Source organism: Talpa europaea (assembly GCF_964194135.1).
Source record: "Talpa europaea genome assembly, chromosome: 8".
NCBI classification, from domain to species: Eukaryota; Metazoa; Chordata; class Mammalia; order Eulipotyphla; family Talpidae; genus Talpa; species Talpa europaea.
The window spans coordinates 59,549,072-59,619,423 of record NC_140075.1 but is presented as its reverse complement, the minus strand read 5'-3'; the positions used below and the strand labels follow the sequence as shown (position 1 = coordinate 59,619,423).

The 70,352-nt window shown below is 46.2% G+C and overlaps 5 protein-coding genes and 2 pseudogenes across 10 annotated transcripts; 4 read left to right on the top strand and 3 right to left on the bottom strand.

The window, feature by feature from the left end:
• Window positions 1–22,978: 22,978 nt before the first annotated feature.
• Window positions 22,979–31,533, bottom strand: PNP (purine nucleoside phosphorylase; the record flags this gene model as incomplete). Its single annotated transcript, XM_084240213.1, has 6 exons — window positions 22,979–23,196; window positions 24,221–24,411; window positions 24,528–24,703; window positions 24,906–25,009; window positions 27,142–27,311; window positions 31,322–31,533. The coding sequence occupies 6 exons, from the start codon at window positions 31,531–31,533 to the stop codon at window positions 22,979–22,981; spliced, it is 1,071 nt and encodes a 356-aa protein (XP_084096339.1).
• Window positions 31,534–35,393: 3,860 nt separating this feature from the next.
• Window positions 35,394–36,303, bottom strand: LOC311175318 (single-stranded DNA-binding protein 2-like; annotated as a pseudogene). Its single transcript has 2 exons — window positions 36,206–36,303; window positions 35,394–36,045 (listed from the first exon to the last, which is right to left on the bottom strand). The product of its transcript is annotated as a single-stranded DNA-binding protein 2-like (transcript).
• A 37-nt stretch (window positions 36,304–36,340) lies between these two features.
• LOC311175317 (cytochrome c oxidase subunit 8A, mitochondrial-like) lies at window positions 36,341–36,553 on the top strand (annotated as a pseudogene). Its single transcript has one exon. The product of its transcript is annotated as a cytochrome c oxidase subunit 8A, mitochondrial-like (transcript).
• Window positions 36,554–43,092: 6,539 nt separating this feature from the next.
• PIP4P1 (phosphatidylinositol-4,5-bisphosphate 4-phosphatase 1) lies at window positions 43,093–46,404 on the top strand (the record flags this gene model as incomplete). 4 transcript variants are annotated; one of them, XM_084239670.1, is made up of 7 exons in its annotated part: window positions 43,093–43,288; window positions 43,617–43,807; window positions 44,159–44,265; window positions 44,989–45,094; window positions 45,273–45,325; window positions 45,428–45,518; window positions 46,261–46,404. In XM_084239670.1, exons 1-7 carry the CDS (start codon window positions 43,147–43,149, stop codon window positions 46,402–46,404), a joined length of 834 nt encoding a protein of 277 aa, XP_084095796.1. In that variant the 5' UTR covers window positions 43,093–43,146. The 4 variants fall into 4 exon arrangements, with proteins under 4 accessions (XP_084095796.1, XP_084095795.1, XP_084095798.1 ...); XM_084239669.1 differs by having other exon boundaries at window positions 43,093–43,309; XM_084239672.1 differs by lacking the exon at window positions 44,989–45,094 and having other exon boundaries at window positions 46,261–46,372.
• Window positions 46,405–47,451: 1,047 nt separating this feature from the next.
• On the bottom strand, window positions 47,452–49,746 carry APEX1 (apurinic/apyrimidinic endodeoxyribonuclease 1; the record flags this gene model as incomplete). Its single annotated transcript, XM_084241288.1, has 4 exons — window positions 47,452–47,969; window positions 48,095–48,287; window positions 49,288–49,475; window positions 49,689–49,746. The coding sequence occupies 4 exons, from the start codon at window positions 49,744–49,746 to the stop codon at window positions 47,452–47,454; spliced, it is 957 nt and encodes a 318-aa protein (XP_084097414.1).
• Window positions 49,747–50,737: 991 nt separating this feature from the next.
• On the top strand, window positions 50,738–57,059 carry OSGEP (O-sialoglycoprotein endopeptidase; the record flags this gene model as incomplete). Its single annotated transcript, XM_084239499.1, has 11 exons — window positions 50,738–50,852; window positions 51,868–51,987; window positions 52,168–52,343; window positions 54,955–55,050; window positions 55,182–55,231; window positions 55,392–55,470; window positions 56,122–56,187; window positions 56,290–56,380; window positions 56,614–56,689; window positions 56,787–56,885; window positions 57,020–57,059. 11 exons carry the CDS (start codon window positions 50,738–50,740, stop codon window positions 57,057–57,059), a joined length of 1,008 nt encoding a protein of 335 aa, XP_084095625.1.
• Window positions 57,060–65,655: 8,596 nt separating this feature from the next.
• On the top strand, window positions 65,656–69,731 carry KLHL33 (kelch like family member 33; the record flags this gene model as incomplete). Its single annotated transcript, XM_084240212.1, has 4 exons — window positions 65,656–66,397; window positions 67,892–68,816; window positions 68,916–69,083; window positions 69,179–69,731. The coding sequence occupies 4 exons, from the start codon at window positions 65,656–65,658 to the stop codon at window positions 69,729–69,731; spliced, it is 2,388 nt and encodes a 795-aa protein (XP_084096338.1).
• Window positions 69,732–70,352: the final 621 nt, after the last annotated feature.

Below are 70,352 nucleotides of genomic sequence, written 5' to 3'. Positions count from 1 at the left end.
CCTTTCTCACTGAGCTGCGAGTGTCTTATCCTATCTTGCTTCTAATTCTCAGTAATTGGCAGAGTCTGGTATAAAGAAAGCAGTCAACATTTTTTATTAAAAAATTAAATATCAAGTTATGAAACTGCATGTGTTCCTGATTCCAACTGTGAGGATTGATGGAGAGTTAGGAAGGAGAATGAGTTGAACCTCACCAAGCTTGGTTTAATTTTTCTTCCCAGCTCTGGGGAGAGGGAGAATTCATTAATAATAAACACATAATTCACTTTAAAATGCTCTAGAAATAAATGGACACAGAAATAAAAATGAGGAGAGATGAAACAAGATGATTATTGTGTGTGATTGGCACTTGGTGATTATATTCTTCTATTTCAATGCATGTTTGAAATTTTCCATAATAAAAAGATTTAAAAGACAATCACTTGAAGGGGAGGGAAATTCCAGAAAAGAAGTCTGAGGGCTTTGCAAGGAAGGAAGTGATGGATGAGTGAGTTCTGGCAGGTTTCTGTTGTCTTCTGGGTTTAGCACCCAGCAGTTCAAACCACTCCTAACCTTGCTCTGCCTTCCTCTTCTGGCCACCAAGAGCCAGGAAAGGAGCTGCAAAACACCGGCAGTTGCAAGAGTGAGTGAGTCTTGGGCGGGGGAGGGGCAGAGGCGGGGCGGGGGTGGGGTGGGGTGGGGTGGGGCGGAGTGCTCTGTGCCATTGTTTCCACCTGCAAGCTGGCAAAGCACACACACAACACACACACACACACGCACGCACGCACGCACGCACGCACACAGCAGCTGGGTGGAGCTGCATCAATCCAGTCTGAGGCTGGGCTATGGTCAGGTACTGCTGTGAGTAGAACGGTAGAACGGGAATGGAAAATTCTAAGGACTGAGGAGGAGGCAGGAGAAGGGCATATGTCTGTGAAAAGAATCAGGGCTGGAGACAAGGGAAAGAGACGAGGAGGTGGGAAGCACTGTCCCCTCTATTTGTCATCCCCTGCCCCCAACAGTGGCTCTGGAGGGAGGAGTCAGGAACAAGCTGAGTCAACCTGGCCCTGGGACAGACGGTGCAAGAGAGAGAATGGACGTTGTTTATTGGCACTGGACTACAAATATTCCTTCAGATCATCTTCAGGTTTTCATGGCTGCACGTGGGACCAGGCTTATTGGTAGATACAGAGTAAAAATCACCTGATAGTACGTGAGTTTTGAGATTTCCTTCTGCTGTACTCCAAAAAAATTTCTCACCTACTAGCTGGTCACACTAAGATTCCACCATTTGAGATACATTGCTTTAACATTATCTTCTTTCTCTAGTTTCTTTTAAGAAATGAGATTGCCCCCTAAAGGACCAACACATTTAATTGGACTTGTAGTCAATATCAGTTTAGTTTGATTCTCTATAACAGAATGCATTGCCCTTTAGAGATGGAAAGAAATAACACCATTTATAAAGTGCTGATCAAGTACCAGGGAACTCTATCCTTAACACTGTAAGGTAAGGGATACTAAATCATCTTATAAATGTGGAAATAAAGAATTAGGAATCTTTAATAAATTTCCCAAGTAGTAAATAACAGTGTGGATAGAAAAAAGTATGAAGATAAATGGTCAGAGAAACTCCACAGTAGGAGACTCTAGAAAAATTCCTGAGGTGCATAGCACTATCCCTAAGGAAACAACACTGGTAAAGTGTGTGTGTTTGTGTGTGTGCATGTGTGTGTCTGCCCATGCACTGGGGTGGAAGATTTATAAAATCAGTCATTGTAAAATGGTAGGTAATAAGATCACAACTCTTTCAGAATGACCACAAAATAGTTCAACAGTGAGTGTCACAGAGAAAGGACCCAACTCTCTACAATTGTCGCTAACTTGAGGTAGTCATCAACAAATTAAGTGGAACCACATTAAATTCAATGGGCAAATAAGCCTCTGAAGTCAAAAGGAGATATACCGGCTTACATTGGTGGCTTCTAATCTTTTAATCACTAAGAACGCTTTGTTATTCTCAGTCCTCCTGGATTCCTATAAGCTACATTTGCTAAATTACAAGTATTTCTTGGGTTTGACTGAGATGAGAGACAGTAGCATCCAGAAGGCCAAATGACCACCCAGGAAGGGGTTCAGAAGGCAGTGTTATCACCACTGCTGGAGCCATGTGGATCCCGCCCACAGCTCAGGAGTCAAGTCCATGCTTGTTTTGGTTTATACATCCAGAGTTGTTCAGTCTCACAGGAGTGACTCTAAACCATCAATGCCAAATAAAACTATGAATAAGAGCTGTGGAATCAAGCTTAGCCGAGGTTTTGCCATTTTGTATATCCTCCATCTTGATATGTTAGTCCTTGTACAACTCACTCCGGAGATAGTTTCAACAGTCACAACCTTCACTCCACTTGGTGACGAAAAAGCAGACCACCCCAGCCGTCAATGAGGGCAGTCTTATCCATAAATGGGACAGCATCTCTAACTGTCCAATCAATTTGAAACTATAACCGTGTGTGCCAAAATGCCTTTGTAGTAGCCAATGAGTAATTGCCAGCTTGTTTCACAATTCATGCCTGCTTGTGACCCTATATAAGACCCCTGCTTCCTCTGTTCGGAGCTCTCGATATCTGCCGCTGAGTTGGTAGGTGCCATGAGCCAGGACTCGAGTCTGTAATAAACTCCCTTTTGTGTTTGCATCGGCTGTCTTTGGGTTCTTGGAGGCTATGCTCCCTGAGACTGCTGATCTTGGGCACAACAAGAGCCACATTGAAAATTATGCACAGTGGGAAGTAAATCTGCCCCACATATCCTCTCCCTGACTCAAGCAGGAGGCCAACCAGAAAGAGATGTTTGCCTGGTGATCTGGGGCAGTGAGTAGTTTTGAGGTTCAGTCGGGCCAGGATGAGGTAGAGACACATTAAGGACTGAGTCACATCTTGCTCCTGAACAGTGACAGCTTACAAGGAAACAATTGTTAGAAAAGCCTGTACATGTATTGCAGAATTTGGGTGGAGGAGCACTACCCTCCCAACCTCACCTACCACCCCCAGGTTACCAAATGGACAAAACAGACCCTATGGACATGATGTTTTGCAACAACACACTTTCCAATGATTCCAATGATTCAGGAAAAAAATGTACTTGGCAGGTGTCAACAATTGACGAATTAGGAGGAAGGTATCCTACTGTTATTTGCACTTTTCCATATACTTGAAGATTTTAAAAATTTAAAAAATGGGGAAGAGGATATTGAAAATTTCTTTAAAATATTATCAGGGTCCTCCCTTGGTGGTGCAGGTGGTTGAGTGCCATGCTGTGAAGCTGTCTGCAGCCTCTGCAGTGCCAGTTCAATCCCGGCCAGCCAGCGAGGGTCCCACATGGCACGGCAGACCTCTCTTGTCTCGGCTGCTGCTCCCCTCAACAGTGTATTTTGTCAGTCTGCCTGTTCTGTCCCTGCTCTGTCTGGTGAATCTTCTTACCCTCCCATGCATCTGGCCTGTACCCTGGTTCTTGTATAAATAAATAAATAAATCTTTTAAAAAAATAAAATATTATTAAATCCAGAATAAGGACACCAAATTAGTAATAGTGTTATGTTGATTGAGGGGACAAAGGAATTCATTTTGTTCTTTGTTGTTCTCTGTATTGTCCAATGATCTACATTAATATGTATTAATGTTCTACATTAATGCTCTTTAAGCGCATAAGATTTTTATTTTTTAAAGTATGTGTACAGACACCTATTTTAAGACCACAGCAAGGACTCTGCTTTCTGCTCCTGTGGCCTTATTCACTGCACCAAATACCCCTCCTGCCCAAGTCCTAGCAAAGTTAAGTTCCCTATAAAGCACATTTCTCAATCATATCACTAGTCCCATAACCCTCTTCTCCAAACACTTTGTGCATATGTTATAGGACAGGGAGAGGGGCACCCCAAACCCCGCAAACCTGCCTATTCTAAATTGGTTCTGCCATCCGCCGCATCAACACAATATACATGCACACATATACATACATGTGTGCCCACATATACATACTGCCCACATATACATACATCCTCTAAACTACTCTCCTGGAACAAATGACTTCCTTCCCACTGACAGCATTTTTGTGCTAGTGTAGCCAGACACCCTCCATTTTGCAACCTTCTCTAGACTACAAATTTAGTAACAAGCAGAATTAAACTTTTAACTCACTTAAGTGTATTTGCTCCTTGGGATTAACTGTTACATCACTGAATTACACTCCCCTACTCCCTCTGTTAGTGGAGCTACCATCTTCACACCCTCCCCCACTTTCCCCACCATTTACCTGCAGCCTCCTTGCACTAGCTGCTGGGAATGAGGGGAGTAACTGGGCAGTCAGGTGAAGCTGTATAATTTGGAAGGCAGGTGGGCTAAGAAAAAAGAGAGGACTCTTGCTTCTACAGCACCCTGATTGCTGGGAAGCAGACTTGGAGACACTCGTAGAGACACTTAGAAGAGACATGTGAGTAAGAGATCTGTAGGGAAGCTGACAATGGCAGCCAATATCTTGTTGTAGTATCTCCTTTTGTTCTAGTTTTCTAGTATCTGCTTCAGAACCCCTTTCCTCTGGTTCCCTGCCAGAAGGTGCCTTAGGCTTGGGCCTCCCCGGTGGCGCAGCGGTTGAGCGCTGGGTTGCGAAGCTGCCCGCGGCCTCTGCATCGCCGGTTCCATCCCCGGCTGCTCCCAGGCCACTGGAGGAGGGTCCCACATGGCGCGCAGACCTCTCCTGCCGCCCGCTGCTCCCCTCAGCAGTGTACTTCGGTCCTTCTGCCTGCTCTGCTCCCCGTTCTGGCTCTGGTGAATTCTCTCACCCTCCCACGCTTCTGACTGTACCCAGTGCATGTATAAACAAAAAAACCAAACAAACAAACAAATAAATAAATAAAGCATGCCTCTATTAAAAAAAAAAAAGAAGGTGCCTTAGGCTTGTGATAACCTTTAGGCTTCAGCAGCCTTGCTTCAGGCCAATGTTGTTTGGCTAGGCATTTAGAACAGGGCATGGGTAATTAGGAGTTTAATTGTGGAAAATATCCTTTTTCCTTTTTCTATGCACACTAATTTTCCTAAAGATCTTTCACACTATGAGTCTACTTTGCCTTTGTGTACATGGATGCTGGAATATTTTTAGAGCTTGCAAGGTTAGGGATCCCAGGTATTCCTCGCGGCATACTAACACTTCCTTATGATTAACTGTTAACTTGCTCCACATTATTTCTGTAAGATTTAAGAAAACTGACTGTTATAATGCTAATAAAAATTCTCTGTACCTCTCTGAGTTGATAATGACATCAGAAAAAAACCTATGTTGATTGCTGAGAAAAGGCCCTGCCATCCATTGCATGAAGACAAACATACTCTAGTGCATAAGACCTTTAATGAAAAGGAACTTTAATGCAATTAGTGTGCAATAATGATAAGAGAAAGAGTATAGTTTCCAGATGAAGCACCCAAAGCTACCCATCCTCCTGTGGGTAAATGCCCAGTAAAAGTAGAGCCACTGACGCCCAACATCCTGCCACAAGTCTAAGGCACTTTATGGTGCAGACCCATTGGAAAGGGGCAGAAAGAGCCAGGCAAATCTGGAAGGAAAAGGGGAAAATCAAAGTCCAAGTCAAGATAAAGGTTGCCATTGTCAGCCTCCCCATGGGCCTCTCACCCATGTCTCTGTCTCTTTCAATTGTCTACTTTCATGTCCCCCAAGTCCCTGGTATAAGCCCAAGGCCAAGAAACAAGCACAACTTTTGCTCATGTCTCTCTATTCCATGTGCCTCCTCCAGGTCTTCTCATCTCCCTTCTTCAGGCTTTCCTTGATGTTTCTCCACTTCTCCCTTCTTTTCCCAGTCTTTTCTAGCTTCACCTCCCTGTCCAACTCTACCCTTCTTTAGGGTGGGGCAGGGAATCTGGAATCTCCTTTTCCCGTGGAGATTAGCCTATCACAATGCCACCTAGACTCTTGGCACCTCCTCAGATCAGGAAATGCAAAGCCCCCAAATTTCCCTCACATTCATTCTTTCCCTGTAAAATCACAGGACTCCTGCCATTTGGGGAGCTCTAAGGTGCTAAGTGGGCTGATGACTCCCTTGAAGGCCATCTCCAAAAACTCCTTTATGAAAAGAGAGTTCTTGAGGCTCAGTTTGGTTTTCTGGGCCCAAAGGAAAGACATAGTTTAGTCTCTGTCAAGGATTCCACCCCATGAGCAACTGTTTCCCCAAAGTTCCAGTAAACATACACACACCTATCCTCTCTGAGTCGCTGTCTGAATCCCCTAGTCTTGTGCACTGGAGTATGTTTTGTCTTGATGCAGCGGATGTCAGAACCTATTTAGAGCAGGAAGGTTTAGGGGTACTCTGCCCTGTAACAACTCTACAGCAGGTCTGTTGTGCCCAAGATCAGCAGACTTGGCGAGCATAGCCTCCAAGAACCCAAAGACAACCGATGCAAATACAAAAGGGAGTTTATTACTGACTCGAGTCCAGGCTCACAGCACCTTCCAATGTAGCAGCAGGTATCCAGAGGAAGCAGGGGTCTTTTATAAGGTCAAATCATGCTGGCAGTTACTCATTGGCTACAAGGATGCGTTCTCCAACTTTGCCCAGCTATAATTCTAAGCTGACTGGCCTGGTCGAGATGCAGCTCCAGCCTGCAGCTCCAATTACAACAAGTTTGCCCTCATTGGTGACTGGAGGGCGAGGGTGGAGTGAGGGTCTAAACTATCTCTGGAATGCAGTCGTCTTTCCTGGGACTGCAAAACCTAAAATTCTAAAATGGCAGTTACACACAAAATGACCAGCAATGGCAAAGAATACTTATGCTTGGTTCCACAAGGTCAAGCAGAAGCACACAGACATTGAAATATAATTATTGCAACAAAAAAAAAACTGTGTGACTTCCCACCTTCCTTCCCTGTAACTAGAGTGCTGAGGAAGTACACTATTGCTATTGATGCTTTTGCAATGTTTCAACAGACTTGATTTGAATAGAATTTTAGGGACTGTAAGGTCAAAGAGTTTTTTCTATAACTTTATCAAATATTCATATTCAATTCTTCAAGAATGTAACGCAACAATTTCTTTTTTGTGGAGCTCTTCTTAATACTGAGTGGAATCTGTCTCCCTGTTCTAGTCTTAACACTCTAGAGTGCACAGAGTAAATCTGATTCTTCTTCTACACCAACAGTCCTTTTAAAATGATAGAAGATAGGCCTCCCTGATGGTACAGGGATTAAAGTCTCAGTGCTATCACTAGCCACTGTGGCCTGTGTTCATCAGTGGCCAGTTACCCCAGCCAGTTAACCCACATGGTACAGAAGATCTTCCCCATCTTGCTCACTGCTCCCCTCAGTGTATTTCAGTATATCTGGCTGTTCTGCACCCCACCCTGTCTCTGGTGAATTCTCTCACCTCCTGCACCTCTGGCCTATGCCCCAGTTCTTGCATGCATAAATAAATAAAGTAAATCTTTAAAAAGATCCCCTTTCAGTGGCACCAGCAAGTTTCTGCATGAGACAGACATTGGTTATCCAAAAAGACAGGATTATTATGAAAAAAGGGAGAGAAGAACAAAGGACACTGTATAGACACAAGCAGACAAAAAAGGCTGCCCCTAAAAGGGACAGGTTTGCTAAGAGAGGCCTGCATAGTCACAGGCGGGCAGGCTTGGGAAGAAGCTGCCTCTGCTGCTTTGCAAAAAGAGGTAAGTGAAGAGAAGCACTGGCAGGGTCACAGGTCACAGGCAAGCAGGAGACTGCTGCCCTGCAAAGGGAGAGTTGGTGGCAAGGAGCTCCTGCATAAGTACAGCCGGGCAGGAGGGCTGCTGCTCCTGCTCCACAAAAGGTTTGCTGAAATGAAACACTTGCATAGTCACAGGTAGGTAGAAGGACTACTGCCCCGTGCCAGTCCAAAAATTACCTTGATATAGTCTTCTCTTCAGGAGGGGCTCATTCCTTTGTGGAGTGGTTCATTTTTTTTTTTTTTTTATAGAGGCATGTTTTTATTTATTTATTATATTTGTTTGTTTGTTTTGTTTATACATGCACTGGGTACAGTCAGAAGCGCGGGAGGGTGAGAGAATTCACCAGAGCCAGAGTGGGGAGCAGAGCAGGCAGAGGGACTGAAGTACACTGCTGAGGGGAGCAGCCGGTGGCAGGAGAGGTCTGCGCACCATGTGGGATCCTCCTCCGGTGGCCGGGGAGCAGCCGGGGATCGAACCGGCGCCGCAGAGGCCGCAGGCAGCTTCGCAACCCAGCGCTCAAACCGCTGCGCCACCGGGGAGGCCCGAGTGGTTCATTTTTTATTGACTTGAATAACTATGTAGAATTTGAAAAGGACCAGAGATTCTACAATGGTCTCCATCTCCATATCCTCACCTGTGGTCTGGTCTGCACCCAGTGACACTCTACACAGCAGTCAGACACCAGCTTGGGTCTGTAGCTCCTTATCTAGAGGTGAGCATCTAAGGATTTTTCATTTCTACAGTTGTTTAAGGACTATGGTAATCACTTCTACCCCTCCTCCAACTCCCGGAATTGCATGAGCCAGGTTTCTGGTCTTCTGGTGCCTCCTTTCCAACTTTTCTACTCTTAACCTCTATCACTGGCTACACTGGCTCATCTCCAATGGACCTCAAGCTTATTTCTCCTCTGACCTTTCATATTCAGCCTAAACATGTGAAATGTTTCCACATTTTACCTACCTGCATCATCGCCACTCTCTGTAGATTCAAAAAAAAATATGGAGACAGAGTCCTGAATCTGAGTCCTGGCTTAGCTATTCCTTTGTTAAGTGATGGTGGAAAAGTTGAATAACCTTTCTCTTATCCTTTCTTTTTTCATCTGAAAAATGAAAATGAAAATAATATTAATGACTCTTACTGTTAAAACAAACTGTTTTTGGTCCAAAGTGGAGAAATCCATGCCAGGTCAGATACCAAGTGCTGGTCTTGGTTTCCCTCAGCCAATAAAAGAAAACAGTTTGAGAAGAAAAGTAGTTTAATTTGTCAACAAATTGATGAGGGCAGCAGACTCATCAAGAAGGACTCACCATCATTCTCTTTGGCAGAGGGCAGGTGTATTTATCCAGAGTTACAAAAGAGTCAAATGAGCATGAGTTAGCATGTCCATCCCTGTGAGGCAGGTATCTGGAGATTTGGGGAGGTTCAAATTGGTGCCAGCTTGCTAGCAATTTCAGAACCATAGTCTTCAGGATGTTCTTTTTCCTTGGAATATAAGAAAACAGGTTGTTAAACTTAAAGGGTAAATTAATAAACCTTATCTGGAGGGACAAGAGAGAGAGAAGTGCTTCTTTCCCGTTACAGGCCGACCATGACTTACTACCTAACATAATTAGAGTTTCAGCCTCTCCCAAAAGGAAATCTTCAAAAGGAAAATTTCCAGAAGGAAATTTAAACTAACCAATCAAGAATGTCCTACTGGGGCCTCCCCGGTGGCACAGCGGTTGAGCGCTGGCTTGCGAAGCTGCCTGCGGCCTCTGCATCACCGGTTCGATCCCCTGCTGCTCCCAGGCCACCAGAGGAGGGTCCCACATGGCGCGCAGACCTCTCCTGCCGCCCGCTGCTCCCCTCAGCAGTGTACTTCGGTCCTTCTGCCTGCTCTGCTCCCCGCTCTGGCTCTGGTGAATTCTCTCACCCTCCCGCACTTCTGACTGTACCCAGTGCATGTATAAACAAAACAAACAAACAAATAAATAAAACATGCCTCTATTAAAAAAAAAAAAAAAAGAATGTCCTACTGGTCAGCATTTGTGAGGTAAACTGCCTGAGAAGAACTTGCCCTCCCCCACCTTCCTCCACAGGAAGGTAGCTTTGTCTGAAGTAATCCTATTCTTTTGCTAATGACCTTGTCCCACCCTATTTCTGACTATAAAAACCTTTCATTTTGATTAACTACTTGCTTGATGATATAGGCTGCCTGACTTCATAAATCATTTAATAGAGCCAATTAAGCATTTCAAATTAAAAATCGATTATTATTTAGCACCACTTAATGGTTTCTAGAATTAGCAAAACTAAAAAGAGCAAAGACTATACAATCTTTTGTAAACTGAAAGTACGATGTGCCTGTTACATGCTGTGGTTATTCAGATTAAATATCCAATCACAACAGGAATGTCTTCTTCCCATAAAAAACCAGGTCCTTTTCTACTTGCCTTTTTAGCTAGCTTTGAAATTCAACATCAAAGTTTCTTTTACAGTGATTACCCCAGAAGAATTAGTCTATTTATAATAACAATGGTCTAGTTGTGTTCTTTTTAAAAATGCTTCAATGTTACAGCTACAGATTCCTTTGTACTAGCTTTTCCTCCACACACAATCATATTTATAATTGTTTCTTTCCCTCCATATTTAACTAACAGACCGTATTGTCCAAGTATGCCCCAAAGTCTGGAGCTTCTAAGTATTTAGCTTCAAGATAATGGGGAAAAAGGGCTGTGTTCCCTCTAAGAGTCCATAATAGTTACCCTGCAGGTGTTCCAAGACTGGAAGAGGGGCACCCCAAAACCCTCAAACCTGTCCACTCTAAATTGGTTCTGTCATCCACTGCATCAAGACAAAACATATTCTAGTGCATAAGACCTTCAATGGTAAGGAACTTTAATACAATTAGTATGCAATACAGAAATGGGGAAGGATGGGGAAGACCAGAGTTTCCAAACCAAGCACCCAAGTTAGCCATTCCCTCATGGCTAAATGCCCAGACAAACGGGGCCTCCAAGACCCAAAAGCCTGTCACAAGTCTCAAGCACCTTCTGGTGGGGACTCACAGAAAAGGGTCAGAAACAGCCAGACAAGTCTGCAAGTGTTACAGGGCAGGGAAAGAGACACCCCAGAACCTCCAAACCTGCCTTATCTAAACAGATTCTGCCATGTGCCATATCAAGACAAAACATAAGAACTTTAATGGAAAGAAATTTTAATACAATTAGTGTGTAAACAGAAAAGACAAAGAATATAGTTTTCAAATCAAGCACCTAAAGTTACCCATCCCCTCGTGGGTAAATGTAAAGCCAAACATGGTTGGTCCAAAGCAAGGCCCAAAAGCCTGCCACAAGTCTGAAGTACCCCTATGGCAGTGACCCATAAAAAAGGGTCAGAAACAGTCAGACATGTCTGGCAGGAAAAGAGCAAAATCAAAACCAAGATAAAAGCTGCCATTATTAACCTCCCCAGAGGGCTCTCACCCACATCTGTTTCAACCAGTCCAAGACCAAGAAGCAAGCGCAGTTTCTTCACGTGTCTCTCTGCTCCTTGTTCCTCCTCCAGGTCTCCTCACTCCATCCTGCTTCCTTTTTACTCCACTCCTCTCCAGCTTCTTCTCGTCCCCACTCAGCTCCACCCTCCCTTGGGTGGGGCAGGGAACCTGGGACCTCCTCTTTTCCTGGGGAACCACCCTTTTACACAGAGACCACCTTGTAGAATTGTTTCTCTACTCCTTTGCTCTGCTCCCTCCTTATGGACAGCAATCAAGTCAAAGTCATCCTCCTGATGTGGACTCCTTTCATCAAGAGTTACTATGACCTAACCCAGTTGTAACTGTATAATAAGCAATTTACGGGGTACTGTACAAATAATCAATTCAAGGTTCCATTATAACTCCCAGATAATAGGGTGTTTTTTTTTAACATTTATTTATTTATACAAGAGCAGGGTACAGGTCACATGTGCGGGAGGGTGAGAGGATTCACCAGAGACAGAGCGGGGAACGGAACAGGCAGATTGACCGAAGTACACTGCAGAGGGCAGCAGCAGGCGAGACAGCAGAGATCTGCTGCGCCAAGTGGATTGCTCCAAGGCCGGCGGGGATCTAATCAGCACTGCAGAGGCTGTGGACAACTTCACAGCACTGTGCTCAACTGCATGCACCACTAGGGATAGTATTAACCATTCTGTCTGTATTAACCATTATCTGGCCCCAGATAATAGTATTAACCATTCTGTCTCTGATGCCCTTTTGGAGAGGTGTGGGGATCAGTGAATAGGGTCCTTGGGTAACCTCTGAGAAAATTTTCGCAGCGTTCCCCTCTCAGTGGCACTTGGCAAGTTTACCCAGGATACGTTTGCATAAACACAGGCAGGTGAAGGTTACATTTTTAAAGGACATATTTTTAGGAAAAGGAGAAAGAAAAAAGAAGAAGTACCTGTACAGTCACAGGTGGGAAAAAGTGCTGCTTTTTGCGAGTGCAGAAATTGCACTGAGAGCTTGTTCTTCCTTTGGGGAGGGCTTCATTCTTTTGTGGAATTGTTATTTGTTATTAAAGTATTTCTAGGGTGTGACTAGGTTGATTTGTAAGGACCGGTGATTCTCTCCAATGGCCTCCATCTCCATATCCCCCACTCTGGTCTGCACCCTGATACTCTCTATAGCAAGTATGCCCGGATAATCTCTATAGCAGCCTGATACTTGCTATAGCAGTTGGCGCCAAGGATTTTTCACCTAAGGATTTTGCGGTTCTATAGTTAGTTGGTTTAATGACTATGTTAATCACCTCTATCCCCACCTCTGATTTTAGTCTTGTGACACCTCAATCCAGAATTTTCTACTCTTAGCCTCCATCATCTATTCTTCCTATCACGCTCAAGTCCAAAATCCCAGACAGATTCTTTCCATTTCAAGATGTCTCACATCCAAGAAAAAAACCACCCCATTCACTCCACATCCTCCCTCCAGCTACCACTCCTTATATAGCAAAATTTCCTGGATTGTTGTTAGGACATGCTTCTCTGCTCCCTCATTTCTAATTCTTTCTGGTGTTATCTGTGTTGCTCCACTGAAATTGTTGTCGTTTTTTGGAGTTGTTGGTGAGACAGGGCAAGCTAGGGTTATTAGGCAGTTTTAGGGACAGTGCAGGAGGGGACCTCTGAAGAATTTAGGGAGGCTTCAGAGATAAGGACAACCCAGGGAAAGTAGCCCATTCCACTAGGAAAAACAAACATCCCAGAACCAAGGACAACATTGTTAATGCTGGTCCTGGTTTCCTTCAGGTGGTAAAGGGAGGCGGAGATTGGAGAAATGGAGAGTGGTTTAATTTGTGGACACATTAGAAGGGCAGCTGTTTAACTTCAATGCAGGGATGTCCATCCAGAGGACTGGGCCATAAATTTAAAGATGCAACAAATGGGGAAAGAAAAAGCTGTTAGATAAGGAACGTGAAGATCCCCTACTCAGTAGCAAATTAAGTGAAACAGCCGAGAACTAACCAATCACAAAGAGACTGGTGAAGCTTTAGAATAATCAGGGAAAAAAAGGTATATATTCCCTGAGACACAACTCCACTTTGTCTTCCTTGCCCCTCCCAGGCCTGGTTCCCTGGCCTGGGAGTCCCAATTTATTTCTGCTCTTTTTCTCCTCAATAAACTTTTTCTAAACAAACTGCCTCTTCTCGCTTGCTTGCTTGCCTGAGCGTCTGCGAAGTTCCTGCTGCGGCTGAGACACCAACCTGTGGGGGGTCTAGCGGCTGGGGCTCAGCGCTGCCCTGCAGCCTGGAATCCGTTCCTGGCTGGGAGACTAGGCCTGACAATTCCGGTATCATTGGGTTCAGAGAGCGGGGTCCTTGGGTTCACTCTGGGAAGGTTTTGTTACAGGGCAGGGAGAGGGGCACTCCAGAACCCACAAACCTGTCTGCTCTAAATAGGTTCTGCCATCTGCCGCATGGGGCAGGAAACCTGGAACATCTCCCTTTCCTGGGGACCAACCTATTACAGTTTCACCAGAGCTCCCCTTTAACTAGCACAGGCGAGTTCCCAGGCGAGTTTCTTCACGACACAAAGACATTAGTTATATCTAAAAGAGCAGGTTTGTAATAAGAGGGAGAGAAGAATACAGGATACTTACATAGACGCAAACAGGCATAAAGGGCTGCCCCGAAAGGGACAGGTTTGCTGAGAGAGGCCTGCATGGTCGCAGGCAGGTGGCCCTGAGGAGAGCGGCCTCTGCTGAGGGAGGATTGTGGAAAGAAGCCAAGGCATGGTACAGGTCATGGGCAGGCAGGAAGGCTGCTGCCCTGTAGAGGGACAGAGAGTTGTCGAAAAGGAACACCTGCAGAGTCACAGGTGGGCAGAAGGACTACTGCCCTGTGTGTCTACAGAGATTGCACTGATAGAGACTTCTTCATTTTGGGAGGTTCTCCCTCCTTCGTGGAGTGGTTTGTTTGTTGTTGACTTTGAATAAATTATGTAGAATTTGAAAGGGGCCAGATCTTTACAATGGCCCTCAATTTCCATACCTTAAATTTCAGTTCTGTGCTCCTGACACCCCCTACAGCAGTCTGGTACCTGCTTGGGTCTTGTGCTTTGTGATGGAGGCATTGGCATCTAAGGATCTTAGTTCCTATAGCTGGGTGTAATGGCTGTGTTAATCCCTTCTACCCCAACCTCTAGCTCTTGGCATTGTGTGAGCCAGGTTTCTGATCTTGTGGCTCCTCCTTTCCAGTTTTTCTATCCTCATCCTCCAAAAAAATCATTCGCTTCACAGACATGCTACTTTTTGTTTTCTTTCTACCTTGCTAAACAGATCATTTTCAAACTCCTCCTTTTCTATGTCCTTCTTGAAAGGTTTGGTGCGGTAAAGAGAAGGAGAGCCAGGCCAGTTTCTAACAGAAACTTTATTGTGCCCCGGGTGAGATTTGCCTGGCGTTGAGAAAAGTTGTGCCCCCTTTGTGGAGGGAAATGTCCTTTTATAGGGTGAGGAGAGGCTGGCAGGAAAACTGGGTTGGCAGGTGGGGAAATAGGTTTAGGGGGAACAGAGTTGTTTTTCGTGGAGCCGAGTTGTTTTTCTCCTGTTTATGACTTCAGTTTCGGTTTAATGGTCTCTATGGTCTTGTGTCAGGGCCATCTTGCTTTTTCCTATGTGGGCTTCCTCATTCCTGGCCCCCACATCGACCTTTCACTTCTCCTTATCCTGACTTCTGTCTGCACGATCATCTGGATCCTTTGTTTCAATATGATCTATATGCTAATTGCTGCACCTCCCCCTGCAGTGACCTTTAGGGCTAACCGGCCCTAGGTCCGGCTGGGCAACCAGCGCGCAGGGGGAGAACAGCAAAACCCTACCTGCTGCACCTCCCACCGCAGTGATCTTAGGAATGGCTTTCGCCACGGTCCCTAGATCGAATGGCTTTCGCCACGGTCCCTAGATCTGGCTGGGCACCAGCGCGCGGTGGGAGAACAGCCTGAAGCAGAGGAAGTGCAGCAGAAGCTCCCTGAAAAGGCAGAAGCTTATCAATAGATAACGACCACCAAGAACCACTACAAGAATGCTAAAAATCCTATCCCGTCTTCCTAGAACTACAAACTTTAATCCCTTATCTGTCTTTCTAAACTTCCTCCTTTCTTCTATAATGGTCATTGCTTGTTATGTAGATCACCTCCCTGATAGTGATAGACTGAGCCAGCGAGCAAGCTAATTTCTTTGATATTCATTCCTGTGCTTTTAGAAAACATATATATACTAGTCACAAACTTAAGGAAAATTACACTCAGATTTTCACTCTTGAAGTGTGTCTGTGTGTCATTTCTTTCGCTGACGCCCTGACCACCCTGCACGCTTCTCTCAACCCTGAGGTGGCCTCATCGTCTACTGCTGTGCTGGTCCGCGGCAGCTAATGATACCGGAATTGTCAGGCCTAGTTTCCCAGCCAGAGACAGATCCCAGGCTGCAGGTGCAGCGCTGAGTCCCAGCCACTAGACCACCACTGGTTGGTGTCTCACGAAGCCGCAGCAGGAACTTCGCAGACTCTCAGGCAAGCAAGCAAGAAGAGGCAGGTTTGTTTAGAGAAAGAAAAAGTTTATTGAGGAGAAAAGGAAGAGAAATAAAGTGGGACTCCCAGGCCATGAAACAAGGCCAGGGAGGGGCAAAGAAGCCAAAGTGGAGTTGTGTCTCAGGGAATACATACCTTCTTTCCCTAATTATTCTAAAGCTCTACAAGTCTCTTTGTGATTGGTTAATTTTCAGCTGTCTCAATCTGCTCCTGAGGGGGGGGGGCACGTTCCTTATCTAACAGATTTGTCTTTCCCCATTTGTTGCATCTTACCCTTGTTTGATAGATTGAGCTTTATGACCCAGTCTCCCAAATGAGCATCCCTGCATTTTAGGGAAGAGAAAGTCAAACATCAGCTATTGAAGAAAAACAGGCTAGTACCCACCTGTTTCAGTGCTGACCTTCCCATCTCCCCCTTGCATAAATATCCCTGCACTCTGTCAAAGGGCAGGATGGTGGTCTTTCAGACCTGATTCTGCTGCCCTCCTCATTAGTCAATAAATTGAACCACTCTCCTTTTCCCCAAACTCTGCCTCCCTTTATGGACTGAGGGAAACTGAGGCGGCAGTTGGCAACAACATTGACCTTAGTCCTGGGATGTTTATTATTCCCAGCAGAATTAGTTATATTCCTCTTGTTGCCCTTATCTGTGCAGTCTTCCTTAACTCACAGGAGGTTCCCACCTGCACTGTCCTTGAGGCTGCCTAATTCGCCCTAACTTGCCCTTGGATTCACTAATGACTTCCAAATTTATATACCTAACGTGAATCTTCACTTTGATTTCAGACTCATTTATCCAACTCCATATTCCACATGTCTACCTAGATGTCTAGACTTTTCAAACTCAACAACTGTAAAGGCAAACTCTCTTACCAAAACTGCTCCTCCCTTAAAGGTCTCTTCTCAGTAAATGATGACGCCACCCACTTCATATATCAGACCAAAACTTCAGAAACATTCCTGATTCCTCTTTTTTACTCACAACCTATTTCCAATTGCTAACCTAAAATTTCAGAAGGTAGGGCCTCCCTGGTGGCACAAAGGGTTAAGTATCAGCACTATGAAGCTATAGTTCTATCCCCGGCCAGGGAGCTGACCCCCATGGTACAGCAGACCTCTCCTGTCTGGCTCGCTGCTCCCCTCAGCAGTGTATTTCAGTGGATCCACCTGTTCTGCTCCCTACTCTCTCTCTGGTGAATCCTCTCACCCCCTCCACCCCTCCCCGCACCTCTGGCCTATACCCTAGCTCTTGTATGCATAAATAAATAAAATAAATCTTTTAAAAAATAAAATAAAATTTCAGAAGGTAATTAAAGACAAAGTACATTTGTTTGGGATCAAGAATTGTAATATAGGTATACAGATTCAAGTAGAAAACTTCAAAACATGTCCAAAGGAGGGATAAAGTTTTAGTTTTTGTGTTTTTTTTCCTTAAGATTTTATTTATTTTTGTGAAGAAGAACTGAGGTGCAAGCCAGAGGTGCAAAGGGTGAGAGGATTCACCAGAGACAAGAGTGGGGAACAGAACAGGCAGACTGACTGAAATACACTGCTGTGGGGAGTAACGGGTGAGACAGGAGAGGTCTGCTGGGCCATGTGGGTAGCTCCCTGTCCGGCCAGGGGAACAAACTTGTGCTGCAGAGACTGTGGATAGCTTCACAGCACTTTGCTTAACCCCTTGAGCCACCAGGGAGACCCAATCTATTTTTTTTTAAAGATTTATTTTATTAACCCATACAGACAAGAACTGGGGTCCAGGTCGGAGGTCGGAATGAGGGAGGACTCACCAGAGAAAGAGTGGGGAGCAGCACAGTCAGATCTACAGAAATATACCGTTGAGGGGAACAGTGGACAAGACAGGAAAGGTCTGCTGGGCCACGTGGGTTAGCTCCCTGGCTGGGGTTCAAAATCATGCTGCAGTGGCTGGCTGGGGATTGCCCAAAAGCACTGAGACTTTAACCCTTGCACCACCAGGGAGCCCTCCTACTAATCTTTTATTATAAAATATAGTAGGGATTCAGAAACCATTCGAAATAAAAGAGAAAAAGGAAAGAGCAAGACCCAGATCAAATCATGTTGATAAACGACATAGCATAATAGAAGAGAAAAGAACCAGGAAAAAACAAACAACAACAACAAAAAAACAGAAATTGGCAAGTGGAATAAAGCAAGCTTCCTAAAGGGAAGGAACTTGAAATAGACGTGAAAATGAAAACCAAATGGGGAGAGGGGAGGTTCTTTAACCTAAAAACAAGCGAAGAAAGCAGAATAATTCCAAATAATATCAAATATAATCTAGACTGGAACATGAAATCTGGCAAAAAAAGATTAAAGAGAGGAAATTTTGTTTTTATTACAATTGAAATTTACAATAACAGGAAAACCAGTGCTTGTTCAAAAGTTGCCCCTTAGAAACAAAAAGTAATTATGAAAATCAGAGGCCTATTTCCAAAGAAGAGGCAATGCAAATCAGAGCCTGATCTGATTTAAATGGAAGGCACAGCACAGCCTGAACTGTTCTTTTCTCCCTGCTTTCATGATTTAAAGGGACAGCAGGTCCCTTTCTTTGTCTCTGTTCCTATTAGTAATCAACAAATGAACTGGGAAATAGCTAAAAAGAAATTTAAGGCTATATTATCCCTTTGCTTCTAAAAAATTTGAGGTGACAGATATGTGTCTTTGATGGCATGGATCTAACTCATCAAGAAAGCACACTAGGGCCTCCCTGGTGGCGCAGGAGGTTGAGTGCAGTGTTGTGAACCTGTCGGCAGCCTGTGCAGTGTGAGTTCGATCCCCGGTCAGTGAGCTACCCACATAGTGCAGCAGACCTCTCCTAACTCAACCGCTGCTCCCCTCAGCAGTGTACTTCTGTCTATCTGCCTGTTCTGTTCTCCGCTCTGTGAATCCTCTCACCTCCCATACCTCTGGCCTGTACTCCAGTTCTTGTAATCATAAATAAACAAATCTTTAAAAAAAAAAGCACACTAATTTACTGATGTGAAATGATCTCCAAGAACTATTAAGGCAGTTCTTCCTGCCCGCTTGTGTCTATGCAAGTGTACTTTACTTTTCTGACCCTTTTCCTAATAAACTCTATTAAAAAAAAAACTCTATAAAAAAACTATTAAGATAAAAAGCAAGATGCAGAAACAGTACATATAACTGCTAACGTCTGTGTATAATAATAAGAGGAGGCCTCCCCGGTAGTGCAGCAGATTGAGCACAGCGCTGTGAAGCTGTCCGCAGCCTCTGCAGTACGGGTTCGATTCCTGGCCGGCCAGGGAGACTCCCACATGGCGTGGCAGACCTCTCCTGTCGCGCCCACTGCTCCCCTCAGCAGTGTATTTCAGTTGCCTGTCTGTTCTGCTCTCTGGTGAATCCTCTCACCCTCCCACACCTCTGGCCTGTACCCCAGCTCTTGTATAAAAATAAATAAATCTTTAAAAAATAATAATAAAAAGAGGAAATATAAGAATATGTATTTTTATTTGCTTATATATATATGTATTTTATAGATTTATTTATTTATGCATACAAGAGCAAGGGTACAGGCCAGAGGTGTGGGGGAATGGTGAGAGGATTCACCAGAGACAGAGTGGGGAGCAGAACAGACAGATCTTCTGGGATACACTGCTGTCTGCCATGCCATGTGGGACTCTGGCCAGCCAGGAATCGAACCCGCGCTGCAGAGGCTGAGGATGGCTTCACAGCGCTGTGCTCAACCCACTGCACTACCAGGGAGGCTCTAAATGAGAGGATTTTATTGTGTGTGATTATATCTCAATAAAGCTGTTTTAAAGTAATTAAAGACACTTTGTGTTCATGTTTTCACTCCCCAATCCATACTTCCTAAAACCTAGAATTCTATTGAACTAATTTAGAATTAATACCTATCACCTATAATTATTACCTGTCCATAGCTACTTTTATTTGTTAACAATGTTATAGTTTATTTTTTTCCTTTAGTGAGGTTACACTGGTTTACAACACTGAATGATTTAGGGAAGTGGGTTCACAGCTACCCAGATGTATGTCAACATACCACCCCAACATCCAAGCACCTGTCATTCTTTACCTGGACCTTTGTGCTGCTACCTTTGTTTCCCTCCCCATCTAATGGCCTCGGTTATGCAGCAACACTTTTTGGGTTTATTTTGGCTTAGTTTTGTCAGTTCCTTTGTGGTGTTTTCTGTTGTTTTCTCTATATTCCACATGTGAGTGAAATCATCAGTATTTGTCTTTTTCCTTCTGACTTATTTCATTTAGCACAATTCCCTCCAGTTCCATCCATGTTGCAGATAGCAAGATTTCATCCTTTTGGCCCATAGCTACCTTTGTCATATCTCTTAGTTTGTACAAGCAAGAATATACAATTTTGTATCTTATCACCAGGAGTATATGTAATGCTCTAACATGAATATAATAATATACATGTGTAAAAAGCAGCTCCTGCTTTTTACTTCAGCTTAGAACTAATGAATTAGACTTGAATTAAGGTATCAAATGTATAACTTTCCTCCTTTTTTTTCCCTGAAGATTTATTTATTTATGCATACAAGAACTGGAGTACAGGCCAGAGGTGTATGTGTGTAGTTGGGGGGCGGGAGGGGGGGAGTGGGACCGGGGAATGAGAGGACTCAGAGACAGAGTGGGGAACAGAAACAGATTGACTGAAGTACACTGCTGAGGGAAGCAGTGGGCAAGACAGGAGAGGTCTGTTGTGCCATGTGGGTAATTCCCTGGCCAGGGATCAAACTCGTGCTGCAGAGGCTGCAGATTGCTTCATAGGCTGCAGATTGCTTCATAGGCTGCCTCTTAACCCCTTACACCACCAGGGAGGCCTGTATAACTTTCCTTTTGAGTCTAGTATTCTATCCTGAAATACATGATACCTCTATATGGTAAATCCATTTAAGTCTACAAACTTAGAAATGCCCTTTTATTTTCCATTCAAGAAACACAAGTTTCTGTGGGACTTATTTTTCAGGTGGCACCATTCTGGTTCCTGACCCATCTCACCAAGAAGCAGATCAAGGATTAAGAAAGTCAAACACCAAATTCGTCCTCCCTCTAATCCCCAAAGTGTCCTATCAGCCCATGTCTTGCTTGATGTCCTCAGTTCTAGTCATGTGTGTGACAATGGCCCAGGCACAGATCTAGTACTTTTCAAGGCTGTGTGCTTTGACTCACCCTAGCATGAAATCCTCCTCCTCCTCCCCATCACTTAAGACTAAGCTGAAAGTTTTATATGAAGCTTCCTATACACAACCCAGTCGTCATGGCTGTCTATGTGGTTTTTGTGCTGATGGCTTCATATTCTTTGGATATATACCCAAGATTGGAATCGCTGGGTCCTAGGTATTTCCATTTTTAGTCTTTTTGAGGGAAATCCATATTGCTCTCCATAATGGTTGGACCAGTTTACATTCCCACCAATAGTGTCAGATGATCCCTTACCATGGGCTCCAAATGTGTGGCTTAAGATTGTAGGCACTGACAAGGAAAGACCAATTTTTGTCTGAATTTAACATTTTCTTAGCTAAGAGTGTTATATAGAGATTTGATTGAAGAGACATCCTTAAGCCACATCATTAAATGAACACATTCTAGCTGTGAATGTGTCCATATCTAAAGGATATACAGTACTTCCCTCTAAACCAGCTCTGAGATAAATGAGTTGCTAGTAGCTTGTCCAAGTTTTAGACCTGGTTTGGGGTTCAGAGAACTGGTGAGAGAAAAGGGTATCAGGACCACACCAGGATGTTTCTCTTTGTGTTGGGCTCAGCTAATCAGGTCAGCCACCAAAGGGTGATTCGAAAGTTTTAAAAGCTTTCGGTTCAAAATGCCTCTTCCATATTATACTGATAACTGAAATGTCACCACCATTAGCTCACCTAGCACTGTTCTTTCTCAAAATACCCTTATTTTCCATTCAAGAAACACAAGTTTCTGTGGGACTTATTTTTCAGGGTGGCACCATTCTGGTTCCTAACCCAAGGATTAAGAAAGCCAAACACCAAATAAGCCAAACACAAAATAAGGGTGATGTGGCTTCCAAACATGCCAGCCAGCTGAATGCAAGTCGATTAGCACAGACATAGTGAATGAGCTTCACAGGAGGTTCTGCTTAAGCAACAGAGAAGAAAACAGAACCCCAAAAGAAGGCAAAAGGAGATACTAGTGCTTTGGGGGAGGCAGAACTGAGTCCCCAGAAGGAAAAACTGAGGATGAGACAACTTCAATGTTTGCTTGTGGCTGGCAGGACTCTAACCAGCTGGGGAGTGGCTGGCCGCAGAGGAAGGGCAATTGGTCCTGCATTATCAGAATGGAGCTGAGTAGTATAGTTGCGCGATAATTATGGCATGTGTTGGAGTAGGGGAGAGAAGGAAATCAAGAGGAAATAAAATTGGGGCTTAACAAGGAAACGGCAACAATGAAACAAAAACTGAAACCAGTGAACTAATTCAAACATTCACTAGAGAATGATCAGGGAGTGAAGCAATCAGAAAGGATGAAAACAAGTCTGGTCTGAAGGAGGTGGCCACCATGTGCCAGAAATTAGCCCCACCTTCTTCATCTTCTAACATCTTTCATCATTTTGCCTTTGCTTCACCCTTTCCTTCATTCACGTTCTACCTCAACTCAGTCCTGAGCTACCAGTCTGAGCAGCAGTCATGTAGATATGTGGCTTCACATGCCTTTCATGGCCTGGGTCCCAGCCCCATTCCAAATTGTACAAAAATGAAGAAATTATTTCATCTTTCTCTTTATTCTCAAAATACAATAGTATCAAAGCTGAAAGGTATTGGACTGGTTCTTGTGGTCTCCAGTGCTTTGGGGGAGGCAGAACTAAGTTCCCAGGAATGTGAGAGCATCATCTCAAAAAACTAGCAGCAGCTCAGCAGCTATTCTGCTAACTTCCATGGCCCAAATCAAATCTCGGGCATATCCACAGAAGCGTGGTAGGGCTTGGGCTTCAGCTTTGGGGGAAGGACAGAGGTGGAAACCTTTTGAGAAAACAGCTTCTCAAGAGGACCAAGCACCAGTAGAGTCTGGTGGGGGAAATAGGGAAAGGAAAGATAGGGATCTTCCTCTCTATTCTGCTGCTACCACAGGACAGAGGCATGTGGCCCCAGCAAGGGACTGAAGTAGTAGCAGCTACCTGGATCCCATAAGGTTGAGGCCAGGTCACTCCAGGGCTGGTTAACAGGTTTTCTCAGTCTGTGGAACACAATCCATAAGTCTGGAGATAAACTCTTCCAATTTCTTTGCAGCATTTTCCCCAGAAGCGAGCACTTCCTGGTGACTGGCTGTCTTGTGGCTTTCATAATTCATGATGACCATATTGGTGATGAGGGAGAACCCAAAGACTCGCAGCCCACAGTGCCTTGCCACGATGACTTCTGGTACTGTGCTCATCCCTGGCAGAAAGAGGGAAGCCAGCTGTCAGGACCCTCAACTCATGCTTTTCCTTTCCCCTTGGCCTCACCTCCCCATTCATCCCTTCACGGACAATTTAACAGCTCAAGAAATAGCCTAGAAGTAGTTAAATTAGTATTGAGCTTAGGTTGTTTTGTATGGCTCCAAGAGTGGGGTCTCAGAGTACCTACATTTCTTACAAATAGTATCCATGTGACACTCTAGTTCTGTATCTGTTGATGGTAGTTTATTTAATTTTTAAATGTTTATTTATTCTTGCATACAAGAGCTGGGGTACAGGCCAGAGGTGTGGGGGGTGAGAGAATTCACCAGAGACAGAGTGGGGAACAGAACAGGCAGACAGACTGAAATACACGCCAAGGGGAGCAGCGGGTGAGACAGGAAAGGTCTGCTTCGCCATGTGGGTTGCTCCCTGGCCAGCCGGGGATCTAACTCATGCTGCAGAGGCTGCAGATTGCTTCATAGTGCGGTGCTTAATCCCTTGCACCACTGGGGAGGCCCCTTGATGGTAGTTTAAATCAAGGGTGATGGGCCCTCCCCAGTGGCACAGCAGGTTGAGCACAGCGCTGTGAAGCTGTCCGCAGCCTCTGCAGAGCAGGTTCGATTCCCCGCCAGCCAGGGAGAGTCCCACATGGTGTGGCAGACCTCTCCTGTCTTGCCTGCTGCTCCCCTCAGCAGTGTATTTCGGTAATATGCCTGTTCTGCTCCCTACTGTGCCTCTGGTGAATCCTCTCAACCTCCTGCGCCTCTAGTCTGTACCCCAGCCCTTGTATAAAAATAAATAAATCTTTAAAAAAATAATAAATAAATCAATGATGATGGGAAAATTTGAAGCTAACACACTAAATCTCACCACTAACATCTTCCTAGAAGCCAGTTTCATGAAATCTTCCTTTTCCTAGATTCTCTCAATCCACTCTAGGTCTATAACTTCTTACTCCTTCCCATTCTTGTTTTTACCAAATCTTTCCCTCTTCAACCCTCCAGCCAAGTTCCCCTTCTCACCAACAGCATCTGCCCCCAGTTTCTGCAACAGCAAGCACTCTGCCACAGTCTCAAAGCTGGGGCCCGCCACCATCACGTAGGTGCCCTCCTGGAGCTCTCGCTGCTCCTTCATTTGTTTCCAGGTGTGATGAGCCAGCAGCCTCATATCCCGGTCATAGGCATCAGACATGGCAGGGAAACGAGTTCCAAACCTGGGGCGCAGGTTGGATTATCTTAGATTAATGAATACCATATGTTCTTTCCTAATTTCCGTATGTGTCCTTAAACCCTACCCACCCACCTAGAAACAAAGGAGAAAGATTTGTACCTTTCCTCATTGGGCCCACAGAGAGGGTTCTGACCACACAAACCCGGTAGGTTGATGTGATCACGGATCAGCATGATGTCTCCGACCTCAAAATTGGGGTTGAGTCCTCCAGCTGCATTGGTGACTACTAGGGTGTGCACACCCAGAAGATGGAAAACCCTTACTGGGAACGTCACCTTCAGAAGTAAAAGGCCAGAAAGAGTTTTCTTTGAAATCTTGCCAATCTTCCCATGCAGATAGGAATGACATATATCATGAAAGAAGAGAAAGGAAAGGGGCCAGAAAATCTACCTGGCTCAGGTAGTTAGGTCATAAAACTGGATAGTTAGTGCTCACCCCCTTCTTCCAGGTCCCACCAGGCTCATACCCCTGAGTTACCTTCCTGAGCGAATAGCCTTCATACATGTGGAATCTGCCCTGCATCATCACGCAGGGCTGGCCTTTCAGGTACCCAAACACCAAGCGACCGGCGTGACCTGGCACTGTGTACAAAAAGAAAGGGAATGAAAGGGATGATGCTTTCATATAACACATAACCACTGAACACTGAAACATTATTATCTCCACTTTCAGAACCTTTAAGTCTGGTAAGGGAGATAGACATTAATCATCAACTTACAAGTAAGTATAGAAGGACATCCTGAGATTAGAGTTGGAGGGGGTGAGGTCTAAGAATGTTCAATGTGAACAGATATCAAAGGAAAGACAGTCTTTTTACAATAAACTCCAAAATTAGAGAAAGCTGGTCTCCCTGGTGGCCTAAGGATTAAGTTTCAGTGCTACCACCCTAGCAGCCTGAGTTCCATCCCCGCCAGGGAGCTAACTGACATAGCACAGCAAACCTCTCCTATCTCTCCCGCTGCTCCCCTCAGGAGTGCATCTCAGGAGACCCACCTGTTCTGCTCCCCACTCTGTCTCTGGTGAATCCTCCACCCCTGCATTTCTGGCCTACACCCCAGTTCTTCTACACAAAAATAAATAAATAAAATCTATTTAAAAAAAGAGAGAAAGTGGCACTGAAAGAGAATAAAAACGAGTCAAAAATAGAAAAAGCGGATAATAATAAATGCAGTGAATGTAGTAATTATAGACCTCTTTTCCAAATTGTTCAAAATTATGGAGATGGGTATTTTTATTTATTTTCCTAACTAAACTATGCCTCCTCACTCCTAAAAGGGAACTCATGGTATTTTCTGGTTTCTCAAAGAGTCTACTGAACTGGGGGAGAAGGGGCTGAATTTGGATCCATAAGGCTCCTTCCTTAAAACCACAAAGTCCTTCCTATGGGAACACACGCCCACAGTGGGTGTGTAGGGGCGTGGGAGTGCAAAGATAACGTCCCACAGAGACATAATAACCATTATTACCATGTCCCTTATCTGTCATTTCTCCTCTAATGGCCAACCTTTCCCTTAGGGAGTGGATGGTCCGGTTGAGGAAACAAAACCAAGAAGAGCTGAGGGATACTCAGAGTAGAGTTTTTCTAAAAAACTTTGACAATAACAGAACAGAGATAACATAGGAAAACCCAACTGATTGATAACTTAAAAGCCAAAGTTACCTCAGTTGACAAAACATAGTGAAAAAAATTATTGAAAGAATTGGAAAAAAATAAGTCGATAAAATAAAAAAAAAAAATTCCCTTATCACTTAGTGCAGGGCCCTCTTACTGGGGTGAGGAGTGGCAGGTGGGGCCAATGTCGCTATCTCCATTAGAAAATTTTGCCCTCTTTCTCTTAAATATTTTCTTCTCCAAGCCCCATTCCCACTTCCCTACTTGCTCCAAAGTTGGGGTGGGGGGGTGGGGGAGTCAACTCTTTAGGAAAAAAGAGAAGGCAAGTTAGAAATCAAAATGATTAATAAGTAAACCAAGGGAAGTTTAGTTATCTGAGAAATTAATAAGTAAACCAAATAACCTACTCTTTTTTTACTTGCTCCTATTTCACCTGGCTTTTTCACAAGCCTTTGCTTCAGTTTCAGAGCTTCCCTGCTGCTATTAAGATGCTGGATATGCTGTCCTCAGATCCCTTAGAGCTCCACCACGCAGGGGAGGGGGGTTGCCCACCTTTACCCCCTTCAAAGAGTCACTGTGACTCTGGTCTTGGGCATCCTGTGTTATCTATGCCTTTGTCTGCAAGAACCTGGCAATTGGTGTGTTCATTTATTGATGTACCTTAGCCCAGGACTACTACAGCAGGGTAGACTGGGAATGGCAGGAGGACATGGGAATGGCAGGAGAGCCCTCACTTTGTCCTGGAAAGTTACAGGCACTGTTTTTTTTCATTTAAGCTGCAGACTGAAAGAAATGAGATGGGTGTGTGAGTAAGAGGTAACCACTGTGTAAATGGGCAAAGGAGGATGTGTGGGACATGTCGTAGAGCTCTAAGGAAATGAGTCAGTAAAGTGTGGGAAATTTGTTACAATCATTCAGCACCACTGACACACACTTGCCTTGTCTGCTGTGAACATTCTACTAATGGAATTTCCTTTAAAGTCATGCTACAGAGTATAAATGCCACAGAGTATAATCAGATCCAGTAGAACTACAGCCCTCTCATTAGAATATCATCAGTACCCCTCAGTCCCATTCACCCTCCTCCTTGCTAGTAGGTACCTGTACTTTGGGGAAAGTTTGGTATGTCCTTGTAGTGAAAGCTCTCAGCCTGAGCCAATTTATCAGTCAGACCTCCTAACCCAGAACCACAGATCACTGCCACTTGAGGTTGGATAGTGGTTTTGGACCGAAGCCAATTGGCAGTGTGCTGGTAATCTTCATACGTGTACCTGGTAAAAAAGGAAAATCAAAATGAGTTTCACTCTCATCCCAAGGGCATCACAGATTAATGACCTTCAGTGCAGAAAGACTGGCAGTTCTACCAAGGTTGCAGGGGACAGAGAAGCTAGCCTCCGGGGGAGGCTCCTCTCTCTCAGATAAATTCTTTCTGAATCTGGTCCACTGAATAGCTGATATGAAATACCCTCCTCATTCCAGAACATGGCAAAGGTTAATGACACCTGATGTCACCACCAGCCAACTCCAGTTTTGCCACTACTGACAAGTTCCATTTCCTTCCTGAACAAGGAATCACATAAAGTTGTGGAAATAAGTAAGCAAAAATGGAGTTACACATATCAGCCTATTATGGACCCAGAGAAGTCACAAAGGAAATATAGCTCACACATATCTCCACCCAGAGACAGTCCTATAGAAACTAAATCTACAAACAAGCAGCCCTGGAACCAGGCACACATGCAAAAATTTTGGTAATGGTTGACAGACTAAAACACAGATCATTATGTCTTGCTTGAGCCACTATCAATCATAGCCGATCAAACAATTGTGTGAGACTACCTACTAAATCTATAAATTCTATAAACCCAGCATCATTTGGGGAACATATTTCACCTTTCGCACTGTGTTCCCCAGAATTGCAATTCCTAAGAAACCAAATAAACTCCTATTTTTATAGTCATAGTTTTGTGTTGTGTCAGGCAACACCACACTGATAGAGAAACGGGAGTTGTGGAGCAGGCTACATAATGCAGGATGCTGCTGAAGAGCAAGATCCTGGCCCTTTTATTGACACACGTAATTGGTTATAAGGGGAAGGAGCAAAAGGAGATAAGAGGAAGGAGATTAAAGAAAGGGGAAGGGTGTAGAAGATTGTGAGTCTGCCCTCCAGGCACTTCTTATCTACTTGATGACACACCCTAATCCCCAGCCAGGGTTCTAATCTTATCAACAAGGGGATCCACTGATCAGCTTCTGGGGTCCCTTGTCATACATTGGTCCTCGGCCCCCCAGGCATTCCCAGTCATACCTCGTGATGTGTAAGTAGGGAGTATGTGTTATGCATGGGTCCTCAGCCCCCTGGGTGTTACGGACATACCTCGTGAGGTACATGTTATGCATCGGTCCTCAGCCCCCCCCACCCAGGTGTTCCGGACATACCTTGTGATGCATAACCTTCCCAGGTGATCCAGCTTTATGCTCTTGTTTGATTTGAAGGGCTGAAGGTTTGGGCTCCTGTTCCTAACTGGCAGGGCCACTTTGACCTTGTTTAGGTGACAAAATGGCGGCCAAATAGGCTGCCTAGGAGTAGCAGACCCACAGTTTTGAATTCAATTTCTTGACAGAATTTATAGAAGTGCAGTGAAATTATCAAATCAAGGAGAGCAAAAGGATTCCGCGCTCAAAACTGGATGAAGGTTCTCCTTCAGGGCAGTTACTAACCCAATAAAATCTTGCTTAGTTCCCTAATTATCCCTAAAGACAATCAGAATGTAATTAAGACTAATTACCTGGAGAGAAAGATAACCCCTCTTTTCCTTTTGTACTTTGTACTCTCACCTTCCAGCTCCTCTCAAATTTTATAGTCTATTTTTTTTGATTGACGAAGAAATTGATGGGAACACTCATAGTAGAGGCTTATGTGCCATTATGGGTTTCCCAGTATGTATTTCTGAGATCCCCAGGCAGACACAGACCCCTGTCATATCAAATATGACAGGGATAAGCTACTGCACAAAAACTTAGACCCAGTCCCCAACACTGGTTGTCAACAGCTAGAACAGAACTGGAAATGGTAGTTTCTCCAGCAGCAATTTGCAAAAAATAGATTATAGATGCACCCCAACAGATTAATAATTCTAGGGAAAGGGCTCTAGAATTTGTATTTTTACAAAAGTGCCTCAGTTAATCCTGACTCAAAAACCAAGTTTAGGTTCTTTTGTCCTCCCTGACTGCCTGAAGATCCACTGCCACACAATAACTATCTGGATCAGGAAGTTCATGACCAACAGACTACCGTGGAACCAAATGGTCATTGATGTCCTTCACCCTGGGAAAGCAACTGTATCTAAAACAGAAAATAGGGGAAAACAAACTAAAAATGCACAAGACCACCCCAGTTGTCATCTTTGTATCCAGAGTCAGAACCCATTGTGGTTGGCTCTAAGACAACAGCCTTTGGCATAATTTATGATTCTTTGGATTGTACAAAGAAAAATGAACCCTAACATAGATTTGCAAGACATAGTCTGTATGAGAGTAAAAAAATTGAGAGAAAAGATTTAAGACAGTCAGAGGAACTACAACTGCCAATGTTGGTGCTGGCAAAAGCAAGGATTAAAGATTCTGCAGCAACTTACCTGTGGTGATCATGTGGGTAGTTCATGAGAGGATTAATAAATTACAGTATTAAAACAATAAAACAGATTTAGGAATTTCAGGTTTTGAGGGAATCAGAACTCAACCTGGATTCTACCCCCAATTTTGTCTTTTTAGGGAAGTAGCCTATGTTTCTAGTTCTCCCTCAGTCTAAAGTAAGGGAGCATAATCAGCCCCACTTAACTTACTGGATCCTTTTGAAAATGAGCTAGAAACTTGCTAAGAAGCTCCAAAGTCTTATGGCTATAAATCTTGGTTGAGGTCCATGCACTTAAACTTTCCCCCTGCCTGCATCCTCTTCCCTGGCCCTCTTTCTCCGTGTGGTCTTCTTCCCTTTTCTTCTCCAAGGTTCTTTGCTCTTCAGAGATCCAAGGATACATAATTGCACAGGACCCATACAACCCCCTAACAGGATTTTTCTCAGAATTCCAGTTCAATTTTCTTTTACCCACCTGAAAAGGCCAAAGAGTGAAAAGGAAAAAAAGAAAGTGAAACTGGTGTGAGCTGAAGACAGCTAGCCTAGTCTCCAGGGAAAATTCTTTGCTTCAAAAACAGAGCTTTTTAAAATCACATGATTCGAGTCCTTCTGCCTGCTCTGCTCCCCGCTCTGGCTCTGGTGAATTCTCTCACCCTCCCGCACTTCTGACTGTACCCAGTGCATGTATAAAACAAAACAAACAAACAAACAAATAAATAAATAAAAACATGCCTCTATAAAAAAAAAATTAAAAAAAAAATCACATGATTCGATAATACATTTAACTACCTCAGAGAAATAGTTGGGAAAGGGCCAGGGCTGGGGCCATAAGCTGTGGCCACAGGATGATGGAGAAGAGAAGCAATGACATGGCAGAAAGGTAATCAAATAACATCCCCAAGAGGAGCAAAGGAAATCCTGGCCATTTAGTATTTCTAGCCACAGCCCGTAGGACTTCTTCATTGGCCATAGGTTCCAAGAATACCCCTGAACCCTGGGTCTCCAAAAGCCACTGTGTTCCCCAATGCTGGAGACATACTGGGATTTCCAGAACCAAAGCAAAAGAGAAGAGTTTTCAAAAATATAAAGTGGGAGGAGTGGGCAGGGCCATTTGCTCAATTCAAGGAAAGATTTCCCCTCCCCTGGGAAACTCTATTTGCAACTTAATAGGATTTCCAGTTTGGTAGGGAGGGAGGTGTTTCTTGTCCGAGGGAGGTGAGTAGCCTCTCCGAAGGAGCTCTAGATATGGGGGCCCAAAGTACCTCGGTTTTCACGAGACCCTAGAATGGAAATCTTATGGTGAGCACGTGGGGTGAGGGTGGATTCTTCCCGCGACACTAGAACGCGCGCATACACGCGTGTGCATTCGTACACGCTCACACACCGCTCCTTTCCTTTTATGAGTAGACGACACTGTTCCAACCTGTCTCCTTCCTGCGCCGGTGGCGCTACCCATGCTGTGTTCCCGCGCGCGCCTGGCAGCCGCTGGCTGCCCCACCGCTCTGCCACCTCCTCCCTGACATCGGCTCCCTGCCAGGCCTCTGTATCTCCAAGGCACTTGCTCCCTGTCCCAACCCCCTCTGGGCCCACAGCGCCGGGTTTCCAGTTCCCCGCCAGAGATATTTCCCCTCCCCAGGGGCCTCCGGCCTGGTGGCCGCCTTACTCTTCTTTCTCCATGGTCCTGCCACCGCCCTCTCGATGAGCCTGCACTCCTCCGCTGCGATCTGCTCCGCTGAGCTGAACTTCTGCCGCCGGGTCAGGTTGGCACAGTTAGTGCACTGTTTGCTCGGCTGTTTTATATCCCCGGGCCGGTTCCGCAGCCAATGGCAGCTGAGCACGAGGGCAGGCCCCATTTCCATGGCGACACACCCAATTCAGCAGCCTGAGGCTGAGCAATAAATCCAATTTACGATATTTCCCTGCTGGACCCTTTCTGACGCCCATACGCCTTCCTCCCACGGAGGGTTGGGTGAAGGGACTGCGTGGGGGTAATCCAGGATTTCACTACACCCTTCACCTTCGCGTCCGCTGGGCGGTGGTTTCCGACAAGAAAACCTACGAGCCAAAAGGACTAGAAGCTAGCCCCAATCTTGTTTCGTGCAATACCGTTCGGGTGTAATGCAAAGCGTGAGAGACTTGAAAAGAGAAAAATTCAAACCTTAGATTGTGCAGCCCCAGAATAAAATTAAGAGATCCTGTGTCTGAGTTTCCTTCCTGGATAAAACAAATAGGGTTGATCGTAGCAGTAGTGCTAACCTGGAGATTTCCATACTGGGGAGAACACAGCAGGAGTCTAAATTCAGTCCCAGATGAAGAGAAGAACAGGTTCTAGGGGCGATCCTACACACAGAGGATGGGGGTGGGATGGGGCAACGAGTATCCTCTGTTGATAGGCAAAATACTGGATCCAAATAATTCAGATAACTAAAGAAGGACTCTTCCCAAGATTAAAATACAGAAGATAAGATCTTTGTAAGAATTCAGCTATTTCTTCTCCCTACTTTTACAAATTTAACCAACCTCTTACTTAACCATCAAAAATCAGTGGTATTAAAAAAAAAAATCAGTGGTATTTGCATAGTTATTGACATCCTCCACTTGTTTCCACTCTTCTGAACTATTATCCTTTCACCATCTGCCCAAGCCAATATTTTTGTTATTCATGTAACGACTATATATTGAACATGGGCTAGGTACCAGAACTGTTTTAGCGCCAGGAACAGAAGAGTAAAGACTATATGTGAAAGAAGAATAAAGAATCGAGTCCAATATCAAAGGACTGGTTTACTGTGTCATTATTGTGACTTTGGTTTATTATTATTATTACCATTCTTATTCATTCAGTAATTTTTTTAACAGGTAACAAAAGAGTGAGCTAAAAATAAAATTTTGCCTTAGCAATATGGTTATGGACAATTGAAAGATTGAAAGCATGATTTTAAATGTTGTAAGTGGTGAATAAGATTAGTGATAAGTAAAAGTCAATCCAAGGAAATATCTATCAGTACTTGATTCCTGAAAGGTTTTGTGTGTGTGTGTGTGTGTCTGCTAAATGGTGAACACTGGTATATAGTAGATAGTTAATGGTCAAATATATGAAAATATATAAATAAATAAATAAATCTAAAACAAAAACCCAAGTTCTTTAGTTATACAGACCACATTTCAACTGTTCAATAGTCATATGTGGTTAGTGACTATCATATTACACAGTACAAAACATTTCTGTCATCACAGAAATTTCTGTGAATAGCTCTGCTCTTATCTTTTGTAGATACTGCTACCCCCGTTCATGTAAAAGAATCTGGAGTTGTTTCATTCTATAATCAGGAACTAATTTTCCAGCTATTTATCTTTTCTTCTACTTTCCTATCACTTCCTGTTCTAACTTCAGAGGAACTCCCATGTTTAGGCCTCTATATAGTAACACACTCTTTCTCCACAGGCAAGATTAGGAAAGAGAAAAATGGAGTGAAGTTTCTAAGTTACTCAGCATTGACTTATGGAATGGAAAGAAGAATATCTCCACTGATATCACAATGCCAACATTTACAAAAGCACTCTTAAACCTACTAAGATCTTTTAGGTGTGACACTTATTTTATTCCTGCATGCTTGACTGGGGTTTTTCCTTCTCTCTAGACCATAAGATAGATATTCTTTTCTTTAAATACCTACCCCCCATCCCCACCCCCACACCAAGAATCCTTGCTTTGACTTTCCATTTTCTCCAATTCCTAAAATTTAACTTTTTTTATTTTTTTTTTTATAGAGGTATGTTTTATTTATTTGTTTGTTTGTTTGTTTTGTTTATACAAGCACTGGGTACAGTCAGAAGTGCGGGAGGGTGAGAGAATTCACCAGAGCCAGAGCGGGGAGCAGAGCAAGCCAGAAGGACTGAAGTACACTGCTGAGGGGAGCAGCCGGTGGCAGGAGAGGTCTACGCACCATGTGGGACCCTCCTCCGGTGGCCAGGGAGCAGCCGGGGATCGAACCGGCACTGCAGAGGCTGCGGGCAGCCTCGTAACCCAGCACTCAACCGCTGCGCCACCGGGGAGGCCCTTTTTTGTTTTTTTTTTAGTTTTGGTTCTCGTCCCAACCTCCCATTCCCATTCAAAAGATCATTTTCATTTCTCTGGTCCAATCTGTACCTCACTCAGTGGCAGAAATAGAGATAAGAACGGCCTAATCCTCATCTCCAAAGACCTTGGCTCCCAGAGAGGAAAGGGCAAAGAACTGGGAGATAGGAAGGGCATGGACAGAAGGGAGCCAAGGTTCAGGGTAACAGAAACTAATCCTTTATAACTAGACCACCCGGTACCCCCACCGCATCCAACCCCTTATACTAGCCCTCATCTTGGTTAACTCACTCTGAATATTACCAAAACATTCTTTGCCCTGGAAATGGACTAAGAGACTGTTTCCACAGTCTGTTTCCACAGACTGTTTCCACTGTTTCCGCAGGTGGCAAAATACCACTTCAGGAAAAAGGAATGAAGAAATAGGGTGTGTGGAAAATAAATCAAATTGAAACAGTGGGTCACAGGCACTGCCTCCCCTTTCTCTGCCCATTCACACCAGGTGGTAGTTACACCTGGTGGAAACCTGAAGAAAAAAAACACTTCCAAGTCTGCAGTTTCTTTACTTATATCCTCCTGCTCAATCTGCCTAAAGATGGCATGAATGCAAAAGCATTAAACTGTAAATCAGAAGACCTGGATGTTTAGTCCCATTTCTTTTTTTTTTTTCTTTTAAATTTATTTATTTATTTAAGGATACAAGCACTGGATACAGTCAGAGACATGGGAGGGTGAGAGAATTCACCAGAGCCAGAGGGGAGAGCAGAGCAGGCTGACTAAGTACACTGCAGGGAACAGCGGGCAGCAGGAGAGGTCTGCGCGCCATGTGGGACGCTCATCCAGCGGCCAGGGATCGAACCGGCGCTGCAGAGGCTGCGGGCAGCTTCGCAACCCAACGCTCAACTGCTGTGCTACTGGGGAGGCCCTTTAGTCCCATTTCAATGTCTCATTTAGCTTAAGTGACTCTAATTTAGAGTCTTGTTTTCATATCTTTAAAATAAAGATAGTCTTGCCTTCCCCTTTCATTTGGTTAAGTGTAATCTCTGTAGAAATGGGAGGTTTCCGATTTCTTGCCCCACCTAAGGAAGGGTAGAACTGAGCAGGAGGGGAAGACTTGGGAGAGAAGACCTGCAGGAGGCACGTGGAACAGAGAGACTTGTGAAGAATAAGCCACACTTGCTTCCCGGTCTTGGACTTGTACCAGGCACTTGGTGGACATGGAAGGAAATCTCTCACGGAAGAGATTTGGGTGAGAGATCTGTGGGGAGGCTGACAACGGCAACCTTTATCTTGACTTGGACTTCAATTTTCCTCTTTTCCTTGCAGACTTGCCTGGCACCTTCTGCACCTTTCCTCTGGGTCCCCACCCAGAGGATGTCATATGATAGCATTTTATGATGTCCTATGTGTCATTGTACAATACATTCTCTTTTCCACACATACACATTTGCAATTTGGTTTAGGGCAATTCTAATAGACCCTTCCGAATAGTCGTTTCAATCATATTTGAATCTGCTTTCTTTATAAAATCGGGAGACAGCAGGAAACAAAATGTTTGGTTTGTTGTCACTGAGAATCCTTTGTTTAACTGTACACTGTGATGAATAATTTTCATCTTTAGCAATTTGGTGAAGGGCTGACTTAACTGTGGTTTTCATGAGGAGGCTTGGCAATGGATCGAGCATGACAGTAAGTTATATTTGAGGAGTAACTCTCACTCTGAAAAGGATCAAGAAATTTCCTCCCATTTTGCCATCATCCTTTGGAGTGCTAAGTTGATTACTCAGGTTCCTATTTTTGGGAGAATTCTTGGATATACTGCCCATTTCGCTTGAGCCGAAAGACTCATTCATGTGATATGACTTCATTCCACTTACTCCACCCATAGGACCATCTGACACGTGACCCATTGGAAAACCAAGCTATTAGGTCCAGGATACTGCATTCATTGCCGCATGCATGTTGTATGCAGAGTTGGTTGAATCTGCTGGGTTGGGAATGATGGGTGTTCCTGGTGGCCCTAGACCTCCTGGAGGACCTACATAATTCCCAGGAGATGCTGAGTATGGAATTGAATTGGCATTTGCTGGGTTCAGTCAAGGTCTACAATGACCTGGGCCCAAGTTCATTCCAGGCATTCCAAGGACACCTAAAGTATTCAGTTGGGGGTCTCGTAAGGGCACCATTCCTTCTGGAAGAGTCATTCTCTGCATTGGCCCACCTGTGTTTGGATGTCCTTGCTGTAGAGTTGGGCTCATTCCACTGGAAAGTAATGACTGACTTCCTGGAACTCCTCAAGCTTGGTTAGATATCCTCAGTGGTGCCCTTAGACCTCCAGGACACTGAGATGGTGACTGAAAAAAAATGAAAGAACGCTGGTGTTACAGGACATTCTGGCATGCTATCTCCTGGGGGGATGTTTCTTAGCACTGGACAAGAAGCTGCTGCAGCACTGTAATCAGGAAAATCTTGCTTTACTTGAATGTTCACATATTTCCCATCTCCCTGGAGCTTCACAGTAGAGATTCCAAAATACACACCACCTAGAATGTAAGAATCCTGGTGGTGGCAGTCTGCTGCGTGCGGTTATGTCTGTGCTGACGCTGCTGCTGCTGCTGAGGGGACTGATGGGTCCAGCCTGGCGGCTCCTGGTGCCACGTGCCCAGATCCATTCCAAGCCACCATGGGTATAGCTTGGGACCACGGATGTTGTCACTGGGCTTACCTCCTGCTTCCTGTGTTTCCTCCTGCCATTGGGCTGGGTCCTGTCAAACCTGGAGAGCTACAAGAAGCACAAGTGAAGGAGCTGTCCTCTCCCTCTTCCTGGAACCTGAGCAACTGGCCTCTTCTGATCATGTCACAGCATTCCTGGCCGGCCTCCCCAGATCATGTCCTGAATTCAGTCAGTCACCTCTTCTGCAATCATGACCAATCAATTTCTCCATGGTGACGTCCTGGGACCACATATTTGTCAGTTCAGAAGGCCCTGCTTGGTAGGGCTCCCCTTGTAACAATAAAGTATTTAAACCCTGAAAAAAAAAAAAAAAAGAATCCTGGTGGTTCCTCCAATGTGATGTTGTATTCCAATCTTATCTCTGATAAAAATATTTGGGTCAATTTCTGAGCTCCCATATGAAACAGGTAGTCATATATGCAGAGTGCTAACCTGGCCTGTTTTACTAGTCAGTGATACCTACTCATCCTGAACTCTGGAGCAGAAAGGGCCCTAGAATGCCTTGAAAGGAATCCATGTTCTTGCCTCTCAAAAATAGGCCTGCAGTACCCCCCTGGCTTTAATGAAGTTCAACCACAAGTCAATTGTATGTGCTGGCATACAACTGAGTGAGGCCACTGGATAGTTTTTTCATTTCTAGTTGTTTCTGATTTTGTATGCTCATGAATGAGCCCAGATGAGGCTGGTAAAAGATCCAGGTAGTCACCCCACAGAATTGTGAGGAAAAAAATCATTGTGTTTGGGTGTTGTTTATTATCTAGCAAGAGATAACCACATACTAAAGAGGTATTCCTCTCTTTCATGCCGATGAGATTTTATTACAAATTACCTTTCTTTTTGGGCATATATCTTGTCACAAATACCAGGCTGCAATGTCACTGACAGTGACATTGATAAGAATTGATCCATCTCAGATTTCTTCTAATATACTATGCACAGAACTGTAGGAATTAGGTGAGGAGTCCATTTGCAGAATAATAACGGCTCCTTCCAAGGGAATTCATGTTCCAAAGTAATTTTCACAAAGCCCCTTCATCATGAGAGCACTTAGCTACTAACTTCTCTTAGCCCTGTGCCATAGCTATGTGGGTGGAGGCTAATATGGCATTAAAAGGATCTATAACAGGACACATTTAGGGATTATTCCCTCACACTTTTCCTTTAGTGCCTCAAATATCCATCAGAACAAGATTTTGGTACGGTATCCAATTTTCCTTCTCTCTTGTGTTTCTTTTTTGTGACTTTCGTTTGTTTGCTTTCTTATGATGTTTTCCTTTTTGTTTTATTTCCCCATTTTTATAAAGATAAAAGTAGATTTAATGAGCATCAAATATGGCTTTGGTGAACATGGGGGAGATTTGCAAAATGATAGAGCTTGAAATATATGTGTAACCAAGGAGCAAATAATGAACCCTACTACATTCCAGAATAAACCTCCAGTGTGCCAGAAAGAGCAAGAGACTGGCCTGTGCCCCTGTAGTCACCATCCCTTCCACATTTAATGTTCCCTTTGTTCTTTAAGTGTCTGTGGGGCTTCACTGGTGGAAGGATATTAACTTGTAAATAGAAACTGACCTGTGGGGCCTCCCCGGTGGCGCAGCGGTTGAGTGCTGGGGTGCGAAGCCGCCTGCGGCCTCAGCGGCGCCGGTTCGATCCCCGGCTGCTCCCCGGCCACCAGAGGAGGGTCCCACATGGCGCGCAGACCTCTCCTGCCGCCCGCTGCTCCCCTCAGCAGTGTACTTCGGTCCTTCTGCCTGCTCTGCTTCCAGCTCTGGCTCTGGTGAATTCTCTCACCCTCCCGCGCTTCTGACTGTACCCAGTGCATGTATGAACAAAAAAACAAACAAACAAACAAATAAATAAATAAAACATGCCTCTATAAAATTAAAAAAAAAAAAAGAAAAAAAAAAAAGAAACTGACCTGTGAAAGCTGTGTCTAAAAATCAGAACCTACCTCTGAAGCAGTCATAAATGTTGGGACAGTACTTATTATTTATTTGAATAAATATTTAAATGATTACTATTATTTATCCATAATATTTTGGGGGGCAGAATGCCCCCAAACTTTCCTTAGTGTTAGACTCAGTGGAGAGGCTTGTAGTTAAACTGGTCATGGTGCTTACAGTTGTTTTTTCAATTCCTTGTTTTTCCCCAGATTAAGGCGGTCACAGTTTGCACAATGATGTGGGGGGAAATCCTGTGTGGTGCAGAGAGAGGGTAGGTCAGTGGTGCCCCAAAGGTTGGGTTCAGGGGTAACTGATAGATCCTCAAGTTTCTGCTTTGGTTTCTGGAAAGGTTTAAAATAGAACTCTATTCAGAAGGGTTCTTGGAGAAAAGGCAGCAATTCCAGCATTATTCTCAGACAAGGAGCCCTTGGTAGAACAGAGCTGAAAACCTTGCTGTTACTGTTACAGGGCAGCCCCAGGACATCCATTCCCACTAACATTACTAGCAACGAGATGTTACCCAAGATCAAGCTGGAACCACCTCCCTTTGACCTCTGTTGTGCCCAATGTCGACCAGTGCAGCCCGCAAGGACACACAGACATCCGCTGTAAGAACACAAAGGAGTTTATTATGGGTTCGAGTCTGGGCTCGTGACACGCACCGATGTAACGGCGGAGGTCAGGAGCCCTGAACAAAGGGAACAAGGATCTTATATAGGGGTACAAGTAGATTTCTAAAAATTAAATCATGTTGGCAATCATTCATTAGTTACATAGGTGCATTATTCATTGATTACACAGGTGCATTTCTTAACAACGGTGGGTACACAGTTATTTTATGGCTAGTTTGACCCCATTAGTGGCCTGCATTGCTCGGTTCTATTTTATGGCCAGTTAGACCCATTACTCGGCTCCGCTGTGGCTGGCCGCCTGAGATAAGACCAGAGTAGGGTGGGGGCATAAACCCTCTTTGGAATGCAGGCTATTTAGTCTTGAGTAAGCAAAACTTGAAATACTAAGATGACGGTTATACACAAGATGGAGGAATAGTGGCTAAGTCTCACAACCTCCACTGCCTTCTCTTACAACAACGGGCCCTTCCCTTCTGTACTTGCTTAACTAAGGGAAATTACTTCCCTTATAAAGCAATTAAGACTATAAAGCAATTAAAATCTCTTTAAATTTGAATCACTTTGATCACTTTTAATCCCAGAGTAATAGTTACACACCCCAAACTGTCATAATTAAGGAAATCATCAATTACTCTTTCTATAACTGTTGTGTCCAAGGTCAGCAGACTCGGGGAGCATAGCCTCCAAGAACCCAAAGACAGCTGATGCAAACACAAAAGGGAGTTTATTTCACACTTGAGTCTGGGTTCATGGCACCTACCAACGCAGTGGCAGATACGAGAGCCCTGAACAAAGGAAGCAGGGGTCTTTTTTTTTTTTTTTAATTTAGATTTATTTATTTATTTATACAAGCATTGGGTACAGTCAGAAGCGCGGGAGGGTGAGAGAATTCACCAGAGCCAGAGCAGGGAGCAGAGCAGGCAGAAGGACCGAAGTACACTGCTGAGGGGAGCAGCGGGCGGCAGGAGAGGTCTGCGCGCCATGTGGGACCCTCCTCCAGTGGCCGGGGAGCAGCCGGGGATCGAACCTGCTCTGCAGAGGCTGCGGGCAGCTTCGCAACCCAGCGCTCAACCGCTGCGCCACCGGGGAGGCCCAGCAGGGGTCTTTTAATAAGGTTAAATTATGCTGGCAGTTACTCATTGGCTACAAGGATGTGTTCTCCAACTTTGCCAGGCTATCATTCTAAGCTGACTGGCCAAGCCAAGATGCAGCTCCAACCTGCAGCTCCAATTACAGCAAGTTCGCCCTCATTGGTGACCAGAGAATACAGGTAGAGTGAGGGTCGAAACTATCTCTGGAATGCAGTTCCCCAGCAAAACCTAAAATTCTAAAATGGCAGTTACACACAAAATGACAAAGCAATGGCTAAGAATACTTATGCTTGGTTCCACAATAGCAAGGAGCTATTCACTTTGACTGTCCCTGCCTTTCGTTGAAAACACCCAAAGTTAAAACAATAAAGAAAAAAGTTCCCTTCGCCTGGGAGGTGGGTTGGAGGGATCTGCAGGGAGGAGGGGCTGGTGTATCGCACAGATTTCCTCTCTGGGTACCCGTGTAGTAGCCCATCTTGATAGGTTTGAAAAGCAGTCTTATTGGCTATGTTAGGGGAAAAAGGATGTCCCAAAGCTATTTCCATATAGGCTTTGTGGACTCCACCCCCACCCCAGGTCAAAGCCAAAGACACTGGGAACTCCAAATCCCATCACCACCAAAGGGAAGGTGGCTGGGACCTGAGGGTGGGGTTAAGCAGCCAGGTGGAATAGAAAAGGCAGACACGTGGGCCTTGGGGGACCCCATTTTGGGCTCTCCACCAGCTCGTAGCGTTCGGCCAGCTCTGAGAGTGACTTTGGGTTTCCAGGTCGTCGGATCGGGTAGGACGCATTAAAGACTTTATTTCCCTATTTTCTCCCTGAGTTGTACATTTTCCTTATTTCCTTTCCTCTTGTAAATAAACCTTTTATTAACCTTTTTGTGTGTGTCTGTAGTAGAGTATTCATAAGTCCCTTTAAAGCGCGCGGGTGAGGACCCACAGCCAGGAACCTGTTTAATATCGGGGTTGCTCTATAACAGCTATACTGCTCAATGTGGATGAGCAGGAGAATACATGTCAGAATAACGTTGATTAGCAGTGTTGTAACTGGGAGCAAAGTCAAGAAAAGTCTAAAGACTTTTATCTGCCAAACAAGGGGAATAAAATATGCTTGGACTTGACTGGTTTTAACTTAATCAAAAAACACTTCCCGAGCATAAGTGTTTAGGATTGCGGGGAGGGGGTTGTCATAAATTGACAGCAATATCTCCTCGTGATATGGACAGGCTCATAAAAAGATAAATCTCGTAATTTAGGGATGGGGGAAGGTGGAGTGCATAGTACAGCTACCTAGAAAAAAATCAGTCTTGTGTTCTGTTCCAGAAGTGACTCCAACTGTGCAGAAATAAATTCTAGCCCTTTACCCAGGCAAGGGAAGAACAAGGGGTACTTCAGGAATGGTGCGTTCAGGAGAAGCTTTATTACTCATGCTTGAGATCCCAGACCTGGGAAGCCCCGTAAGGTCTGAGCACTAGTCTAGAGACAAAGGGTCTCTTTTATACATAACCATCTTCCATTGATAACATCAGTCAGTATGTTAGGGGAAAAAGGATATCCTAAAGCTAATTCCATACAGGCTTTGTGGACTCCACCCCTACCCCAGGCCAAAGCCAAAGACACTGGGAACTCCAAATCCCATCACCACCAAAGGGAAGGTGGCTGGGACCTGATGGTGGAGTTAAGCAGCCAGGTTGAAATAAAGGCAGACAAGTGGGCTTTGGGGGGTCCCCCATTTTGGCTCTCCACCAGCTAACAGCGTCTGGCCAGCTCTGAGAGTGACTTTGGGTTTCCAGGTCAGCGGATCGGGTAGAATGCATTAAAGACTTTATTCCCCTATTTTCTCCCTGAGTTGTACATTGTCCTTATTTCCTTTTCCCTTGTAAATAAACCTTTTGTGTGTGTCTGTAGTGGAGTATTAATAAGTCCCTTTTAAGCGCACCAGTGAGGACCCACAGACAGGAACCCGTTCAATATCAGGGCTGTCCTATAACAAGTAAGCACAAGAATTAACAAAATGGGGAGAAATGCAGATACCGGAGGACGGCCTGGGAGATCAATCAGCCTGGCCGGTGGTCCCACTGTGTTAGAATGTCACTCCTTTAGATATGCTTATTAAGGAAGCAAACTTCTTATTTACACTTACTTTGCATTATTTACTGCACCAGGCCTGTGACTCTTTAGCAGAAAGCAGGAAAGATTTCATTTGTTTAGCAGTTCCCTTTCACAGCGAGAAAGGCTGGTTTGAATTAAAGTTTTAATCCATTTCCTCTTGGTACAGCTTTCCTCTGACATTGTACAGGTATTTCTTTGAGAAAATAACTTACTACCGGTTCCCTTTCTCTAGCTCAGAAAAGCCCAAGCTTTCGCACTCTTTCTTGCCCGCCCGCCCCGCTCGGGGATAGGTTCGGGCCAGTGAAGTTGTGTCCCAGGCATCACAGGATGAGGTAAGAGAAGCCTGCCAATGAGAAGCCACTGAGAACCGCAGGAAGGACAGTCTTTTAGGGGTGCCTCTGGACCAATGGGGAGCCACGATCATGCACCCGCTCTGGACGGTAACTGGAGGCTGGGCTTCCCTAAACACGTGACCGGCGAGCCGAGGCAGCGTACCCCACCTCCTGAACTGCAGGTAGCGCGATGGACCACGTTTCCAATGGCTCGCAGAATCTGTCGTCACGTGCAGCTTTTGCCAGCCCATTGGCCTTCGGAAGGTCATGTGACAGTGACGTTAGCGCCTCGCTCTCCAATAGAGAACAAGCGCTTCCTCGCAAGACCCGGAATTGGCTTATAATGGCCTGGGGATGGGCGGGGACGGCCTGTCACGTGCCGAGGGACGGGACTGGGCGGGGCAGGCCGCTGGTTGCGGGGTGAGCTGGGCGCGCGGCGCGCAGGCGCCCTGGGGACCCGGTAGCGGCGGCGGCGGCGGCGGCGGCTGCGGCGACGGCAGCGACCAAGGGGGCCGGATCCTTGACCCAGGGAGGCGGAGGTGGCGGCCATGGCGGCAGATGGAGAGCGGTCTCCGCTGCTTTCCGAACCCATCGACGGTGGCGCCGGCGGCAACGGATTAGTGGGGCCGGGCGGGAGCGGGGCTGGGCCTGGGGGAGGCCTGACCCCCTCCGCACCTCCGTACGGAGCCGGTAAACATGCCCCGCCCCAGGGTAAGACCGGCGGGTTCGAGGCGTCCCCCGGGTCGGCTGAGAGGCGGGGCGGGGGCGGGGCCGAGGGCGGGGCCGAGTGGAGGTGCAGAGCTGTAGTACCTGTGGCCGGGTGAGGCCGCTGCCCTGCGCAATGGCAGCCCCAGCTTGGGTGTAGGAGTTTGTGAGAGAGCCGGTAAAAGCACGAATTATGAGAAGCCCATCGAGCTTGGTGAGAGAGGTTGAGGAGAGAAAGTTACCCCGATGCCCCGAAGCGCCGGTGGGGGTGTCTGCAAGGGATGCCAACACTTCTTTTTGCCTTCCTCTCCAGCATTTCCCCCGTTCTCTGAGGGCCACCCAGCCGTGTTGCCTGGGGAGGACCCACCCCCCTATTCACCCCTGACCAGCCCGGACAGTGGGAGCGCCCCCATGATCACCTGCCGAGTCTGCCAGTCGCTCATCAACGTGGAAGGCAAGATGCATCAGCATGTAGTCAAATGTGGCGTCTGCAATGAAGCCACTGTGAGTGACACACATATATGAAATGGGCCCTGTTTTCTGGATCCTCATTCTGATCCCTTGATTCTAGACCCTGACCTTCAGGCTTAGCCATGGGCTGTTCCTGAAACCCAGCTTTCAGTTCCAGGAGTTTCACACATTCATTTACTCAGCAGCTTCTCACGGAAGCTAATGGTTACCATCCTAATACCTACCCTGGACACTAAAGTCTAGTTTTCATATGCATATCTGATGTTTCAGTTCATTTTGTGTCCTGGCTATGACCTTATTTCTGATCTCTCAGAAGATGTTTTTGGAGGAAATGGAAGGGGTAGGGTTAAAGGCTTGCTTATATGTGTCCTCATTATTCTCTAGCCAATCAAGAATGCACCTCCGGGTAAAAAATATGTCAGATGCCCCTGTAACTGTCTCCTTATCTGCAAAGTGACTTCCCAGCGGATTGCCTGCCCTCGACCCTACTGGTAAGAGGCATGAAGTGGAGGAGGGTATCTGGGGAATACTGGAAAGCAAAAAAGGATGACTGTGTATGGAGAATGTAAAGGTGAGAGGGTCTGGTGTTTATTTCAAAGAAAAAGGTAAGGACTGTTGTGATGCTAGAATTTTGCAATCATCTTTCTCATCTCAATAAAAAGATTGGGATGAGATGCTGTACTTTCAGAGAATGGAGAGTCTCTGGGCCAGGTGAATTATCCTAAGGATAATAAAGCAGTGAGCTTCTTCAAGGTTTATCTGGCATAGCATTGGGGGAAAGAGCAGAGACAAGCAGAGGAACTTAGAGAGGCAAGGGGAGGTGGATATGAAGGAGAGAGAGTGTGTGTGGATCCTTAGGTTTCAAAATTTTTTAACAGCCTTTTTTTTTTAAATAAAGATTTATTTATTTATGCATAGAAGAGCTGGGGTACAGACTAGAGATGCGGGGGGTGAGAGGATCCACCAGAGACAGAGTGGGGAACAGAACAGGCAGACTGACTGAAATATACTGCTGAGGGGAGCAGGGGGTGAGACAGGAGATGTCTGCCTCCATATGGGTTTCTCTCGGGCCGGCTGTGGATCAAACTCGTGCTGCAGAGGCTGCGGATTGTTTCATAGTATGGTGCTTAACCCATTGCACCACCAGGGAGGCCCTTAAACATACTCTTTTTTTGTTTTTTAAACAACTTTTAAAATCTTTTTCTCCTGTGCAGCAAAAGAATCATCAACCTGGGGCCTGTCCATCCAGGACCTCTGAGTCCAGAACCACAACCTATGGGCGTCAGGGTCATTTGTGGACATTGCAAGAATACTTTTCTGGTGAGAAGGGGTATCAGGAAGCCCTGGATACAAAACTAGGTGTAACCATGAATTTATTTCTGCGTTATGATAATGATAATTATAGTGAATCTTAAGAAGGTCTGTCCTGTGAGGATCCATTTTCCACCCCAGGGCTCTATTGAAGATGACCCTGCTTTTCCTTTTTCTTTCTCCATAGTGGACAGAGTTCACAGACCGAACCTTGGCACGTTGCCCTCACTGCAGGAAAGTGTAAGTGATCAGAGTGGCATGGTTGAGTTGGTAATTGGGTAATATGCAGTCTGAAAACTATAGGGTCATTGCAAGCATCCATTTCTGATTGCCTCTCCACAGGTCATCTATTGGGCGCAGATATCCACGAAAGAGATGTATCTGCTGCTTCTTGCTTGGCTTACTCTTGGCAGTCACTGCCACTGGCCTTGCTGTGAGTAACTGTGATACAGCCTCTTTCATTCTTTTTTTTTTTTTGTTTATACATGCACTGGGTACAGTCAGAAGTGCGGGAGGGTGAGAGAATTCACCAGAGCCAGAGCGGGGAGCAGAGCAGGCAGAAGGACCGAAGTACACTGCTGAGGGGAGCAGCGGGCGGCAGGAGAGGTCTGTGCGCCATGTGGGACCCTCCTCCGGTGGCCGGGGAACAGCCGGGGATCGAACCGGCGCCTCAGAGGCTGCGGGCAGCTTCGCAACCCAGCGCTCAACCGCTGCGCCACTGGGGAGGCCCCAGCCTCTTTCATTCTTTAGCCTCATTGCCATAGATTAAGATTTGAGAAATGGCTACCATAAGAAAAAAGTGAAAGAAATCGAGAGGGGTTCTTATTTTAATGTATCGATGAAGTTGAAGGTAACTAATGGTCTTCATTGGCATTGTAAGGGTAACAAACAGCCATCTTCTTTATGCAGAAGATAGGACATTGAAGTGGCTTAATTACCGTTAGCAAACCTTGTTCAGTTGTCAGACCAACATGTCTGGAATTGTATATTTTCCTGCATGAGGGAAATTAGTTGAACTATGGGGCCCTTAAAATCTCTTCTATTCCCTGATGGTGGCTATACATGGGTAGGGAACAGGAACTGAAGCTCAAGTTCTGGGTTACTGTTATCACTTCTCAGGAAGTGATAAAGAGAACAAAAGTAACCCCATCTTTCTTTTTCTTCCTCTTCATCAGTTTGGCACATGGAAGCATGCACGGCGATATGGAGGCATCTATGCAGCCTGGGCATTGGTCATTCTGTTGGCTGTGCTGTGTTTGGTTCGGGCCCTCTATTGGGCCTGTATGAAGGTCAGCCACCCTGTTCAGAACTTCTCCTGAGTAACATGATGACCTACAGACTGTGCCTGGCCTCTCCCTGGTGGGGACAGTGACACTACAAAGAGAGCCATGTTAAAAGGCTCCCTATGCTTCTACATTGGAGCCAAGCAGCTGCCTTCCTTTTCCCTGGGGAGAGGTGGGAAGGAACCAGGCCCTCACCTAGGTTTGGAGGGTTAGATAAGACCACTGCTGGCCATCTGCTTTCCTCCAGGGATTGCTGTTTAGGGTGAAGTAGGTGAAATGTTGCCCCTAAACCTGGATCCTAAGACGGTTCTACCCTTATCTTTCCTATATGCTCCCTGAGCCATTCCTGTCCCTTACACATTCCAGGGCAGGGTGGGGGTGGGTAGCCCTGGGGGTTTCCTCCCTCTTGTGCACCATTAGGACCTTGCTGCTGCTATTGCACTTCACCAGGGGCTGGCTCTGGCCTCAGTACCCTTTTCCCCCATTCTGTGTCCTGTGGAGTGGGGTCAGCCGCTGCTCTGTACAGAACCACAGGAACTTACGTGTACATAACTATTTAATGTGGGGTATGTTCCCCTAGTCCTGTATTTCCCTCAATTCCTCCTTCCAACTTTATATCCCAGTTACAGTATTTAACTGGACTGGGTATCAGGGTTGCTGTGTCTTGGGGGAGGTTAAGGACTCATCCTGTGCTTGTAAATAAATAAGGTCATGACTACCCTTTTCCAGTTGTTAGTCTGTATGTATGAAAAGAGGAGGGGAATTTGGAACCCCAAAAAGGGGCAGAATACAAAGACAGCAACGCTGAAAGTATGGCTTTTTATTTTTCACACAGACATTTCAAAGGAAGTCATCAGTAGCTTGTGTTTAATGTAAAAAAAGAAACCCACACACACACAAAAAAAAATTGACAAGGAAATCTAAGTCTTCACTAGGAGCCTGGTTGAAAGATTCATGTTTTTACAAGGGAAACAGTGTAGACTTTTCTAGACAGCAGTTTTTAAAGAAGTTTGGGGAGTAAAGAGGTTTTAAAGCTAGTTTAGGGGGTATATATCCCAGGCCTAAAGCAATTTCAGAGAGGTGTCACAATGCTAGGTATAGGGTAATCGGACAGTGGTCACTGCCAAGGGCCTTGGAACGGATCTTGCTGTCACACAATGAAGGTAACAGAGACTGAGACAGCAAAAAATAATCAAGGCGCCAACCAACGTTTTTAGATCGAGCATTCATCATGTAAGTCCAAAAGGTGTAGGCATAGGCTGTGTCAGGGTAGAGGTGCCGGAAGCTGTCAGTTAGTGGCACAGCCTGCAGCAGTTCTCCAAAGCCTTGACGCTCTTGTGGAGTAAAACCAGCATTCTTTTTGTTTCCCTTGGGGTTGCGTAGGTCAATTTCTTCATGAGCCACATTGAGGTCCCCACATAGCACAAGGGGCTTGCGGGAAGCCAAGCCTTTCAGGAACTTTCTAAAGGCTTCATCCCAACGCTGCCGGTACTCCAGGCGTACCAGACCCCTGCCTGCGTTAGGTACATAGGCTGTTACCAGCACAAATGCATCAAATTCAGCCACAATCACCCGGCCTTCCTGATCATGTTCCTCCTCACCTACAGAAATAATGAAATATAATCAGTATAAGGGAAAGCAAGAAAAAGTAATTGAGAACTGAAATAGGAATGGGGAAATTAACAAATGGTTTGGAAGAGCTCAGGCATTATCAATAAGATCTCACCAATGCCGTAAGAGACTTTGAGTGGGCACTGGCGGGAGAGCAGGCCTACACCACTGTATCCTTCCTTGTCTGAAGGAGCTGACCAATACTGATGGGCTAGCCCAGGCAGCTCTTGAAGTTCAGCAGGTAGTTTGTTCTCTGAACATTTGGTCTCTTGGAGGCACAGGATATCAGGAGCTTCTTCCTTTACCCACTAGGAGTGAAATATAAGGTGGAAAAAGCACAATCAATTATTTAACAATCTATGTTAACAATCTATTTAACAATCTATGAGTGTAAGAGACAGGTGAGACAGACCCTGTGCACAAAGGGTTTAATAGTCTAGCAGCACTATATTTAAATATATAACTGACAACTGATGGAAGGATCTAAGAAAGTCTTAGAATACCGAGGAACTGTTTAGATAGAAGATAGCCAGGTAAGAGTTTTAAGCAATAGTTATTTAGCTGGATGGTTAACATTAGAGATAAAATGGAAATAAGAAAGAAAATCTCCAGTCAAGAGATTTCTTCAACAGGATGGAGAAGAGACATTAAAATGATGGCAGTAGTGTTACAGGGCAAACCCCGATATAAAATGGGGTTGCCTGACTGTGGGTCCTCACCTGCGTGCTTAAAGGGAACTTATTAATGCTACACAGCAGATATACACAAAAGGTTGATAAAAGGTTTATTTACTAGGGAAGGGGAAATGGAGAAATAAATAACTCAGGGAGAAAAAAAGGGAGTTAAGTTCGTAAATGCATCCTACCCATTTCGCTGACCTGGAATCCCTATGACCACTGAGCTGGCAAAAAACCTAGCAGGCAGCATGGCCATGAGGGAGATCCCCAACCACATGGCCGGTTAAATACTCAAATGGAGAGCCTAGTTGCCTAACTCCGCCTTCAGGTCCTCACAACCTACCCTTTGGTGATCATGGGATTGTAGTTCCCAATGTTGTGGGGGTGGAGTCCACAAAGCCTGTATTGAGTTTACTCAGGACATCCTGTCCCCCTAACAGTAGGACTGAAGGAATGGATGTTTAGGAAACACAAGTGCAAAGACTTGGTGAATCCCGATTCCTCTATCTTGCTCAAGAAAACTACAGACTGAGAAAAAAACAAACCTACATGTAGGGGAGTAAAATATAAAAAGATGATTAAACTCCTTTATCATTCAATACTAAAGATTCCCTCCTTGAATTCCACTCACATCTAAACCCTTCTTCTTAATCCAGGCTCGAAGCCCATCCACATTCCAGGAGCAGATCTTGATCGTGGCTGATTTGCCATTGGGTGAGGTTTTCTTATCTGGGGGGTCTTCATACAGGATTGGTCCCTCGCCCGCGGCCTCTTTTTCATTTTTCTTTGCTCCCGCCTTAGTCTTCTTGGCCTCTGGCTCTATAAAAATGAGTAATAAATGGATAAAAGTTGGTCGATTTCCAACTTTTATAACGGAGTGAACAGATCCACCGAGACCCCGCAGATGCAGTGACTTAATTTACAAACTTCAAAAACGTATTGTGTAGGTAGTACTTCCACTTCACGTAAAGAATTAACGGTCCTCCCATCGCCATCTCTAGGGAGAGGGATTCATTTATTAACAATTCTTACCAGTTTTGGGCTCTTCCCCGTCTTCTGCCACCGCTCCCTTTTTCCCCCGTTTCGGCATCACTGCAACGAACGCCTTTCGGCACCTATTCCACGTTGCCCACCGAAACAGTATTTTCAACGCCTTGCGTACTGAAGTAAACAAGTGAAAACAGGTAAGGCTAGAGAAAAGACTCCTCCCTCCGGCATCTGGCACTAGATCCCGCCTTTCAAACGATACTATCTCTAAACCCTTTCCCCGCCTCCTGTGCACCACAGGCCTTTTATCCCCTCACCCGCAAAACTAGATCATTTCATAGTTCCATGCACCCTCCGCGCGAGATTTGCCTTCCGGCCAATTTAGGGCCAAAATTAAGGATTTACATTTAGGGTGCAGATCACAAGTACAGCAATGCCCCTCTGAAGGGCAACATAACAGCAACCCCGTACCAGCCCCGTTCGACCCAGCGTGGCTCCTCCTTACCCCAGCACAAAGAATGGAGCACGCTGTGCCCCCACGTGTGATACTGGCGTCGTCACGTGATGCGACACACGCGCCACGTGGCGGCGGAACTCAGGCGATTGGTCCGTCTGGCAGCACGTGACGGACAAGTTCGGCCTCCTCTCCCTTCCGATCGCCAAGGCCCCACGTCCTCCATTCTCGGGCCGTGTGGATATGCCAGATACAAAACTCATACTGTCACCCTGACTCAAGGGCCCCGCGCTGTGTAAGGGCGCGAGAAGTCAGAGCACAAAACTAGGCTGGACCTAGGGAAAGAGGCAGAGGAACGGCCAGGAGCCTGAGGGGCAGATGCCAGCTCGACGGACCCGGCAGTGACGAGGACAGCCCTGAAGGGGCTTTGATGGTCCGGATGACGCCGGGGGCGGGGCCGACGTGGGCTCGCCCCGCGCGGGAGTGTTTGGGTGTCCGGTGCGTGCTGCTTTGTAGCAGCTTCAGCCGCTCCTCCGCTCTCTGCGCGCTCGCGGATCAGCGGCCCGGCTGGGACGGTGGCGCCCTGCGCGCTGCCATTGGTAGCTAGGAGCCCTGCCGGCGCTGTCTCCCGGGCGCGGCCATGCCAGCCGTACTGGGTTTTGAAGGCAGCGCCAACAAGATCGGCGTGGGAGTGGTGCGGGACGGCGCGGTGCTGGCCAACCCGCGGCGCACTTACGTCACGCCCCCGGGCACCGGTACGTGAGTAGGGGACTGGGCGTGTGCAGCGCCCCGCCCCGCGAACTTCACCTTCCTCTTCCCAGAGGCGTGTGGGGAGCGCGTTGGCCGCCAGAGCTTTTGATCGAGTTTCTGAGAGGATGTGACCATATTAACGTCTCTAAGCTGATGGATGGAAGAGTCACGAACTCTGGAAGTCATTTTCTGGGTTCGTTCAGGTTTTACTGAGCGCCTTTGAGGTGCTAATCTTCAATTGGCTGCTGGACACAAAACATAAAATAAGATTAGAAAAGATAAACAGATGAAAATAAGAACCTGCTATGGAGTTGAACCATAGAGAGTTAAGAGGGTAAAGACTCCCAGTTGAGGTGTCAAAACAGAACTGAATGGCTTTGCAATATTCACATCCAGTATTTATGTTTCTGTACTTATGTTTTTTACCCGTAAAATGGGAATTACACTTCTGTCATTGTTACTCAATCTTTAGAATTAAATAAAAACCATCGGACACGTTATAACTTAATATATTTTATTTGTAAGTGATTACATTTGTCTACTCTCCCCTCAAACACCTGCATACAAAGGAGCGGGCAGCTGATTTGCATATACCTGAGAAGCCCCCTAAACGGATGATGTTTTGAGTGGTTACGCATTTAGAATGTTTAGTACCAGGAAAACAAAGTCAATGCTTTGATGTACTCATGGTTAACTAGCGAAACTATAAATAATTACCCTGCAAAACTTGTCATGTTAAATAAGGTGATGCGATCATTGGGTTCTGTAGAGACATTGAGAAGGTGAAATGATATGAGGTGGCTGTCACTTGTATTGAGTCCTGAAGGCTGAAAATGGAGTTGGATATGAAGAAAGGCATTTTTGGGAGCTGTTCAGTCTAGCAGAACAGTCCAGAAAGAATTTATCTGAAAACCTGGAAGGATGCTTGAGGAGAGTCATCCATCAAAATGCCTGTTGTAAATTGTACCAACCTTTGCTATAGAAAGACCCTTTGATATCTAACCTATGTCCATCTTTTAGGATTCCTGCCAGGTGATACTGCCAGGCACCACCGAGCTGTTATCCTGGACCTGCTGCAGGAGGCATTAACAGAGGCTGGATTAACCTCCCAGGATATTGATTGCATTGCCTATACAAAAGGTATGACTGGGAGAGTGGTCACCAGTGGAGGAATGTACCTAGAACCTGACTGGATCAAAGTAGACTACCTCTACTGCTACCACTACCACTACTCCACCTCTCCCATTCCCCACTTCCCTTCCACCCAGTTTTGTTTTTCTCAATGTCTATAGGATTTAACTCCCATTTCTATCTGTGTAGGCCCTGGCATGGGTGCCCCACTGGCTTCTGTGGCTGTTGTGGCCCGTACTGTGGCCCAACTGTGGAATAAGCCATTGCTGGGTGTGAACCATTGTATAGGCCACATTGAGATGGGCCGTCTCATCACTGGAGCCACCAGCCCAACTGTGCTGTATGTCAGTGGAGGCAATACACAGGTATTTAGAGTACTACCATTTCTTCTTAATTTCTAAGGCACCCACCATACAAGCAACGTTCATGTTCTACCTTAGTGTCAGGAAGTGTAAGAATAAAGCTGGGCTTTTCTGAACCTAAAATGTTGTAAAGCAGACAACCCATGACAAAGTTTGTAATACTGCAGATTTGGCCTAGATGAGGAGAACATAACATGATGTTTACATATGTGCCTATAAAGATTAGGAATTTCTAGCTTAGAGAAGGAAGGAATGATCCATCAATTCCTACTTCTAGGTGTTTACCCAAAGGACACAGATACATTAATTCAAAAGGGTACCTCTACCCCTATGTTCATAGCTGCACTATTTACAATAGGTAAGCTATGGAAATTACCCAAATGCCCAAAAATAGATGACTGGATCAATAAAATGTGGTACATATACACATTGGAATATTACTTAGCTATCAACAAAAGATGAACTCATGCAATTTGCAGCAACATGGATGGAGCTGGAAGGGATCATGCTCAGTGAAATAAGCCAAAAAGAAAAATACTGGATGGTCTTACTCATAGCAGGGATTTAGAAAACCTAAATAAGGGACCAGGAAAAAGACTAATTATAATAATAAGTAAAATATTAATAATATTTTAATATTTTAATAAGTAAAAATCAAAATCAAGCAACTATAAACCAGAGACACACTACGGGGGGGGGGGGCAGGAAAGGGAGTAGGATCAAAACAAGGGGGTGGGAATTGTATGGGGACTATAACCAAGATGAAAAGCATGCATTGTGCAAAAATGAAAAATGATGTAAAAAATATGTAAGAATGGAAGCCTTCAAAATAATGAAAGAAATTTCATTTTGAAGTTTATTTTTCTTACAAATCTTAGAAATTAAAATCAAGGGACACTAATTTGTCTCTAGAAGATAGGTACTTTTTTAAAATATTACTGTGGTAAATATATCAAAGTTGTTATTCTAAAAGTGTGAAAATATAAATAATTTAAAACCGAAAACATTGGGGCCTCCCTGGTGGTGCAGCGGTTGAGCGCTGGGTTGCGAAGCTGCCCGCAGCCTCTGCAGCGCCGGTTCGATCTCCGGCTGCTCCCCGGCCACTGGAGGAGGGTCCCACATGGCGCACAGACCTCTCCTGCCGCCCGCTGCTCCCCTCAGCAGTATGTTTCGGTCCTTCTGCCTGCTCTGCTCCCCGCTCTGGCTCTGGTGAATTCTCTCACCCTTCCGCGCTTCTGACTGTACCCAGTGCTTGTATGAATAAATAAATAATAAATAAAATAAAATAAATCTTTAAAAAAAAAAACCGTAAACATTGGAATGCATTTCAAGTTGATAGGTGAAGCCAAAATTGGGGATACCTTATGAGACTTTTTAAAATTGGGATTGGAGAATCCTAGCCTTCCTTTCCTTTGGAACATCTGTTGGGATTGTGGTCAGAAATAGTCGTCCTCAGCTTATGAAAGGATCATGCTCTAAAGCTTCGTTTTGTGAAGTTACTATTAATGATGAAGTACACATGAACACTATGTGGGAACTGGATCGGGTTGAGGTCTGAAGGATGACCTACAAACTTAGGGACTTGGGGTGTGGAAAGTAATAGTGGACACCACAGGAATTAAAGAAGAAAAGCCATGGTAGAGTTTTCTCTTTTTTTCCTGTTCATTTTTGAAGTCTGCTTAGCTGTAACAAAATGTGGAAGATGATTGGGTGGAAAGGAGTGGATAAGTAGAAAGTGGAGTGGGTGGAGAAGTAGAAAAGCAGGATTTTTCTTTTTTCCATTTGTTGCCAACCAATTCACCAGAGACAGAGTGGGGAACAGAACAGGCAGATTGACCAAAAGGTGTGGCTGAGGGGAGCAGCGGGCGAGTCAGGAGAGGTCTGCTGTGCCATGTGGGCAGCTGCCTGGCTGGGAACTCGTACTGCAGTGGTTGCGGATAGCCTCATAGATTGCATCTTAACCCCTTGCGCCACCAGGGAGGCCCTGTTGCTAACCTTTTGACAGAGTAAGACCTACATCAGAGTGGAAGGAAATCCCTAGCAGCACTAGATTGGGAAAGGACTTCTGGTCCCTAGGGAACACTTACTGTCAGAAGTGTGGTGCATGTGTGTCAGTGGATGACAGAGAAGTTGGTCTCATCTGAGGAATGGACATATAAGTCATTGATTGCCAGTGCTAAGTGCTGCATTTGTCTGATCCAATATGGGCTTTTTGAGTTTATCATCTCTACCTCTTATTTCCAAATACCCATGCCCTAGTAGAATAATCTAGAACTTTGGTTTCTTGGTTCCAGTCAAGAAAACCTTTTTCTATTTGACAGTGTCAGGCCTGCTTTTAAGGGAAATATGGGGAAACTTGAAGTCAGAAAAATGTGTTTGAAATGATAGTCTGCTTCTGCCCTGACCTAGACTCTATACTATTATATAGTAGATTAGGATTCTGCTCTGGTGATCTCAATAAGAAAGCAATTCTTTCTTAAGATTGACTGTTCAGGGAAGTATTTTTTTTCCATTTCTTATTGGAAGCTCTGGTGGCCATGTTGATCCTCTTCCCCAAAGCCAAATACTCCTCTTTACAGACTTGAGGTTTCATGGACATCCTCATCACCCTTAGGTGATTGCATACTCAGAACATCGCTACCGCATCTTTGGGGAAACCATCGATATTGCTGTGGGTAATTGTCTGGATCGTTTTGCTCGTGTGTTGAAGGTAAGCTATTGGGACTGCAGAGAATGAAAGATGTGGGTGAATTTGGGGGAACCATGGAAATGGAAGGATAAACAAATTAGCCTCTTATGCTTCCTGGATGTCTTAATTCATCCTCTTTTTCCTTCTGGTAGATTTCCAATGACCCAAGTCCAGGCTATAATATCGAACAGATGGCAAAGCGGTAAGGGGCCCTAAGGTGGAAGGCGGCTGACTGGTGGGCTTCAGAGTGATTTCCATGCACATATGTGTGTGCACATGTGTGTGTGGTTTGGGAGGGACTTTGGAGGGTGAGTTGTCAGCTAACTACAGGCTTAGTGCCTCATATACTCTCTCTTGCATAGAGGCAAGAAGTTAGTTGAACTGCCATACGCTGTAAAGGGAATGGACGTTTCATTCTCTGGGATCCTGTCTTTTATTGAGGTGAGTTTAGGAGAGGTGAGGAGATGAGCACTTTCATGCTTTTTAATGAGGCGTATCTCTTTTGCTTACCATTGTATTTCCTGCATATAGTGTAGTACTGTCTCATGTTAGATGATCAATAAATTTACTTAGCAAATGTTTATTGGACATTTTCTATATGTCAAGTGCTGTTCTAGGCAGTAGTGGTACAACATGGAGCAAAATAGAAATCCCTGCCTTCATGCAGCTTGGATTCTTTTTTTTTTTTTTTAATAATAATAAATTTTATTTTTATATTCCCCATACAATTGCTACCCCCCCATTCTGACCCTAATCCCTCCCCTCCCGCCCCCCCACCCGCCAAAAAGTATCTCTGGTTCCATGCAGCTTGGATTCTAATGAGAGAAAATGAAAGAAACCTAAAAAACAAAAAGGGGAAAATAATTAAACATAAAGGATCAGATGATGAACAGAAAAGTTTAGTAGGGTAAGGCTGGGGGGTGCCAGGCAATCATTTATAATTAGTGACTGTTCTGTAGCCCAGTGCCAGTGATGGGTAAAGTGTGGTGTAGGATGTTGCATTTTTTGTGAAATATCGTGATTCTCCAAGTTCATGTCATCCCCAAACCACTATTCAGTGTTTCATCTGTTCATTCTCCCCTTGAATTCTAGGATGCAGCACAGCGGATGCTGGCCACAGGCGAGTGTACTCCTGAGGATCTGTGTTTCTCCCTGCAGGTAATGAATAAAAAAGCTGTGACAGAAGGTTTGCGGTGAGAGAAGTGTGTGTAGAGTAGAGCTGCACTCACTTGGGATTTTTGCCTTGTTTGTCCTGCACAGGAAACCGTGTTTGCAATGTTGGTAGAGATCACAGAGCGAGCCATGGCACATTGCGGCTCCCAGGAGGCCCTCATTGTGGGAGGTGTCGGGTGTATGTACCATTGAACTCTGCTTCTCTTTCCTTTCTTGGGCCTGTGCATCTTCCTCCTGACATTCTAAATCCTAAGGACTTGGGGGAAATCATTAGTTTCATTTCTTTTCCTATACCTCCCTATTCTAGCCCCCAGATTCCTACTGCATTTTCCTAAGTGCACATGAGGTTTACAGCTGGGCCACGGAACCATGGCTAAAACTAGGCTGAGTCGACCCCCTGCCTCCTTGTAGGTAATATGAGGCTACAGGAAATGATGGAGACAATGTGCCAGGAACGTGGAGCCCAGCTTTTTGCCACAGATGAGAGGTAAAGGTCCATCCCTTTCTTGATTTCTTCTTTTTTCCCTTCAATACTATGATTTCCCATCCTTATATCCCACATTGCAAATCTCTTTTCTTTCCAGATTTTGCATTGACAATGGAGCTATGATAGCCCAGGCTGGCTGGGAGATGTTTCGGGCAGGACACAAGACCCCCCTCAGTGATTCTGGCATCACACAGAGGTGAGTGCCCCCAGTTGAGGGACTAGATAGGATGACATGAGATGTAGGCAAAAGTCAGCAGAATCATGAGGGCAGAGAAGAAAGGAAGATTCTAAGGGATAGCCATCCATCAAGCTTTTTCTGTTTTTTCACAGGTATCGGACAGATGAAGTAGAAGTGACCTGGAGGGATTAATGAGGTTAACAGGATTGGCGTACAGAATGCCCTGAGCAGAACCCAAGGGACCTCTGGGCCTTAAGCTCTGTCCTAACTTGGGAGTCCTGGCGGGGCTGTGGACTCCCTCTCCCATCATTAAACCTGTTGTTGATGGTTAACAATAAAATATTTTTGGTTTTGTATGCTGGTAATTGGCTCTGATTTCATACTAACAAGCATTACTTTCCACCCCTTTTGGTCCTATGTTCCTTTTCCAGTCTCTCTAACTCTTGTGTTCTCTAATCACCAGACATTAGCAAAATTCTCTATAGCCTCAGCCTCTTCTCCAAATGTTCCCTTCACATTTCCACATCAAGCCCTGATTTCTCCCGAGGATCATGCTTTTCCCACCACCTCTACTGATGGTGCTTTTTCTCCTACATTCATTGTACCACTGGCCCAGGGGCAGGATTTCTGTCATAGATCTTGATAATTTCAGCATCCATATAGATCATTCTCCAACACTCTGGTTTCTCAGTTCTTTGCTCCTTTGGTAATCTTGTCCTCACTCCTACTTCTGCCACTCATTCCCTTGGTCATACTCGGAACTACCTCTCCATGTATTAATCTCAAGCATCCCATTCTCCCACTATCGCTTCCTGACTTGGCTTCACTTTCGTGAGTGCACTAAATCCAATCACTCATCCCTCACCAGGGCCTGGAGTCTATGGGTATTACTTCCTTTCCACTGACTTTATCTCCCACATATGTTCATTGCTTGCCTCCAGTTAAGTTCCAGTTATAAGCATTTATTGCAAGTTACTTGTTTTCCATGCAGTTCTCTTGTTTTTCTTGCTTTCAACTCTTTATTTTTTTTTAAAAGATTGATTTATTTATGTATACATAGAGCTGGGGTACAGGCCAGAGATGGAGGGGGGCAGTGAGAGGATTCACCAGAGACAGAGTGGGGATCAGAACAGGCAGACTGACCAAAATACACTGCCGAGGGGAGCAGCGGGTGAGACAGGAGAGGTCTGCTACACCATGTGGGCCGCTCACCAGCCAACCGGGGATGGGACTCGTGCTGCAGAGGCTGCGGACTGCCTCATAGTGCAGCGCTCAACCCCTTGTGCCACCAGGGAGGCCCTTGTTTTCAACTCTTCATCTCCTTTTCATCTAAACCAATGTAGCTAAAAGGGACTGGCAAGAACCAGCTAGGCTGACTTGTCTTAAGCTGACCATCATAATGTTAAGTGGGTCCTTTATGTCCCCCCCCAGCAATATTTCCTAGTCCTTTTGATTGTCTTCTTTTCTGATAACTGTTTCATACCTCTGATGGCTCAAATCTCTTCCTTCATTCTCACTCTTACCTTTGTTCCTATTTCAGTGAGAAAATAGAAGCAACCAGAAAATATTCACAAGCTCTAAAGCTACTGTATCTAACTACCTTGCAGCACGTGTACCCGTATAGTCTCCTCTCCCTTCTGTTACTATAAACTAGTGTTCTCAACCAGCAGTGGTTTGGCTCCCCAGAGGACATGTGGTTGTCACAATTGGGAGGCACGATTACTGGATAGTAGCCAAGGATGCTGCAAAAAAACCTACAATGCACAGAACAGCTTTCCATAACAAAGAATTATCTGGCTAAAATGTTAACGGTGTCAAGGTTGAGAAATGCCATTAAAAATACTGTCTATGCTCCTGTTTAAATTTTTGGGCAGTATGTGCCTTCCTCTGACATTTAAGGACAACACTTAATAATTCTTCCACCGCTGTAGCATCATTTCTTTTTCATGGATCTTTGTTTTTTTGTTTTTTGTTTTTTTTTTTAAAGATACATTTTTATTTATATGAGCACTGGGTACAGTCAGAAGCACGGGAGGATGAGAGAATTCACTAGAGCCAGAGCGGGGAGCAGAGCAGGCAGAAGGACCAAAGCACACTGTTGAGGGGAGCAGCGGGTGGCAGAAGCAGGAGAGGTCTGCGTGCCATGTGGGACCCTCCTCCGGTGGCCGGGGAGCAGCCGGGGAGCAGCCGGGGAGCAGCCGGGGAGCAGCTGGGGATTGAACCGGCGCTGCAGAGGCTGCGGGCAGCTTCACAACCCAGTGCTCAACCGCTGCGCCACCAGGGAGGCCCTTCGTGGATCTTTGTATCAGCACATAAATAGGAGCAGATTAAAAAGTTGGAGGAGATAGGGTAATGGTGTCCAGTTGAACTGGGGTCAGTCTTTAAATTGGGAGTCAGGAGATGCAGGTCTAGAGACTAAATAGCTTCAGCTTCTGGCTTCCCTTCCCCCACACTCCTACTCCTCAGTCCACCTTCCACACACAACAGCACAGCATGGTAGCAGATGATTTCATCCACTTTCAGAACTAGAGCACTAGAAAGAGGCTTTGGGTCAGACCCTAAAAACTGAAGGTAGAGAGAAGGGGGCATGTGGGGAAAGGTGAATAATGAGGCTGGTTTGGGGCATGGAGGAGGAGTACTTATTATGGATGAAAACTTCAGCATGGTTCTTGCAATAGTATTTTCCAAAAAAGCTAATGACTAGAGTTTATCCTGGCATGACCCATTTAAGAGGGCTGATCATCAGGGGAGGATCCTAGAAAGAGGGAAAATGATAGCCTCCTAATCCTCTAAAGAGGCAGGAGGAGTAGGCCTCCCTGGTGGCGCAGCGGTTGAGCGCTGGGTTGCAAAGCTGCCCGCAGCCTCTGCAGCACTGGTTCTATCCCCGGGTGCCGGGCGAGGGTCCCACATGGCACGCAGACCTCTCCTGCTGCCCGCTGCTCCCCTTAGCAGTGTACTTCATCAGTCTGCCTGTTCTGTTCTCTGCTCTGGCTCTGGTGAATTCTCTCACCCTCCTGCGCTTCTGACTGTACCCAGTGCTTGTACAAATAAATAAATAAATCTTTAAAAAAAAAAAAAAAAGAGGCAGTAGGAGTGGGAAGCATAGGGGAAAAATTGAGGGAATTTAGGATTTTGAGTAAAGGATAGAAGGAATGGAGTATGGTGAGCTCCCTGGGAATGTGGGATAGGAAAAACAGAGGGGACAGATGGAATAGCGACACCCTCCGTGATCTGCTTTGGCTCATGGACAGATTTTGTAAAGTGAGCTTAGGTCATCTCTTAAACACCAGCCATCCACAGTCATCTCCATCTCCCTGTCACCATCTAATGCCTCGCTGCCAAACAAAGTTCTTTTTGTTCCTTCTCTAAAAATTATACTCTCTGGATGGCCCTGTCTTATTTCACATTCCTTTCTCCCCCATGCCTCTAATCTGGAAGACTTGTGGGCTGAAACCAAGCAGAAAAGAGGAGAGGGCAGAGTGTCACTGAAGATTCCACCAAAATCAGGGGGTGCAGGCAGACATGCTCGTGGCTGGAGAAAGGTAGCCAGAGGCAGAAATAAATGTTTTCCTGAAGAATGCATTCAACCCATATTTTCACTTACTTGCCCAAAAGTTGCCAGACATAGAAATTTTAACCCATCCTGGAAGGTTTTATGCCACTCAACGTGAATCCACTTAAAATCATTTCTGTTTTGAGCCTCTATATACTGAACAGCAGACTGGGTCACATTTACCCCTAACCTGATCATGACTAGAGAGTCATAGAGGCAGGATCCTCTGGATTACCCCTGAAATTCCAGCCATTCTGCCACTCTGCCCCAGACAACCCCCCTCCCTTCCACACACCCATGTCAGTCTTATTTCCTAAAGCATCTCAAATCATACAGGAGCCAGTAAATGAGATTGAGGAGACACATGGGGAGAGAACTCTATTGCAAAGCAGTAGGAGTATCTAGGGCCATAGGGAGAGGGATAGAAATGTGTGTACATGGAGTGGGGAGACCAAATTTTACATCAAAGAACAATGTACAATTCATTAATGATGTGAGGGACGAGGGTAAATGGTGAAGGGAGGAAATTACCTGCATGTAAACTAATGTGATTGATGAACACCTCTTGCTCTACCCTTCAAATGTAGAAACTAGGTCTGGGTCATTCTGCATAGAAGGCAGGAGTGGAAGGCCTTACCAGTAGTGGCAGAAATGCCCCAGTAGGAAAGTTTGGTCTATATTATAACAAGGAGTGTTCCTTTGGGGATAGCTGTAGCAGGGTCCGAGGGCAAAGTTGGGTCATTGATAGAGAAGAGGGGAATCGAGTGTGCTCTGTGCCTGGATACCCTTCTGACCTTGAGGTTCCCAGAGATACTGGTCTAGGTGAATACTCCAGTGACTGATGAGAAGATAGAAAGTATACCAAAGAAGGGCCTCCCTGGTGGCCCAGGGCCTAAGGTCTCAGTGCTGTCAAGTTATCACCAGCCACTGCGGCAGGAGTTTGATCCCGGCCAGGGAGCAACCCACATGGTGCAGTAGACCTCTCCTGACTCGCCCGCTGCTCCCCTCAGCAGTGTATTTCAGTCAGTCTGCCTGTTCTGCTCCCTACACTGTCTCTGGTGAATCTTCTCATCCCTCCCTACCCCTAACCTTTGGCCTATACTCCAGTTTTTGTACGCATAAATAAATAAAAATAAATCTTTTTTAAAAAAGGAAAAGAAGGGCCTCCCCGGTGGCGCAGCGGTTGAGCGCTGGGTTGCAAAGCTGCCGGCGACCTCTGCGGCGCCGGTTCGATCCCCAGCTGCTCCCCGGCCACCGGAGGAGGGTCCCACATGGCGCGCAGACCTCTCCTGCCGCCCGCTGCTCCCCTCAGCAGTGTACTTCGGTCCTTCTGCCTGCTCTGCTCCCCGCTCTGGCTCTGGTGAATTCTCTCACCCTCCCGTGCTTCTGACTGTACCCAGTGCATGTATAAACAAAACGAATGAACAAATAAATAAATAAAAACATGCCTCTAAAAAAAAAAAAATAAAAAAATAAAAAAAAAATAAAAAAGGAAAAGAAAATATACCAAAGAAACTTCCCTTTGCACTGCATCATAATGGGGCAGTATTTTCCAAGAAAATGCTTCCTACATGAAAGAGAGAATGGATGGGGTTTTGAAAAGCACCTCCAGGGTTCCTTTCACTCAGCCAACACCATTACTTCTCTACTCAGTTTAGTGTCAGTAACTTAGGTTTGTCTGAATGAGGAATTCTGTAAACTAGCCAGGTCCAGGGATGTATAGGACCCTATAGGATACAGTGGTCAACTTGCAAATAACTTAGAGAATCAGAAGTCAAGGGATCTTTTCTGAGGAGATTTGGGTTAATATGGCTGCCTGCTCCAAGGGGAGGTGACCTTCTGAGGCACTCATTCCCTTTACGTCATTTCTCAGCCAGCTTTCCCCCGTCTCACATTGGTAGATGAGGTAGCATATCCCCAGCAGGTAATTGATAAAAGAGGAAGATCAGGAAGAGGACAGTACTTTGGGTAAAAAGCACAGCAAAAGACAGGAGAAATGAGAGTGGAGAAGAGGCAAACCTATTGTCTGACCTCCTCACTCTCTTTATCTCATCCTCATTCTCTCCAGCTCTCTAGTTCCCTCTTCTACCAGCCTCTTCTCATAAAAGAGATCTGGCCAAATGAGTGTCCTTTTCCCTCATATTGCAGTCTCTTCCTATGCCAGTGGGGTGAATCTCAAGATAGTAAATATCTGGGAGCAAGAAAAGGGGCATTTCTCTTCTAGTATCTTCCTCCATAGTTTTATCTACTGCTTATCTCAACAGATCCTCAGAATAAACCCTCCCTATTTCTCCTTAAAGCACTGATCTCCTTGAAGTGTGGAGTCTCTTCAATTTCATGCCTGGGCCTCTGGAAATCTGCTCTGACAGCTACACACACACACACACACACACACACACACTCCCCTACTTCACCATGTTTGGCCTCTCCCAGATCTGTCCAGTTCTCACAGCCATTCCCTCAGACTTCTCACCTCACTGCAATTCCCTTAATCTGCCTGCCTGAAACTTCCACTCCAGCCAGTCCACATCCAGAAGGACAGTCATGGTTATTGCATCCATTACCCACAGTTTATCTTTAAAGTCCATATTCAGTGACTTGTATCCCATGCTCCTTCCTATAAGGCCAGAACTCAGAAGTAGGGAGCCCTAGAGAACTTACTGGTTGATTTGATGTGGGGCTGGAGGCACAGAGAATGAAGGGTCTGGCTGGGAGTCAGCAGACTTGAAAAAAGGGCACATCAAGGGACAGGAGGGGCATTACCCTGAAAGCCCACTGTGTGTATAGCCATGGCTACTGCAAAGCAAAGACAACCATTCACCAAACTCTAGGCTGAGGCTGTTGATGGAGATGCCTGAGACAGACACTGAAGCTGAGAGCAGGATAAAGAGCTACGTGAGAACTGGAGTGGGAATGGGAGTGAGACTCCTTTAATTCATTCAGGCCAAGTTCCCTGCATCCATTCCTACTGCCCAGTAGGCCCTGCTAGCCTGAGCAGAGATCCAAGGTAGCAGCAGCAACAGGATAATGCCCCAGATGTTGAGCATGCAATGGATCTGGGGGAGCAGGGTTGCGAGGGAGGAAACTAAGGTCATTTTCCTCCTTCTGCTTCCCTCAGAGATACTACTGGAGAATTCCTTTGGAATGAAGTTCTCTCTTCCCTGCTTAGATCTCCAACCTTCAGGAATCTTGAACTCCAAAAAGTTACCACAACCAAAGTGCACCCCAGCCTGCTAGATCTGTTCTCTGAATTCTCCCAATCTTCTTGGGACCCCAGCTCCAGGCAAGGCTCCTCTACAGAGCGGAAGCAGCACTATCCCCTGGCTGAGTGAATGCCAACAGGCTAAAAGGCCAAGACCCCTCCGTAGCCAGCTCATTAGCAACCAGGAGGCTAATAGACCTGGGGGTGTTTTGAGAGGAGCTAGTCCTAGTACTCTAATGGTCGTTGGGTGATGGCCTAGAGCAGCAGGTTTTATTCTAACTTCAGGGTCACTGGGGCATGGGTCACACCTGCAGGAGCCAAACAGAGTCTCCAGAAAACAGTGGGTGCAGTGGGAGCCATTGCAGGGCCATGGAATTGGCATAGAATTCATAGTGGGGTCCATTGTTCTTGTGCTTGTTTGGCAGATGCTGACCCCCAGGTTTGTCTCCTCTAGATGGCAGTTCCTCCTCTTGGCAGTAGGGCCTTAAGGTACTGGATGAGTTGTCTCCCTGCAGGGAAGCCATGAGAGGAAACTGAAATGTTTGAACTGAGAGTGAGAGAGCAGAGGCTGGACACTATCACCTTTTTTGCTGGCCAGAACCTTAGGCTTCCTCTCTGCTTTCTACCTATTTGGGCTGTGTAGCTGTCCACTGGGCTCCTCCAAGGCAGCTCCCACAGCTGAATACTACCCAGGGGTTGGCAGGGATACCCAACTGATAGTGGAGAGCTGGGAACAGTCAAAAGTCAGAGGAGATGCTGTGTAGAGCAACACACACCCCCCCCCCAAAAAAAAAAGAGTTATTCCTATCATCAGAATGGGAACAGTCCTGTCATGTCCCGTCAACTTATTCATCCAGAACCAGCCTTTTTTGCAGACCTCCAGGGAATCCATCTTCAGCAGTCCTTGGCCTGCTCTTCCTACCCCCCTCCCTATAGGTATACATCGAATTGAAGCAAAAAGTGATCTCTTGGATTTACAGGGTTCCGGGATGATGAAAGGGCCATCCCTGCCTAGGTGAGAATGCTCGGGGCTGGCAGCCCACGGAGTCTGTAACTCCAATCTTGAAGCAGTGGAAATCAATCCCCTCGTTCCAACTGTCTGGTCTCCATCCCATCGACCTGGGTGAGGGTTAGCCTCCTCCATACTCCTCTGAAAATACAGGATTGGTTCCTGCAATTCCATCTCAGGGGCAGGGAGGAAACCCCGGTTGGAGATGGGTGACTAGGGACCCATGCCCTGCACCCCGCTTCTTACTCCCCTACCCATGGGTGGATCCAATCAGATAATCGCGTTTCATGTCCGTATTGTTCGCTCCAGGGTCTCAGCTTTCTACTGCACAGAAAAATCAACAAAGGCCCGGACTGACAATAAACAGCCCCTTCTCTCTTCTAGCACCACGTTCCTGGGGCCGCCGCAGCCCGCCCCCTCCTGTCGGGTCTGGTGAACTCTCCCTTCCCACCTGGCTCTCTCCACTGGCTCCCGGTATTCTCCTGGGCTTCCTAATTTGTCTCGCTCGGCAACCGGGCATGACCTACAGGTGGAGGGCGGGGGGCAGGGGGAGGTCATCCGGGGACTGGGCCTAGGGGATTGGGTGTCGGAGTCAGGGCACCCGAAGCCCAGCCCCTAGTCCACGAGGGTCTGCTATAATTAGCCGGGTGTTGCCACTGGCTGGGATGCGGGGCCGAGTGCCCTCTGCCACCCGATCAGAGGTAAAGCAGGCACAAGTGAGAAGGCAAGAGGAACGCTGGTGTCTCAGGAGGGTGATTACCCGAATGGGGACAAGGTGGACTGGACGGGAGGGACCGTCCTGGGTACCGGATCTTGCATATGCTTTGCTACACCTGGTGACCCCAGGTTTATCTAGAGCCCTGGGACGTGGTGGGGCTTGGTTGGGGAGCGGGGGCATTGAAGTAGGGAGGAGACCTGACATTTTACTGGGCTGGAGGCAGGGGTTCTTTCGGCCATTCCAGGTCCAACTCTGACTGTCTTCTCTTTCCTCTGCGCATCTCCAACAATCCAGCGAACCTGGGCCATGAGTGTCTCCGACTCCTTACCTTCTCTGTCGGACTCCGGGCGCGTGTCCCTTCCAGTCCAGAAGGACGGCCTTGGCCTCCCTTTATCAGTCCGGAGAACCCCCCTCTGGCCTCCATCCCCGGAGGAGGATCCGGGTTTGCCCCCGTTTCCCCTGGCAGAGCGTGGTCTCAGGCCCATGGCCCCAGGGAAACTTTCCCCTCCAACCCTGTCCCTGGAGGATGAAGAGGAGGACAGTGACCAGGCCGCGGAGCCCGAGGGGTTGTGCAGCGAGGAGCACCCTATCCAATTTTTCGCCGAGGCACAGAGGCTGCGGGAGCAAAAGTTGTTGCTGGATGAAGAGGTGTCAGTCGGCGGCCGAGTGTACGGTGTGCATCGGGTAATCTTGGCCGCAGTTAGCAGCGTCTTCAGAGCCAGGCTGCAGAGCGGTGGAGCGTCTCCAACCCCGTTCAAACTAGACGTGGCCCCCGGGGGCTGGGAGGCCGTGCTAACCTTTGCTTATGAGGGGGTGCTGGGCCGCGTGCCTAGGGCGGATGTGCTGGTTGCTGCCGAGACTCTGGGAGCTCCGCGAGTGAAGGTCGCAGCCCAGCGGAGCCACGGTGGGTTTGGAAGAGCCGGGGAAGATGAAATGCAATCCAGCCAGGCGGAGGAGCTGAAGAAGAATCTGCACAGCATCGAGCTTCTATACCAAGAGGGCGTTGGGTGTGACCTGGACCTGGAAGCAGAGGGCTGTCGGCTGCAGGGTGAGGGTCTATGGGGCATTACATTACTGCAGGTGCATGAGCCCCAGAATGTGTGTGCAAGCAGAAGTTAGTTTACTCTCTACCATAGTGGTTTTGATCCCTGCTGCAGTCAGAATCTCCCTGGGGTGGACTTTGGTGACTCTCCTGGCCCAGAGAGCAGGACATGCGCAGCAGTGTTGTTTTCAATCTCCTAGGCATACTGACAAATTCATAAATTGACCCTCAGCGCTCTAGCTTTTCCTTGCCCAGTTACAAGGAATTTCTAGCCAGCTGGCTGGAGCTCAGCACACAGTCCGTGCCAGCAGCACAAGTGATTGACTTAAACAGGGATTAACTAAAAGTCCTTGGCATCTTCCCTTTGGACAGAGGATCTAGGCTGAAAAGCCCCGTGTGTCCTTTCCCCTAAGTATGTGGCACTGCAGGCGTGAGTCCTACAGCCAATGAGAAAACTCCAGTATTGTTTTGCCAGAATCTTAAGGTTACCAGGTCATGGCATTTTGAAGTTCATTCTACTCATCACTAGGAAAGCTAAAGAGGGTTAAATCCATTGAGTATTATTCAGATTCGATTAACATTTAGGTACCAGGAATTTTGTACACATACTTTTTTTTTTTTCAATTCCCACTGAGAACTAGCGAGGTGCATGCAGATAAAGAACATTAAACTCAGAGATGTTAACTGATGAGAACCAGAATACAAGCCCATGTCTCTAGTCAAGTCTGCTGTCAGTGGGCTGTGCACTGATTGCCTCTTCTGCAGCCATACCAAAGACACATAGGACCTGGAAAATGGACTCAGAGTGTAGACACATACAAGTTTAAAATTAAAAAAGGATTAGTTTAGAGATTTTCCAGTTCAGCTCTTATACATTTTAAAAAAAACATTTATTTTTATTTATTTATGCATACAAGAACCAGGGTGTAAGCCAGAGATGAGGGCCATGAGAGGACTCACCAGAGACAGAGTTGGGAGCGGAACAGGAGGATCCACTGAGATACACTGCTGAGGGGAGTAGAGGGTGGAGGGGGTGAGACAGGGGAGGTCTGCTGTGCCATGTGGGTTAGTGCCCTGGCTGGGGATTGAACTCAGGCCATAGTGGTGATAGTATGATAGCTCTGAGACTTAACTTCTATGCTGCCAGGGAGGCCCCCCCTCTAATACTTTTTTTTTAAGGATTTATTTTATTTATGCATACAAGAGCTGGGGTACAGGCCAGAGGGGTGTGGGGGGAGAGGATTCACCAGAGACAGAGTGAGGAACAGAACAGGCAGATTGACTGAAGTACACTGCTGAGGGGAGTAGCAGGCGAGTCAGGAGAGGTCTGCTGCACCATGTGGGTAGCTCCCTAGCCGGCTGGGGATTGAACTTATGATGCAGAGGGGAGAAAGGGAAGGCTTTATTCATGTAGTGTTTGATATTCACACAGAAGCTTTACAGCTTCTGAACTGATTTTGTATCTGTAACACTCTGAGTCCCCCTCTACTTCTCTTGTAGTGCACCGAGCAGCCCTGGCCTGTGGCAGCGAGTTCTTTGGCGCCATGCTCCTGAGTGGGATGAGAGAATCCCAGGGCACCAAGGTGTCCCTGCACACCATCTCTGCCCCAGACCTGCAACTCCTCGTCTCTTTTGCCTACTCCGGGGTTGTGCGGGCAAGATGGTCAGGACTGCTCAGAGCTGCCCAGGCTGCTCTGCAGTACCAGAGCTCTTCCTGCCTGGCCCTGTGCCAGAGAGCCTTGGCACGGAGCCTCAGCCCTTCCCGTTGCCTCGCCCTGTTCCCCATGGCTGAAGCCCCTGGGTTGGAGAGGCTCTGGAGCAAAGCCCGTCATTACCTCCTCACCCATCTGCCTGCTGTGGCTTTGTGCCCCACTTTCCCTTCTTTACCTGCTGCCTGCCTGGCTGATCTGCTGGATAGCGATGAGCTACATGTGCAGGAAGAGTTTGAAGCCTTTGCCGCTGCCCGGTGTTGGCTAGCCGCTAACCCCGAGACCCAGGAGTCAGAGGCCAAGGCTCTGCTTCAATGTGTCCGCTTTGGCCGTATGTCCACCAAGGAGCTGCGGAGGGTGCAGGCAGCCGGTTTGCCTCCACCCCTGCCCTCAGACTTGCTCCGTCAGCTGATAGTGGAGTCTGAGATTCCAGGTCAAGAGAGGCGGAGGGAGCCAGACCAGGCTCTGGTAGTGATTGGCGGGGATGGGCTCAGATCAGACATGGCTGTAAGAGAGCCATCCCCAAAAGTGTGGTGGGCCCGGGCCTTCTGCTGTGGCACAGGACTGGTTCGAACTGTGGAGTGGGGGAGGCTGCCCACCCTGCCTGCCCCCGGACGCTTTCGGCACGGGGCTGCCAGCCTAACAGGAAATGAACTGTATGTTTGTGGGGGACAAGATTTCTATAGCAACTCCAGCACCCTGGCTTCAACTCTCAGGTATGAGCCCCAAAGAGTGGGCAGCTGAGGGAAATTGCTGACCTAGCCAACTGCAGACTGCCAGGTCACTCTTCCTGTCTTTTTTTCCACTGTGTCCAGGTGGGACCCCAGTCAAGAGGACTGGGAGGAGGTGGCCCCTTTGTGCCAGGCTCGATGCTTTTCCCCCCTGGTGGCACTGGATGGTCTACTTTATGCCCTTGGTGGACGACACAATGGCATTGCCCTCAACACTGTGGAGGTCTATGACCCTGAACTCAATGTCTGGAGGTGAGCAAGGGAGGGAGCATCAGGGAGCCACTAGGGGACCTGGAAGAGGAGAGGTGAAGATGACTGTTACCTGATCATGTGTCTGTTCTCCCTAGGCCAGCACCTGCACTCCCAGTAGCATGCTTTGCTCATGCAGCTGCTGTTTTGGAGGGTCGATTATATGTGAGCGGTGGCTGCGATGGGACTGACCAGTTCCTGGCCTCATTACTGCACTATGACCCCAAACTTGAGAAACCTGGGACATTTCTGAACCCTATGGGGGTACCTAGGGCTGGTCATGTTATGGCTGCACTGGGTGGTCGCTTGTATGTAGCAGGTGGGATAGGTGTGACTGGGGATCTGCTAAGCTTTGAGGTCTATGAACCAAAGACTGGTAGATGGACTCGTCTGGCACCCCTGCCCTCTCCCCATGTGGGAGCTGCAATCGCCGTGCTGGAAGGGGAGCTGCTGGTGCTGGGGGGCTACAGCCAGCGCACTTATGCCATCTCCCACCTTATCCACGCTTACTCTCCTGGCCTGGCCCGGTGGCTCTGCCTGGGGGCTCTGCCACGGCCTCGGGCGGAGATGCCCGCCTGCATCCTGACACGGCCCCCTGTGCAGCACACAGCTGTGGTTCCCACCCGGCATCAAACCAAACCTGCTGGGTGAAGGGGAACCTGGACTGGGGACAGGAAGGGATAAGAAACATCACGAGTGAAAGATGGAGAGTATGGGGGAGAGAGAGAGAAGGCTTTATTCATGTAGTATGATTTTTCACACAGTGCCTTACAACTCCTGAACTGTTTTTGTATATAGCGTCTTTGTGGAGAAAAAGGAGTTGCAGTGCTCCTGGGAAAGGGGGTGGCATGTAAAATCCTAGGTGCAGAGACACTCATGAGTGGCTCGGCAAGGTTGAGGAACCCCTGACATGATTCTTTGATTCTTTGTGGGGAAAGTGCATCTGTCTGGTAGGATGGTCAAGAAGCTCCAGTAGTTAAGGGGGACTGTCCGTGAGAAAACAGCTGCAAAGTGATGATTCCTACTCAGGGATCAAGGAGAAAAATGTGAAAAGGCCATCCATGAAAGAGTCTGAGGAGTGTGGTGTGAAGAAGTCCCTTCCTTCTCCAGGACTTCTTCCCACTCTCCAATGGCTGACGCAACTTAAGCCCCTTGGCAGTATTCTTTCCCAGGTAACTTGTAGGCCCAGCCTAGCGTCAACCTGGCCCAGACACCACAGGCTGCCCCTCAGGGCTTCTGGGCTCTCACTTGAGGGTAGAAGACCAGGGGCTG